Genomic DNA, 68171 nt, shown 5'->3' with positions numbered 1-68171 from the left:
AATGTGTTTCTAAGAATAACCCCAACAGAATGCCCCTCTCTTTTGGAGTATGCAGAAGACGTGGCAAAGGCTGACATTGGGCCAATGAATGTAGATCAACAAGGGACAAAATAACCCTTTGCCATCAGGAAACATTTTAGGGGCCTCTAGCAGGCCACCATATCAAATTTTGTTCAGTTATTTCCTGTTACTGTAGGAGAAACTCCTTCCCAGAGCAATTAAAGAATATAATTCCTATTGTAAAAAACCACACTGCTCTGGATGATAGAAGAGCTATAGAAGATAAATCAAAATTTTCAGGAGAAACCATAAGCAAATATTTTGGCATATTCTATAAATGATCAAAGACCAAAGTTAAAAATATGAATAAATGGCATTGTAATTGAAGATATAGTAAACACAGGTGCAGATGAAACAATAATTTCACCATAATCTTGATATCCAAATTGTCCTCTTCAGGAGGTAAATGTTCAGATTTTAGGGATTAAAACATTGTCTCAGGTGAACAAAGAGTGAGATGGGTTGAGTACAGAGAGGAAAATTAAAGCCATGTGTGGCAAACAGCAATTAACCTATGGGGACATGACTTTTTACAGCAATGGAATACCCAGATTAACATTCTACCAATCTCAGAAACAAACTATGAACTAACATATATATCTGGGGAAAATATTACAAGGTATTATAAAGAACAATCACTGTGTTTTCAGAATGTACAAGAACAGGGCACAACAGCTGTTGATTTTTCAAAGGTACCAAGAGTCCTACTTTAAAATGGTTAACGGACAAATCTGTATGGGTTGAGCAATGGCCTTTAATATCAGAGAAATTACAGGCCTTAGAACAATTGGGACAAGAGCAGCTAAATGCTCAGCATATTGAAGAATCAACCAGCCCTTGGAATTCTCCTGTATTTGTTATTAAAAAGAAATCTTGAAAATGAAGAATGGTAACAGATCTAAGAGCTGTAAATAAGGTGATTCAGACAATAAAGTATCTACAGCCTGGAATTCCTTTGCCTTCTCTGTTACCTAAATGATTGCCTCTTATAGTTACTGATTTAAAAGACAGTTTCTTCACTACACCTTGGCAAGAAAAGGATAGAGAAAAATTGCCTTAATGGTGCCTACTTATAATAATTATCAGTCTGTTAAGAGATATCAATGGAATGTTCTCCCATGGGGAATGTTAAATAGCCCCACCCTGTGACAATATTTTGTACAACAACCATTGAAAATGATAAATGAGCAGTTTCCTCAATCTATACAATTATATGGACAATATCTTACTAGCTAATTCAAATGTAGATTCCTTAGAGAAAATGCTTGAAAAAGTAAAGAAAATTTTGCCTTGTTGGGGATTACAAATTGCTTCTGAAAAACTACAAAGAAGGGATTCTATTAATACTTAGGATATGAAATAGGTCTATAAAAATTCAACCCCAAAAGGTACAACTCAGGAGATATCAACTGCAGACTTTTAATGACTTTCAAAAATTGCTGGGAGACATTACCTAACTACAGCCCACTATTGGAGTACCAACTCAAGAACTGAGTAATTTGTTTCAAACCAAAAATGCCGTTGAGTTTCTTTTTGTTTATGTTGACCTTCTACTTCTTGGTAAGTAGTTATCCCTTATCTGTAGTTTGGATAGCCAGTGAGATTGTGTCAGAGGATATTTTATTTTTCCTTTGTGAGTGCATAACAATTAACAGTTGCTTTTGGATTAGGGATGGGATCATGTGTCTTCTCCTCTCAGTGCTGGTACTAAATCTGACTTAGACTTGAACAGGCCCTGTGCATACTATCACAGTCTCTGTGTTTGTGTGGGAATTGGTCCTGCTGTGTTTCCAAGGCCTTATTTCCTTGGTATCTTCTGTCTTCACCATCTCTTACAATCTTTCTGACTCCTCTTCCATAGAGTTCCCTAAGGCCATAGGGGAGGGATTGATAGATCCATCCAATTTAGAACTGAGTGTTCCAAGGTTTCACAAACTGTATATTGTCCAGTTGTGGGTCTCTGTTTTTATTCCTGTCTACTGTAGGAGAAAGCATCTTTGATGATAGATAAACAAGGTACTGTCTATAGCCATATGTTGTTAGAAGTCATTTAGTGCTCTAAAGTCATATGATCCTTTAGTATAACAGAAGTATTTTCCCCCTAGGTCCATGGCCTAACACCAGATTATTGGCACTGGGAAGTTTTAGGAATGGATTCTATCTTATGGAGTAGGCCATAAATCCAATCAGATAATGGTTGGTTATGACCACAACTTTGATGCCATTACTGCACCAGCATATCTTGAAGGAAGGTCACCATCATCAATCACGGGGTTTGCAACTCTGTTGTGTTTTCCGTTCTCCTCTGTTAGTATGCACATTACCTTCTTTTTTTTTTTTGGTTTTTCGAGACAGGGTTTCTCTGTGTAGCCTTGAGCCTTTCCTGGATCTCGCTCTGTAGACCAGGCTGGCCTCGGACTCACAGAGATCCGCCTGCCTCTGCCTCCCGAGTGCTGGGATTAAAGGCGTGCGCCACCACTGCCTCGTGCACATTACCTTCTTTTACCTTGCAAAAGACTCAGTAGGGGTGAAGGCTCCAAGTATCCACCCAGTGACCTCAATTTTGTCACCTTTATGTAAATAACCAAAATAGGTTTCAAAGTGTCATGACCCTTCATTACTCTTTTGAAACCAATCGATACACATATGATAACTACCAATATTAAGACTTAGCTTATTACCTGCTTTTGTGGATGGACCTATTTATTTTCAAATATTTGCATTTATTTCATATAACAGATACAGTATTTATTTTACTAGGCATTCCTGGCTAGTTTTTTGTCAACTTGAAAGAAGGTAGTGTCAGTTGGAAAAAGGAAACTTCAATTGAGACAATACAAAAACAGATTTGCTTGTGGAAAAGCCAGGAATACAATGATTTTCTTGATTGATATGAGTGCCTGCCTCATTGTGAGTTGTGCTGCATATGGGCAAAAGTTCCTTGCTACAAAACAGCAGACTGAGCAAGTCATAAGGAATAAGGAAATAAGCAGTTTTTTCCATGGCCTCAAAGTCAGTTCCTGCATCTAGTTTCCTGCCTTGAGTTCCTTCCATGATTTCACTAGGTTATGGACTGTAAGATGTAAGATGAATTAAACTTTTTCCTCTTCAAGTTGATTTTTGTCTTTTTTAAAAAATCAGGGTAAGACCTCTCGAAACTGAGAAGCTTTTGCAGGGCAAAAGACACAGTCAATAAGACAAAAAGACAGCCAACAGAATGGGAAAAGATCTTCACCAACCCCACATCTGACAGAGGATTGATCTCCACAGTATATAAAGAACTCAAGAAACTAGACATCAAAATACTGAACAGTCCAATTAAACAATGGGCTAAAGAGCTAAACAGAGAATTCACAAAACAAGAACTACAAATGGCTGAAAGACATTTAAAGAAATACTCAACATCCTTAATCATTGGAGAAATGCAAATCAAAACGACTCTGAGATACCACTTTACACCTGTCAGAATGGCTACGATCAAAAACACCAATGACAACCAATGTTGGAGAGGATGTGGAGCAAAGGGAACACTCCTCCACTGTTGGTGGGAATGTAAACTTGTACAACCACTGTGGAAATCAGTATGGCGGTTTCTCAGAAAATTAGGAATCAAACTACCTCAAAACCCAGCCATCCCACTCTTGGGAATATACCCAAGGAATGCTGATTCATACCATAAAGATACATGTTCAGCTATGTTCATGGCAGCACTATTTGTAATAGCCAGAACCTGGAAACAACCTAGATGCCCATCAATGGAAGAATGGATGGAAAAAATGTGGTACATATACACAATGGAGTACTACTCAGCAGAGAAAAACAATGAAAGCATGAAATTTGCAGGCAAATGGATGGAACTAGAAAAAAATCACCCTGAGTGAGGTAACCCACACCCAGAAAGACAGTCATGGTATGTACTCACTCATAAGTGGATTCTAGATATAAAATAAAGAACAATCAGACCACAACCCATAGAACCATGGAGGCTATATATATAGCATGGAGGTCCCAAGGATGACTGTGGCTTATAATAAATTTTGGTTTTACTCAATTATTGAAAAAAAATAGCCAAACGAATGGAAACACATGAACTATTAACCAAAGGCTGAGGGGCCCCCAGCTGGATCAGGCCCTCTGAATAGGTGAGACAGATGATTGGCTTGATCAGTTTGGGAGGCAACTAGGCAGTGGGACCAAGTCCTATGCTCATTGCATGAGTTGGCTGTTTGAAACCTGGAGCTTATGCAGGGACACTTGGCTCAGTCTGGGATGAAGGGACTGGACCTGCCTGGACTGAGTCTACCAGGTTGATCGCAGTCCTCGGGGGAGGATTTGCCCTGGAGGAGGTGGGAATGGGGGGTGGACTGGGGGTAAGGGGAGGGGGTGGGAGGGGGGAGAATAGGGGAACCCATGGCTGATATGTAGAACTGAATGGTATTGTAAAATAAAATTAAATTAAATTTTAAAAAATTTTAAAATAATATAATTGGCCAGAAAATCATTGAAAAAAAAAATCAGGGTAATAGGAACCCTAATCAAGACAATTTCTTTTCCAATATTTTCATGGTCAGTTGTGGTTTTGCTTTTAGACTTCTCAGAAGACAGAAGACAGTGATGAGGATATGTAGCTTTCTTAGACATTTGTTTTGCTTCTTTAAAACCAGTACCTTGTGCCGGGCGTGGTGGCGCACGCCTTTAATCCCAGCACTTGGGAGGCAGAGGCAGGCGGATCTCTGTGAGTTCGAGGCCAGCCTGGGCTACCAAGTGAGCTCCAGGAAAGGCTCAAGGCTACACAGAGAAACCCTGTCTCGAAAAAACCAAAAAAAAAAAAAAAACCAGTACCTTACAAAATGATATATGTGGATTTTTCTTGGCTCACAGTTTGAGATTATATTCTGTCACTGCAGAAAGCCATATATTTAGGAGATGAAGGCAGCTGAATACATGGGATTCCACACAGTGAGGAAGCAGAGAATGTAGGTTGCTACTATCTACATCTTTTGTTGGGGCATCTATCTTCAGCTGACAGGCCTTGAGTTTTTTAATCACTAGAATTTTTTTTAATAGCTAGAAGTTTCTCCTGCCCTGCCTGTGCCCTGCAGTCCCATGGCTTGCTTATAAAATAATCACTCAGAAGCTTATATTAATTAAAACTGCTCAGCCATTAGCTCAGACCTACCACGGACTAGCTCTTCCATTTAAACTCAGCCCATTTCTGTTAATCTATATGTTGCCATGTGTTCCATGGCTTTATCTACACGCTGGTTTCATGCTGCTCCCTGGATGGTGGGCTGGCATCTCCTAACTCAGCCTTCTTCTCCCAGAATTTTTCTTTTTTGTTTATCTCACCTATACTTCCTGCCTGGCTACTGGCCAATCAGCATTTTATTTATCAACCAATCAGAGCAACACATTCACAGCATACAGAAAGACATTCCCATCATCTTTTCTTCTTTTTTATTCCTTTTGGAACCATGACCAATTAATTGGTGCTATCTATAATTAGGATCTCCCTCCGCAAACTAACATTCTCTAGAAAAATCTCTAATACTAACACTCCAAGATTGGTTTTTCACAGTAATTCTAAATGCTGCCATGTTGACCTGATTGACCATTGAAGACAAACTCATTTACCTTTGGTGTCAGGTGTCCAGAAATGGGATAGATTTAAAATTCCAAATAGTTTTCATGGATATACTAACAAGAACCTAATACAATTCTTCTTTCCCTCACTTCATAAGGTTTTCACAGTTTTGTAATAAAAGTGGTGGAGCCCCCCAGCATTTTGGAGATGCCAAAACTGTGTGATAATCACAAAGAACATCCAGCAGTGACAACTGTGCATGCTGTGGGTTATGGAGCAAAATGAATGAAGATAATCAAATTCTTGTGTCTCTGAAGGCCTGAAGTAAATCTCACATGAAGAACATTGAGCTACTAGATAGATTTAATTAACACTTAGAGACTTTCTGAATAGGCCTCCATTTGGCCAACAACTGACAAGTGGAATTTCATAAAACTAAGAATCTTCATCATGGCTAAAGAAACAATCAACATGGTGAAAAGGGGGCCCACAGAATGGAAGAGAATCTTTGGCAGCTATACATCTCAAAGAGGTGTATCCAGAATATACAAAAGAAAACTAAAAAAGCCATGAGTCAAATAAACAGATGACCGATTTTTAAAATGGACCTGGAACTGGCTTCATATACATGAGAGGACTGCGCTTTTCTCAAGGGAAGGGAGAGGAAGTGCTGGATGGAGAACGGAAATGTTGCGGGGAGGTAAGGGAAGGGGGGGAAGCTATGATCAGGCTAGAAAATCAATTAATTGATTAATTATTGAAAAAATTAATTTTATTTAAAATAAAAAAGCAAAATAAAAATAAAACGGGCCTGGAACCTTTACAGAGAGTTCTCAAAAGAATAAAATAGAGCCTAAGAAATCTTCTAAAAAAGATAATCATCACCAGCTATTGTGGAAATGCAAACACAATTTTTTAATAATTCATCCTATCCCAGTCAGAATAGCAAAAATAAGCAAAACAATAAAGAATTGCAGTGGGAAAACTGGCTACTTCAGGCAGGGTGTGAAAATAGAGGAGGGTGGGAAGGATAGTGAACCTCACTTAGCTGTGTACTAGTCCAATAATATTGGTTCACCCCTATTAAGGAGAAGTCATTGTTCACACAATGATTCACTTTGTATAATATGTATAGTTTTCATTGTGGTAACCTTTACATTAGCATCACCATGGCTACAGTGCAACACACAGTAGAGTCCTGGACTTAATTCATCTCTGTGCTTTTAAAAACAGAGCACTCCTCCTGACATATTTTTTCTGTGTTTTGGGGCAGGGGATGAAAGCCTAGGTGAATTTCTAAGGCATTATATTTCTTAATGCCACTATGATCTAAGAAATGAAGAAGTCTCAGGTGGACCCAATGTTCAAAGAATAGAGTGTATCATGACAATATTCAGTGATTCATAGTGAAAGAATATTACATAAGGTCAAAGACCAGATTCAAACAGGAAACTTGATTTTTTTCATTGATGTAAAATTGATGATTTAGAAATCAATTCAGCAGAACCATTATTTTCATCAGAAAGAGACAAAGTGTTTAGAGTTATCCACGGACATAAAATATTCATTCAGACACGCACTTATAGAAGAAGGAAAACTCTGTGACTCATGGAGACCCTAGAAAGCAAAACAATTGATAGTCTCTATTTCTACAGAACATCATTTCCATTGTTGTGAGTTGGTCAGGCCTGGCATGGGCCTTTTCTGGCCCTCTTCCCTTTCGTCTGTTATAGCATCATCTGGTTTAACATGTTTGTATCATCATTAATGGCTTTCTCATGAATAGTTTCCTGGTTCACACTTGTGGACAAATTCAACAAGAGAATTTCATGCCTTGGGACAGGTTCTCTATGATCTTGGATGAAGTCATGCTGCCTGTGGCTAGAGAAGATCCTAAGAAAATATTTTTAAACCATCTTGTTTGTGATCCTTAATGCAGGGCCTCAGATTCAAAGCCTGTGGGAAGAAAGTGTAAAAGAATTCCACGGGGGAATGAAGATTCTTGTCAGAACATACTCAGGATGATTCAAGTGATTAAATTCAGCCACCAAAAATTTAAAAACCAGCATGCACACACATATGAGCTGTGCATATCCATGCTGGACATTTAGAGTTCACATTATCATTCTCACGGATGGCCAGATACTTTGTTAATATGCTGTTCTCTTGGATTTTTATCTCTATCTTTCTGCAGATTCCTATTCTTGTGTGTTCCTACAGCATCATTGAGTGCTTAGTCAGAATGAATTACCGTTTAACTGGTAAAGGAAATGTGATGATTACTGGTTTTTTTCCTGCTTTTGCTATCTACCCACTCAATAGAACAATTGATTGGCGGATGACTAAATTTAACAGAGATTTTACGGTTGAGTATGTCTTTTTTTTCCATTTATTCATTATCTAAATTTGACATTCATGTGCCTTGGGGGAAGTATGGATTCAAATATCATTATTCCTCACTTTGATTCCTAGATCTTTTCTGTGGTGCTGTCTTTTTAGTGACTCATCTTGTGCTTTCAAGGGGAAAATGGGAATTTGAGTTTTATTCATTTTCTTTTCCGCAGTAGACACTGGGATTTTCCCTGATATTCTCTGCCAAGCCTCTAACTCCTCAGGATTTGGATATTTTCAATATTAACTCTACTGCAGATGGATTAGATGATAGAAGGATGATAGAGTATTTGAGGGGACTCTAGAAGTCAGGCTGTGCTCCTGTGAGGAGAGATGATACCAGTAAAGTCAGTGACCAGTGATTTCACTGTGTGTGAGTAAAAGCATTATCTGTGTTTGCTGCTGAAGATTTGAGAGCAGGGATGTCAGAATTAGACATTGAGACCAACTTTCTGCTTTAGAAATGCTTTCATTTGTCTCAGATTCTTTTATATGACTGCTAATATTTGTATTATCTGATAACTTAGAGGCTTACCTATTTGCTTCATGAACACACAATATATATTTGTTCATTGTTATGAATGTGTTTCTGTGTGCCCCTTAATTGTGATGGGGCCTCTGAGGATTGCTTCTAGTTATTCTCAAAGATGCAAGATTGACACATAGTGTCAGACATGTCTAATTGAGTTTATTAGGTCGTGCTAAAGAGAAACAATCATGTATATTGAGGTTTAATAGAAGTCAGGTGTGTTTCATCTCTGGCTCACATGCCCATCACTGTAGGTAACCACACAGTAAGTATCTGAAAATGAGAAATCCAGCTTACTCTCAAGTCTGAACTCAACAATGGCAATATGGAAATACATATTCAAGAGTTAGGTTCGAGGCGGTGGGTGGAAAATCACCTAAAATAAACATAGGACTGAGGTTGGATAATTATCAGTATAGCATTACTATGGCTGCTTAAATGTGACTGTAGAGGAAGTAATCAATTCAGAAGTAGGAAGAGAAAAAGTGTTCAAGTGTGAAATGTTAGTTGATATTTAGGATATCTTGAAAGGATTAGTCTTAAATGGACATACTGAAGGCAGCTAGGGAAATTTAAAAATTAGCATCTAAATAAAATATTCTGTGGAAGAATGTACTGGCTCCAAGGATCATTGGTTACTTCAAGTAAGGTTACAAAGCTCTACGGTCTACCAGACACTTGACCTTGCATGCAGGAAAGAGACTCTTCTGCTTTACAGCAGATGGTGTCCCTGTTCCTCCTCTTATTCTCTGCTCTCTAATCTTAGCAGATCAGTCACCGCTGTGTAGCAGCCTAAGTCCCCCTTCAGGTTATACAGCAGCAGCCCCATGCCTGCAAGGGAACTGTAATAATGTGAGCTCTCTGTGGCTGGCTTATCTAATATGTAAAAGAAGAGAGTGCTTTGTAAGAATGATTTAATATCTTATGAAATCAGAAATGAAACTAAAATAAACTTGCAATAAAAGCTATAAAAATTAGCATGTTTGATTTAGATAACACATTTTCAAATTGTACCTTTCTTAGAGAGTGAGGCACATGCAATCTTATACTTTTCAAGGCTCATTACTGCTGTGATGCCTTTGATAAAAAATTTTTACATAGGTATGAGAAATCATGTATGTAATTTGAAAAATGGATTTTTCTGTTTTTCTCCAGTTAAATTTCCTCATGTTCTAATTGTGGCTGCACAGTTCTATTTATTTTGACATAACTACAAAAGATCAGGAGTTGAGAAGTTAACATTATTTTCTATTTCACTAGTTTTGTGTGGTCTAATTTTCTAATTGGATTTTACTTTCTTATTGTAGAAAGATGGTAAATAAATATTTTATAGGTACAGAATAGTATCTAGTAGGTACAAAATATGTCTACCATCTGATTAAGCATATGAATCTACATAAGCACATGTTTATGCACACTATAGAATCTTTTATCCATGGTGGTCAATTTTTCTGCAAAGTAGTGACATTTTCTCTCACTGTGTATGGGAGTGCTTTTTCTTCACATTACATTTGAACTACTGCTGACTTATTATGTCCAAGTTGCATTGTATTATTTGTGTGTGCATTTGTATATTAGTAACTTCAAGCAATTTATATATTAGATGAACCTGTGAAGTCAGATTTTAAGATTTTTTTCTAGTTTACTGTGGATATTCACCATTTTTCAGTATTTTTCAAATTGAAGGACATAAATATCTGGTTACAGATTATTTGAAAATATTTTACAATGTAAGGTTTATTTTAAATATTTATGATATTTCATTCAGAAGCTATAAAATAACATGAACTTTTAATTGTACAAAGTGTATTTATCTTTTAATCTTGTTCATCTTTGGTCATGAATTCTCAATCTAAAATAACAGAAGGAAAATCATGTTAATTATACTATAGCATTTTCCTTCCAGAATAATAGAGAATCTCAGTCATTGGGATTTCTCTGGAAAATAAAATGATTAGGTGAATATCAATTTGTACACTGAGTTACCTTCATCAATTTTATTCAGAAGAATGAATATTTATTGAATCACTTTTACTATAGAATGGAAATGATGTGAGGCTGGAAACACTTACCAACCCACACAGGATGTTCATCCTTTCCTACTCTTCCTATTGACCAATCTGTGAATTCAGGCACCATTGTCACACTTCTTAAAGTATTATTATTTATCAGTTATCAAACTATATTTTTCAGAAATGGCAGAACCCTTCTGTTTAATCCTCAATTAATGATTAAGTCCTTAATTGCCATAATTCTCAGTAATATTTATACACGTTCATAAATGTTAAGCAACTTTTGAATATATTTATCATCATGACATGAATATATATTTATGGGGTAGAGGATAATAATTCATCATCTGTAAAAATGTACAATTATTAAATTATGGAGTTTAATATGTCCTCCTTTCAACTTTAAACTTTTTAATTATATATTTGCTGGTAAAAAAAAATGTGCTATCCAAATCAAGTATGTTGCTGGCTATTGTGGTGGTGCACACATATAATCTGAGCATTTGTGTGGCACAGACAGGTTTTCAAGACAGGCATGGTCTATATAGAAATTTTAAGAAAATAAATATTTACATATTTAGCAATAGTATTAACCACTATCTTTCTAGATGCTAAGTACCAGAAACACTTTGTAAGTAGACCCAATAAAACAACACAGTTAGCGAATACCTTTCAGTGAAAATTTCATATGTAATACTTTTTGGGCAGGATATAATCCCCTATTGAGTTGTCCACAGTATCTTGGTTCCCAGAAGAAGAAAATGCGAAGCTCCAAGTCTGTGTTCTCACAGTGAAACAGAAACATTGTCCCATATTTTGTATTGATGTGTACGTAATGCATAGAAACATAAAGTAGTCCTTATTTACATCATCTGTGCTCTATAGTTTTTTTAAAGCTTTCAAACTAATAAGTTTTGTGTAGAAACTGTCTTCTCAAGATTTTGATCATCAATGCCCATTGGTTGGTATAAAACAAAGGTTCTGGGCCAGAATGTGGATATTTCAAGGGCATTTTGAAAGTATTAGTTCATGTGGGTGTGTTATTGAAGGCTGCTATATGCATAGTGGACAAACAGTAATTTCTGTAAACACATCAGCTATCTAGAGGTTTAGAAATGCACTAGGTGTGTTCAATATAAAGATGGAGTTGACTTATGATGTCCTTCAACTTCAGAATTTCTCTATTTAGGTTTTCCATGTTACTTGTCTGTTGCTGAAAATGGGGAATTGAAGTCACTCACCATCTCTGTTCTGGGGTTGATCTGTGCTTTTGAATCTAATACTGTTTCATTAAGGAAGTTGGAAACTCCTGTGTTTAATGTGTACATGATTAGAATGTAATACCCTGTTGTTGGATGTTTTCCTTTAATGAGGAGAAAGCATGCTTCACTGTTTCTTCTGAATAGGTTTTGCTTGATGTCTTATTTGTCACATCTTAGGATAGTTATGCATGCTAAGTTTTTGCTTGCATTTGCTTGGAATTATTTTCCATCCTTTAACTCTAATTTGAGGTCTATCATAGTTGTGAATTGCGTTCTTGGAGACAGAAAAACCCTTGGTATTGTTTTCTGATTCAATCTATTTATGTTGTCTTGTCATAATATTATGAGACCATAAATATTAAGAGTTATTATTGGATGTTATGTATTACTTCATGCCATTTTTTTTTGCTTTTGGTTGTTCTATTGGATGTCTATTATTCAGTGTTATGGAATTGTTAATTGTTTCCTGACATCTTGGACATTATTTTGCCTTTTGTTGAGACCTAATTATTCTATCCCATTTCCTTTTCAAAACTGTTAGTGGTAATAATTTTCTTCAATGTTTTTTATCATGAAGAGTTTACCTTTCCCTCTTACTATGACTGACAGTTTTGCTATTTATATTAGTCTGGTGTACCATTGGTGCTGTTTCATGACTTGTAGAACATCCATCCCTTCTGGCTTTCTAGTCTCTACTGAAAGAATGTGCTGCTACTCTGATGGGTCTCCCTTTAAATGTGACTTCATCTTTCTCATTTGAAGTTTTCTGTGTCCTTTTTTGGTTCTAGATTTTAACTGTCACTATTATTTTATAACATTGCAGTTTTTGTGGTCATATATATTTCGAGTTTTGAAAAATCAAAGAGACTTAACATATCCCTGAAGAACATTGCAACCAAAAGCTAAAGAATGTACATTCTTCTCTGGATTTCATAGGACTTTATGCAAAATAGACCACATATTAAGATAAAAGAAAGTCTATAGGCCGGGCGGTGGTGGTGCACGCCTTTAATCCCAGCACTCGGGAGGCAGAGGCGGGCGGATCTCTGTGAGTTCGAGGCCAGCCTGGACTACCAAGTGAGTCCCAGGAAAGGCGCAAAGCTACACAGAGAAACCCTGTCTCGAAAAACCAAAAAAAAAAAAAAAAAAAAAAAAAAAGAAAGTCTATAAAAATACAGAAAAATTAAAATCACATCCTGAAATTTTTCAGTCTACCATGGACTACTTCAGGATAGAAACAACAAAAAAAGTGAATGAAAACAAATTTGTAGAAATTAAGTTACACAAAACTGAATCAAACTTGATTGAAGGAACAAAACAAGAAGGAGATTATAAAATTCTTAGAGTTGAAGAAAATTAAATCACAACATACCAAAATCTATGGGAAAACTTAAAACAGCCATAAGAGTAAAGTTTATGGCACTGTGAATCCACATCAGAAAGTTTGAGAAATCACAAACTAATAACTTGATGAAACATCGGAATTTTTGGAAATACAAGAACAATTAATAACTCATAAAGGTAAGATCATCAAATCAAATGAAGAGCTCATCCAAATCAGGGTAGAAATTAATGACCTAGAAGTAGAAAAATCAATTCAAAGAATGAATGAAACTAAAGATAAAAGATTGACAAAACTTTAGCCAAATAAAGAATAAGATAGGGAGCTGGAGAGATGACTCAGAGGTTAAGAGCACTGGCTGTTCTTCCAGAGGTCCTGAGTTCAATTCCCAGCACCCACATGGTGGCTCACAACCATCTGTAATGAGATCTAGCGCCCTCTTCTGGTGTGCAGTTATACATGCTGTATACATAATAAATAAATAAATTTTAAAAAAGAATAAGATAGATAATCAAAATTAATGAATTTTATAATAAAATTATATTGTTATATATAATATATATCCTAATATATAATATATAATATCCTAATAATAATCAAAGTTAAAATTAGAGATGGAAGGGGAACCATTACAACACACACTGAGGACATTTGAACAATCGTAAAGAGATGTTTAAAAACATATATATCCCTCTAAATTGGATAAGTTTAAAGAAATGTCTAAATTTCCAGATATACATATTTCCAACAAAAATTAAATCAAGATAACATTATTAAGTTAAATAGACCCAAAACATCCAGTGATATCAAAAAATTAATTAAAAGTCTTCCAAATAAAAAAAGCACAAATTCAGATGTAGTCAGTGCAAAATTGTACCAGGCTTTCAAAGAGGATCTTACACTAACATATCAAACTATTATACACAAAAAAGAAAAACAAAGAACACATACTTTATGAAGGCAGTATTATTCTGATTTCAAAAACATATAAAGACCCTACCCAAAACACAAACAATTATAGATTAATGTCTGATTAACATAGACACAAATAAATTGCTGGAAACCTAAATTCCAGAACATAGCAAAATGGTTATATGGCATAACCTTATTGTCTCATCCAAGAAATGTCAGGCTGGTTGAACATCCCTAAATAATGTAATCTACCATATGAACAGACTAAAGTACAGGAAAAAATTGATCATCTGATTAAATGGAGTAAAGGCCTCTGATAAAATCCAACATCATTTCATAATAGAAATCTAGAGAAAATAGGGATAAAGAGAATGGACCTCAGCATTACAAAGGCAGTATATAATAAACCCACAGCCAGCATCACCAAAACCAAAGGAAAAAACTCAATATGTTTCAATAAATTTCTGAAAAAGACAAGGATATCCATTCTCACCACTTCTGTTTAACATAGAACTTGTATTCCTACCAAGAAAAATAAGGGAGATGAAAGAAACAGAGAGGTTACAGATAGGAAAAGAATCAAAGCATCTTTACTTGCAGATGATGTAGTAAAATACAAAAAAAGATCCTGAAGACTGTCTCAGAAATCTATACACTTGATACAGACATTCAGTAGCACAGCAGGATACAAAAATACAAAAGCCTCACAGAAAATGTGATGGACAAATGCTAAACATACTGAAACCAATCCCTCTAAAAATGACTCCCCAAATAAAGTATCAGTGGATAAGTGTAACCAAGGGGGTGAAAGACAGATGCAATAAAATCTTTAAGACAATGAACGATTTTAAATAAGACACTGTTGTGGTGTTTTCCCCAGAGAAGACTGCTCTGACATTAGTTTAAACCAAATGACATCTTTATTAGCTGGACAACAACTGCACTGGTGTTTGGCATCACAGTGTAACCCCAAGCCTTTCTCCTGGTGAGCTTTTAAGCACATAAAACATGTTTTGGTGACATACTTTAGTTAATAAGAACAGTTAGCCAGAAGCAGAAATCAAAAAATGCAAGGTTAGTACATTTTTGAGAGTTTCCCTGAAAGATAGAGTTGATGGATTAGGCCTTTGTTTTAGTTTTCATCGGTGGTGCTATGGACTGAGTTTTACAGTCTGAATGGTACTTCCATCATTCAGTCAGTTGTGCTAATGTCTGGGGGCCTACTAAGGTCTAGGGCTCTGTACCAACAACTGCTGTTAGTAAATAAGTCAATCCATGGAATTATATTGTTTTAGTTTAAGATGTAGGGCCCTGATGTTAATCCAATCAGAGTGAAAATTAAAGGACCAGCCAGTGCTGAGAGTAGAGTAGTTAGCCAGAATGACCAAGACAACAGAGATTGGTCCCAATTATTTCCCTATGGCAAGACTTTCCCTAATTACAATTAGCAAGAAACAACAATTTTTTCCCCAAAGCCATGAAGTTTTCCTTTTTATCTCATAAGAAGGCTAAGCCTTTCAAATTTTTGTAGGACCATTTCTGCAAGGGAATATAACTGCTGTTTTAATTTAGAAACTGAAACTTTTAATATCTCTTGGTCCTGATCAACATATGTACTTAGTTTGGAAAGCATCAGAAGACGCACACTTAGTCAAACCATTGGTACATGTCTACCAAGTAATCTCAGAGGCCCACTAATTTTCTTGTTATCCTTATGTGTTAAAACATGAGGCAGAATAACAGGCATCAGTGAGCAAAAATAAGGTGAATATTTGTTTGTGGTCAGTAGTCACATTAGCTAATAACTTCCCTGTATCTGTCTTAATTGGTTCCCAAGTTTAGGCCTGCCTGAGGACCATGGGAGTTAGACCATAACCATGTATTCATACCAAACCCAATTCTCAGGAAGAGGTAGAGGGGTAGAGAGTGGAAGTCTCCAGGGCCAGATGAAACCTTAATTTCAATGGGTCCAGAATCTGGAGACAGTTCATTGGCAGCAGTGTCCGTGGCTTTCACTTTCTTGACCTTAGTGTGGTAGATCCATGATATAATGTCAACTATCTTTATAGCCTTACAGTGGATAGATTCACTGTGTAGAATTACTTCCAAGTTGCTTTCAATGTTCCTGTGGCCACCTGCCTGACCCAGCAGTGTCACCAGAGTAAAGCAAATGGAAACTGGTGGTGGACTCAAAGGTCAGTGGGGTCTCTCAGACAGTTCAGTGTATAGACTCTAAGGAGAACTAGAGTGCCTGTCGTGATTCGAGAATGAAATGGTTAGTGTTATCTGAGGCGGAGATGTAGTGGGGGAGGTCTTCCAAATACAATCTTATGGGTGTGTAGAAAAAGTCAACACCCCCATATGGTGTGCAGCAGCCTGAAGCAAAGCAAAGGAAGGAAGCCTACCATCCGTCATTTGGTAAATTCTTTTTTATTATTCATTTTACATACTAACTACAGATCCCACTCTCATCCCTCTTTCTACTCCCCCCTGATGTCCCCCCAACCTACACCCCATCATCACCTCCAAAGGAGTAATTCTTCCCATGGGCGGGACAGAAAAGCCTGGAACATTCAGTTGAGACAGGATCATGCACCTCCTCCCTGCATCAAGGGTAAGCAAGGTGTCAAACCATAGGTAATGGGATCCAGATAGTAGCTCATGTACAAGGGAAAGATCTTTATCACACTTCCAGAGGCTTCTCAAACAGACCCAGCTACACAACTGCCTCCCATATACAGAGGGTCTAGTCTGGTCCCATGCAGACACCACAGCAGTCAGTCTAAGTGTATGAGTTCCTATGACCTTGGTTCAGTTGACTGTGTAGATTTCCCCATCATGATCTTGACCCCCACCCTCCTTGCTCATATAATCCCTCTTCCCTCTCTATGATTGGACTCCCAGAGCTCTGCCTGGTGCTTGGCTGTGGATTTCTACATCTGCTTCCATCAGTTACTAGCTGAAGGCTCTATGATGACAGATAGGGTATTCACCAGTCAGATTACCAGGGTAGGCCAGTTCAGAAACCCTCTCCACTAATACTAGTAGTCTAATCTGGGGTTGTCCTTGTGGACTCCTGGGAATCCCCCTAGCACCAGGTTTATCCCTTATCCCATCATGTCTCCCTCTAGCAAGATAGCTCTTTCATTGTTCTCCTACTCCATCTCTCCCCAAACTCAATGATCCTGTTCCCTCATGTTCTGACCCCCCCATCCCCTCATCTCTATTGCCCACCTCATCCTGAGTTTACTCATGGATATCTCCTCTGTTTCCCTTCCCAAGGTGATCCACGAATCACTTTGAGGGTCTTCCTTATTTCCTAGCTTCTATGGAGCTGTAGGTTGTAGTCTGATTATCCTTTGCTTTGCATCTAGTATCCACTTATAAGTGAATACATAAAATGTTTGTATTTCTGAGTCTGGGTTACCTCACTCAGGATGATATTTTCTAGTTCCATGCATCTGCCTGAATTCACAGTGTCATTGATTTTTTTACAGCTGAGTAATACTCCATTGTGTATATATACCACATTTACTTTATCCACTCTTTGGTTGAGGGGCATCTAGGTTGCTTCCAGGTTCTGGCTATTATAAATAATGCTGCTGTGAACATAGCTGATCAAGCGTCCTTGAGGTATAATTGAGCATCCCTTGGGTATATGCTTAAGAGTGGTATCATTAGGTCATGAGGTAGATTGATTCCAAATTTTATGAGAAGTCACTATACTTATTTCCATGGTGGCTGTACAAGTTTGTACTCCCACCAAAAGTGGAGAAGTCTTCCCTTTGCTCCACATCCTCTTCAACATAAGCTGTCATCACTGTTTTTTATCTTAGACATTCTGATGGTAGCTCACTGTCTTTTTGATTTGAATATCTATGAGGACTAAGGATGTTGAACAATTCCTTAAATGTTTTTTGGCCATTTGAGGTTCTTCTGTTGAAAATTCTCTGTTTAGATCTGTAACCCATTTTTCAATTAGATTGTTTGGTATTGTGCTGTCTAGTTTCTTGAGTTCTTTATATATTTTGGAGATGAGTCATCTGTCAGATGTGAGATTAATTAAGCTTTTTTCCCATTCTATAGACTGTGACTTTGTCTTATTTACTGTGTCCTTGACCTGACAGAATCTTCTCAGTTTCAGGAGGTCCCATTTATTAATTGTTGCTCTCAGTGTCTGTGATACTGGTGCTGTGGATATCGCTCTGTATAAATAAAACAGATTGGCCAGAAGCCAGGCAAGAAGTATAGGTGGGACTAGCAGAGAGGAAAATTGAGAGAACAGGAAGGTGGAGAGGAGGAGACGCCAGCCTGCCATCCAGGGAACATCATGCAGAGGCAGGAGGTAAAGCCATGGAACACATGGCGACATATAGATTAACAGAAATGGGCTGAGTATAAGAATAAGAGCTAGACAATGGTGGGCCTGAGCTAAAGGCCAAGCAGTTTAAATAATATAAGTGTCTGTATGTTTATTTTATAAGTGGGCTATGAGACTGCCAGGACTTGGAGGGACCCAGAGAGAAAAACTCTAGATACAAATGGTGCCCAACATGGGGCAAGAGTTTCCACCTAAAACCTGAGAAAAAAAGATTCTAAAATGGAGCTAAAAACAGCTTCCTAGTTGTCTCTTTCAAGTTAGCGAGAGCCTGAATGTTTGAGCTACTCTATGGTGGGTTTGTGGCATGAGTGCAGGCTCGATCTACACTATGTTACACAGAGGTGTCTCCAAGCGGCGCACTATGCTGTGTGTTAGATATAGTTTTTGCTAGTTTAAAAAAAAGCGTTTTCTGGGCTATGCGCTGCTGTGATAGAACTGCTTCTGATAGTTGATGGTACACATGGCTCCAGACCCAGAGCTGGTGGTAAATGTATCACCGCCATGTTGGAAAGCTAAGGTGGGCGGAGCCAGCAGCCATAGTGCTGTTTCAGTCTTAGAATGCTGCAGTATAAAACAGTAGATTCACAATAAGGCAGATTCAGATAAAGTTTACAATGTGTGTAAAATATACGTAGGCTTAAAAGAGACAAAAAATGATATATACAGTTATATAAAAAATATAGATAGTTTTAAAAATAAAGTCTTGCCAGGTGTTGGTGGCATACACCTTTAATCCCAGCACTCAGGAGGCAGAGCCAGGTGGATCACTGTGAGTTCGAGGCCAGCCTGGGCTACCAAGTGAGCTCCAGGAAAGGCACAAAGCTACACAGAGAAACCCTCTCTCGAAAAACCAAATAATTACATTCCCACCAGCAGTGGAGGAGAGTTCCCCTAGTTCCACATCCTCTCCAGCATAAAGTGTCTTCAGTGTTTTTGATCTTAGCCACTCTGACAGGCGTAAGGTGGTATCTCAGAGTTGTCTTGATTTGCATTTCCCTGATGATTAGGGAAGTTGAGCAATTCCTTAAATGTCTTTCAGCCATTTGGGATTCCTCTGTTGAGAATTCTCTGTTTAGTTCTAAAGCCCATTTCTCAATTGGACTGTTGGTCCTTTTGATGTCTAATTTCTTGAGTTCCTTATATATTCTGGATATCAGTCCTCTGTCAGATGTGGGGTTGGTGAAGATCTTTTCCCATTCTGTAGGCTGTCGCTTTGCCTTGTTGACCGTATCCTTTGCTCTACAAAAGCTTCTCAGTTTCAAGAGGTCCCATTGATTGATTGTTTGTCTCAGTGTCTGCGCTACTGGTGTTATATTTAGGAAGTGATCTCCTTGGAAATCAATATGGCGCTTTCTTAGAAAATTGGGAATCAATCTCCCCCAAGATCCAGCTATACCACTCCTGGGCATATACCCAAGAAATGCTCAATCATACCACAAGAGCACTTGCTCAGCTATGTTCATATCAGCATTGTTTGTAATAGCCAAAACCTGGAAACAACCTAGATGCCCTTCAACTGAAGAATGGATAAATAAATTGTGGCACATATACACAATGGAATACTACTCAGCAGAGAAAAACAACGACATCACACGGTTTGCAGGCAAATGGATGGATCTAGAAAAAATCATCCTGAGTGAGGTAACCCAGACTCAGAAAGACAAATATGGTATGTACTCACTCATAGGAAGATGCTAGATGTGGAACAAGGATGACTAGACTGCTACTCACATCACCAGTGAGGCTACCTGGAAAACGGGACCCCAAAAAAGACACAGAGAAATGGACAAGATCTACGTGAATAGCCTGGTCATGAGTGGGAACAATGAAGGGCGACAGTCGAGGGAAAGAGTGGGAGATCCTAGCTGGATCAAGAAAAGAGAGGGAGAACAAGGAATAGGAGACCATGGTAAATGAAGACCACATGGGAAGGTGAGAAGGGGAGGAAGCAGAGAGCTAGGGAGGCCCACGGAGATCCACAAAGATACCCCCTCAAAAGACTGCTGGCAATGGTCGCGAGACGGCAGGAACTGACCTACTCTGGTGATGGAATGGCCAGACACCCAAATAGTGATGCCATAAACCCCATCCAAGGACTGAGGAATCTGAAGGCAGACATCCACGGCTGGGCCCCTGGTGGAGCACTGGGAGTCTAATTAGTGAGTATGAAGAGGATTTATATGAGCGAGAATTGTTGAAGCCAAGGTTGGATAAAGCACCGGGATAAATAACCAAATGAATGGAAGCACAGGATCTATGAACCAAAGGCTGAGGGGCCCCCAACTGGATCAGGCCACCTGAACGGGTGAGACAGTCAGTTGGCTTGATCTGTTTGGGAGGCAGCTGTGCATTGGTGCCAGGTCCTGGGCTCGTTGCATGAGTTGGCTGTTTGAATCCTGGGACTTATGCAGGGACACTTGGCTCGGTCTGGGAGGGGGGAATGGACCTGCCTGGACTGAGTCTACCAGGTCAACCCCGGTCCTCGGGGGAGACCTTGATCTGGAGGAGGTGGGAATGGGGGGTGGGCTGGGGGGAGGGGTGGGCGAGAGGGGGAGAACAGGGGATTCTGTGACTATTATGTTGAACTGAATGGTGTTGTAAAATAATAATAATAATAATAATAATAAAAAAACAAAAACAAAAACAAAAAAAAAAAAAAACCAAATAATTAAATAAATAAATAAATAAATAAATAAATAAATAAAGTCTTTAAAGAGAAAGTAAAGGTAGTATAAAAAATAAGCCACATAAAGATGGATATTACACAGATAATCTGGATTGTGCTGTCTTTGGGATTTTTAACTGCAAAAAACCACATGATCATAAAAGCTGTTAAGTTAAGCCAATATGTATATTTTAAAGATAGCTTAACTTCAAAATTTGGATCTAAGGATTTGTTGCTTTGGGAAGGAGGCTCTGCTTTTGTTTCCACAGAAAGCCAGAGGCTATGGATTTGTTCCAGATTAAGATACATCAGGTTTGACCAACCAAGACCACCTAAAAGGTCTCCGATGACACTGTGGCCCAGATGATCCAACATCCAGAACAGTTTCAAGGCAACTGGCTCAGATGATACACCCTCTTTTAGAATCCATAATTTTCTAAAATTTTCTTTGTGTCCCCATAAGATACAGCACCCTCCTCCAACAGAAAGTAGTAAGAGAAGCTACACCCAAATTCCCAAATATACCAAGCTGGCTGTGGTGAAATTGGCTCACACCTCCTCTAAACCCAGAAATATTGCTAAAAAAAAAGGTTAAAAGCTTCTTGTGTCCCAAATCAGAAGAGCCCTCTGGTATGGGACAGAGAAAAACCAATATTTTTATTTAAAACAGGTTGATTATAAATGCAATCTCTTTCTAAAGAAGAAAAGGATATATATATATATATATATATATATATATATATATATATATATATATATATTAGGATAAATAGTAACAACTTGTTTAAAATGTTTTACATTGCTATGGATTTTAGTTTATTGATACAAATTTAGAGTTAATTTTGTTATAATATATGTATATTTCTATTCTTGATTGAGGTGTTATGTTTATGTAACTTATTTAGATTATAATGGATAATTAGGAAATACAGATTAATAATTGGTCTTCTATGATAGCCATAATTGTAGCCATGTTAGTTAAGTTTTCTAGGTATACATAGATATATTTCATATGGATAGGTAATCTTCAAACACTTAAATGACCTACAGAATATGGCCTTTGAAATGTTTTTAAAAATTTAAACTTTCTGGACAGTGAGACATGTCTGCTCCTGGCAGCACTGACTTACTTCAGAGAAGAAGATGGGCATAAAAGACACTCTATATGGAGTTTATCTTCTTCTTGACAAAAATAGCCATTTGGGCAAGAAGCTGTCCTTGCCTGGACTGCTTGATAAACTGGATATACAGGACCCATAGGAAGGTGACCACTGAAGTTTCCTTGACAAAAATGGTCCTTCAGGTTCCTGCTTTGCAGAGGAAACTGCCAGACATTCCACAGGACACAGAGAAAAATGACTAAGAGACTCCAGGCCTGTGGGCTGAAGACAGATGGCCCAACTTTACAAAGGAAAATTAGGTGACTGTCCAGGCTGTCAGCTGTCTCTGTCTACCCTGCAAGACTCCCAAAAGTTGTTTGCATCCTTCTCCCATTTTCAGGTAATATTATATCCTTCTGAGATCTTTGATATACTTAAAGCTAGATAGTTACAATTTTCCTTAGTTATGATAAAAGATAAGTTAGATGTAAAATCTTAGACTCACAAACATAAGATAGATAGGATATCTTTTTAATTTTGCCAAATACAAATATACTAGATATTATAAATAGACTATATATTATAACTGTAATTCTTGCTTGATAATTGCTTTGTTATCTGTAATTTTACTATGTTAAAGTTAAAACCCTTTAAAAAAAAAAGAAAAGAAAAGAGGAAGTGCTATGGATATCACTATAAATAAAACACTGATTGGCCAGTAGCCAGGCAAGAAGTATAGCTGGGACTACCAGAGAGGAAAATTGAGAGAACAGGAAGGCAGAGAGGAGGAGACGTCAGCCTGCCATCCAGGGAACATCATGTAGAGGCAGCAGGAAAAGCCATAGAACACGTGGCGACATATAGATTAACAGAAATGGGCTGAGTATAAGAGTAAGAGCTAGACAGTGGTGGGCCTGAGCTAATGGCCAAGCAGTTTAAATAATATAAGTGTCTGCATGCTTATTTTATAAGTGGACTATGGGACTGCCAGGACTTGGCGGGACCCAGAGAGAAAAACTCTAGCTACATACTGGTGTTATATTTAGAATGTGGTCTTCTGTGCCTAAAATACATTCTAGGCTACATTCTACTTTCTGCTCCATCAGGTTCAGCATAGTTGGATTTATGTTGAGGTCTTTGATCCACTTGGATTTGAGTTTTGTGCATGGTGACAGATACAGATCTATTTGCAATCTTCTACATGTTGACATCTATTTATGCCAGAATCATTTGTTGAAGATGCTTTCTATCTTTCATGGTACAGTATTAGCTCCTTTATCAAAAATCAGGTGTCCAAAGATGTGTGGTTTAATGTCAGGATCTTCAACTTCATTCCACTGGTCCACATGTCAGTTTTTATGACATTGCCAAGCTGATTATATTACTATATCTCTATAGTAGAGCTTGAAGTCAGGGATGGTGATGCCTCCAGAAGTTGCTTTATTGTAAATGATTTTTCTAGCCATCCTAGATTTTTTTTGTTTTTTCATATGAGGTTCAGTAATGTTCTTTCCAGGTCTGTGAAGAATTGTGTTGGGATTCTGATGGGGGATTGCACTGAATCTGTAGATTATTTTTTGTAAGATTGCCATTTTTATTATGTTGGTCCTACCTATCCATGACCATGGGATATCTTTCCATTTTCTGATATCTTCTTCAATTTTTTTTCTTCAAGGACTTAAAATTCTTGTCATACAGGACTTTAACTTGTTTGGTTAGAGTTATGTCAAGGTATTTTATAGTATTTGTGGATATTGTGAAGGGTGATATTTCTCTGATTTATTTCTCGGCCTGTTTATCATTTGTATATAGGAGTGCTACTGATTTTTTTAGTTAATCTTTCATCCTACCACATTACTAAAGAGGTTTATTAGTTGTAGGATTCCCTGGTAGAATATTTGGAGTCACTTATGTATACTATCATATCATCTGCAAATAGTGAAAGTTTGACTTCTTCTTTTCCAATTTGTATCCCTTTGACTCCTTTTGTTGTCTTATTGCTCTATCTAAAACTTCAAGTACTATATTGAATAGATATGGGGAGAATGGACAGCCTTGTATTGTTCCTGATTTTAGTGGAATCACTTTGAATTTCTCTCCATTTGGTTTCATGTTGGCTGTCAGCTTGCTGTAAATTTCCTTTATTATGTTTAGGTATGTTCCTTGTATTCCTGATCTCTCTAGAACCTTTATCATGAAGGGTATTGGGTTTTGTCATAGGCTTGTTCAGCATCTCATTAGATGATCATGTGGTCTTTCTTTCAGTTTATTTATATGATGAATTACATTGACAGATTTTTGTATGTTGAACCATTACTGTATCTCTGGGATGAAGTCTACTTGATCATGGTGGATTTTTTTTTGCAGTGTCCTTGATTTGGTTTGCCAGTATTTTATTGAGTATTTTTGCATCAATGTTCATGAGGGAGATTGGTTTGTAATTCTCTTTCTTTGTTGCATCTTTGTGTGCTTTGCATATCAGGGTAACTGTAGGATCAGAGAAAGTGTTTGGCAATGTTCCTTCTGTTTCTATTGTGTGGAGCAATTTGAGGAGTATTAGTATTAACTCTTCTTTGAAATTCTGGTAGAATTCTGCACTGAAAACATGTGGCCCTGAGGTTTTTTTGGTTGAGAGATTTTTAGTGACTGCTTCTTTTTTTTTTTTTTTTTTTTTTTTTGGTTTTTCGAGACAGGGTTTCTCTGTGTAGCTTTGCGCCTTTCCTGAAGCTCACTTGGTAGCCCAGGCTGGCCTCGAACTCACAGAGATCCGCCTGGCTCTGCCTCCCGAGTGCTGGGATTAAAGGCGTGCGCCACCACCGCCCGGCTAGTGACTGCTTGTATTCCATAAGAGTTATTGGTCTATTTAAATTGTTTATCTGGTCTTGATTTAACTTGGGTATGTGGTACCAGAATAGTGTCCATTTCTTTTAGACTTTCCAATTTTGTGGAATATAGGTTTTTGAAGTATAACCTGATGATTCTCTGGATTTCCTCATTGTCAGTTTTTATGTCTCCTTTTTCATTTTTGATTTTGTTAATTTGGATATTTTCTCTCTGCTTTTTTTGTTACTTTTGATAAGGCTTTGTCTATCTTCTTGACAATAACTCTGCATTTCATTGATCCTTTGTACTCTCCTCTTTGTTTCTATTTTATTGATTTCAGCCCTCGATTTGATTATTTTCTGGCATCTACTTCTTCTGGGTGAGTATGTTTCTTTTTGTTCTGGAGCTTTCAGGTATGCTCTTAAGTTGGAAGTGTGAGATTTCTCCAACTTTTTTGTGTACACATTTAGAGCTATGAAATTTCCTCTGAGTACTACTTTTGTAGTTTCCCATAAGTCTGGGTATGTTGTACATTCAGATTCATTGAATTCTAGGAAGTCTTTAATTATCTATTTCTTCCTTGATCTTGACTGGTGATTCAGTTGAGTATTATTCAGTTTCTAAGAGTTTTATGCTTTCTGTAATTTGTGTTGTTGTTGAATTCTAACTTTAAGCCATGATGGTCTGATAAAATACAGGTTATTCTTATTTTTTTATATCTGTTGAGATTTGCTTTGTGATCAAAAATGTGGTTGATTTTAGAAAAGGTTCCATGGGGTGCTGAGAAGAAATCATATTCTTTTGTGTATTGAGTGGAAATTTTTGTAGATATCTATTAAGTCCATTTGAGTCATAATGTCTGTTAGTTCCCTTGTTTCTGTTAAGTTTCTGTCTAACAGACCAGTCCTTTGGTGAGAGTGGGGTGTGGAAATCTCCCATTATTAGTGTGTGGGGTTTGGTGTATGATTTAAACTTTAGTAATATTTCATATATATATATATATATATATATATATATATATATATATATATATATATATATCTTTGCACTTGGGGCACAACTGTTCAGAATTGAGACTTCATCTTGGTGGATTTTTCCTGTGATGAATATGTAATGTCCTTTTTGATCTTTTTTGATTGGTTTTAATTTGAAGTCTATTTTGTTAGATATGAAGATAGCTACAGCAGCTTGCTTCTTAAGTCCATTTGATTGGAAAGTCTTTTCCCAAAGCTTTACTCTGAGGTAGTGTCTGTCTTTGAAGTTAAGGTTCATTTCTTGCATGCAGCAGAAGGATGGAGCCTGTTTTCATATCCATTGTGCTAGCCTGTATCTTTTTATAGGTAAATTGAGTCCATTGATATTAAGGGATATTAATTACCACTGATTGTTAATTCCTGTTATCTTTTGGTGGTAGTATTGTATGTTACCCTTCTTTGAGATTTATTGGTGTGGGACTAGCTATCACCTGTGTTTTCATGGGTGCATCTAATTTCCTTAGGCTGGATTTTTCCTTCTAGTACTTTCTGTAGGACTGAATTTGTGGATTGGTATAGTTTAAATCTGGTTCTATTGTGGAATATCTTGTTTACTCCATCTATGGTGATTGAGATTTTTGATGGGTGTAGAACTCTTTGCTGGCATCTGTGATCTCATAGTGTCTGCTTAATGTCTGTCTAGTACCTTCTGGTTTTCAGAGTCTCCATTGAGGAGTTGGGTGTTATTCTGATGGGTTACTGTTATATGTTACTTGGCATTTTTCCTTTGTAACTCTCAATATTTTTTCTTTAAACTATATGTTTAATGGTTTGATTATTATGTGGTGAGAGGATCTTGGAGGGGGTGCAGTCTATTTGATGTTCTGTAAGCTTCTTGTAGCTTGATAAGCATTTCCTTCTTTAGGTTGGGAAAGTTTTCTTCTTTGATCTTGTTGAATATATTCTCTTTCCTTTGAGCTAGTATTCTTCTACTTCTTCTATCCCTATTAATCTTAGTTTTGGTTTTTTCATGGTGTCCCAGATTTCCTGGACATCTTGTGTTATGACTTTGTTGGACTTAATGTTTTCTTTAACCAATGAATTTATATCTTCTATTGTATGTTCAACACCAGAGATTCTCTCTTCCTTTGATTCTATTCTGTTGGTGATGCTTGCATCTATAGTTCCTGTTCATTAACTCGGATTTTCCATTTCCAGCATTCCATGGATTTGTGTCTTCTTTATTGCCTCTATTTCAGTTTTCAAGTCTTGAACTGTTTTCTTCACCTGTTTGATTGCTTTTTCTTTGTTTCCTTGACTTTCTTTAAGGGATTTATTGATTTCTTCCATTTTTTTGTTTATCTTTTCCTCAGTTTCTTAAAGGAGTTTTTTATTTCCTGTTGAAAAGCCTCTATCATTTTCATAAAGTAATTTTAAGATTATTTTTCTTCTGCTTCATCTACATTGGGATGTTTAGGTCTTGCTGTAGTAGAACCACTAGGTTCTGGTGGTGCCATATTGCTCTTTATGTTGTTGAATGTATTCTTACACTGGCATCTACCCAGTTCCTCCTAACAGTACAAACAATGTGTGTCTCAGGGAGCCACTCTTGGTCCAGTCATTACTGGCAGTGTTTGTGTCTCAGGAAGCTGCTGGGATCTTGGATTAATGGGTGGGTTTGGGTGATGTTGTGGGCCTTGTAGTTTGCAGGGTCCAATGGGGTGATGGAGGGAAGGCCTAATCTCAGGATTTTTGCCTGCTGGCCTGCAGCTGGGGCTTTTGGTTCAATCAGTACTGGTGAAGTCTCTGTCTCCAAGAGCAGCTGTGGTCTTGGAGGATGGGCTTGTTGGAGGGGGGGAAGTGGGGCTTGTTAGTTACAGAATCTGATGGATGTGGTAGTCAGGCCTGCCTGTAGGAGTCCTGCCTACTTGCTTGTAACTGGGGCTGCAATGGATGGGGGTATAGGGGAACAGGTTCTGGCCCTGGGCCTAAGGACTAGAGACTGGGGGTGATCAGCTAGGAGAACAATGACCCACATCTTGGTCCAATTGGAGCCAGCTGGAGTCTGTGTCTCAGGGAGTAGCTACAGTTTCAAGGGACGGGTCCATTTAGTAGATTATAATGAAACTTTTCTTAAAGTTTTTTTTGTTTTTATTTTTGTTTTTGGAGACAGGGTTTCTCTGTGTAGCTTTGCGCCTTTCCTGGAACTCACTTGGTAGCCCAGGCTGGCCTCGAACTCACAGAGATCCACCTGCCTCTGCCTCCCGAGTGCTAGGATCAAAGGCGTGTGCCACCACTGCCCAGCCTAAAGTTTTTTTTATTTGTTTGTTTGTTTTTAAAGTTTTATTTATTCTTTTTACCTGCACATAACTCTAGGATCTATATGAACAATAAAGTTTTTAATCTAAGTGTAAAGCTTCAATTGTTAATTGAAAGGTTTTGGCTTTGAAAGCCATTGTTGGACCACAATGCTTGGAAAGACCAATTCAGGTGACCAGGAGTACCCTGGTGAAGGTTAGTTACCAACTTTCCTGCCAGTTGTTTCTGAGAGAATAATCTTTTCTTCTGGTGTCCTCCACCAACCTGTGTGTTTGAGCCGTACATTGCTTCTCTACCATAGAGTCTCAGGCATGGCCATATGGTAGTATATACTGAGAATATCAAGAGGCCCCACTAGTCTAAGGGCTGGTTTGTTGACAGCCAGGTCAGTCACCCAGAAGTAGAGAACAGCAATTTGTAGGGGAAGCCAAATCGTCTCTAGGAGAGCTAAGATTTTTTTAATGTCCTTTTCCCCAGCAGTAAGTAGCCTTCTTTCTCTCTATGGACATAGCCAGTAGCAAAAGCTTACTGATCAATGTCTGTGTGTATGTTGGTGAACATTCTTTTTCCACATCTAAGATCCTGGGTCAGATCAATCAGTTCTGTTCTCTCATCTGAGATACCTTGCTTGGGCCCAAATCATTCTGTTTCAATTAAAATAACTGTTGCAGTTCTCATGTACCTGGTTTTATCTTTCACCTCTTTACAGTCATGGATGAACACCAAAGTCATTAGGCAAGAGGGTAGACAAATTGATGGCAGTGGGTTTCTCAAACCAGACTTGAGGGAGGGCCACGAGAAGGGCCTGGCACTGTGTCACATAGTCATTAGAGAGCCAGTGTCCTGTTGCTTTTTAGAGGAGGGCCTCAACTATGTCATGAGGATGTGTGAGTACAAGATCTTGACCCAAAGTTAGCTTGTTTGTGTTCTTTCATTAAACTAGCAGTAGCCACCGAAGCTCTTAGAAGGTGAGCCATCATGTGATTATAGTGTCCAGTTGTACCAGGTTGCTTCCATGTCACAAAATAAATAAATAAATAAAATGACAGCCATAAAAAATGAAACAATAGAAGAAAGAATGGCAGGCAGGACAGAAGGAGGGAAGGGAGAAAGGGAGGGGGAAGGAAAAGGGGAGGGAAGGACAAAGAAAGGAAGGAAAGAATGATAAAAATTAAGAAATTGGACTTCAGGAACTTAATGTTTCTCTACAGCAATTTAAATAGTCACTCATGAAAAGGCAGAATACAGAACGAGATATATATTATCCGCTATACAATTTAACAGAGGATTGGTGACTAGATTACTTAAAGAACTCAAAAATTTTTAAGATCAAGAAATAAACAAATTAAAATGTAGTCTGGATAAACAGACTTTCCTCAAAATGTGAAGTACAAAGTTTGATAAACAATGATTTAAATGTTCAATATCCTCAGCCATCAGGGAAACACAAATTAAAACTAATTTAAAACTTCTTCTTATCCCAGCCAAAATGGCAAGGTCCAAAAATCAAAGGATGACACATTACGATTGATTTTGGAGAAAAAGAAAACTTATTCACTGGTGGTGGGATCAAAAACTGGTGCAACAATTGAGTTTCTACTTTGGTAACTATTCCTTCACATACCATCTCCTCAATTAAACTATTTGGGGATTCTTGTTACTGGGTCTTTTAACTGTGTTAGGGACTCTGATATGATTCTTTGATTGAGGAAGAGTTTGCAAAGCACTTCCTTTCCTGCAGGTGTTCACTTGTCTCAGTACCTTCTAACTCAACTCCAAGGATCTTTTTGAGATTACTGGAAAACCATTGTCAAGTTTTGGTTTGTTTGCGACTTTTAATTTCACAAAAGTGAACAAAAAAATGTATAGACATGTTTCCCATTTTTATGTTCATGTTTTTGATATGTTTTGGGTTGATTTTTACCATGGAATGAGAACCTAGGGGTGAACTTCGACTTTATGTCTATTACATTTTAGTTTCCAAACCATCTCATGGAAGGAAGTACTTTGTCCAGTTGACATTTTCTGCACTTCCATGATGAACCACAATATTCTGTGTATGTGGGTGGCACTTTATGCTTTAGTTTGTCCTGTTAATCTATGGGTAACATCATTTGTATTTTCTGAATATATTTGGTGGGAAACCCCTTTGGTCAGATAGTAGAACAGCTTATCCTGCTTGTTTCTTGCCCTTTCTGCTTGGATTACCATTTCCATGCTTTTGATGTAAGATTGTCTTTCATTGGTGGTGAGGTAGGTATTTTGTTAGAAGGTGGCATTGGTATAGATGCACATGTTTGTGCTAGTGTACATACACAAGTGTGTGCCAGAATACAACCTAAGTTGTATTTCTTGTGGACCCAGCCACATTCTGGGGGCATGATCTCACACTGTCAGAGAGTATACTGAAATGGCTAAACAAATATGAGAGCAAGATTTAGGGATCCACCCTACCCATAGCTCCAAAACTGGAACTGAAAGTTTTCACTACTGTGCCCTGAGTGAAACCTGAGGATCAAACTCAGGTCCTCATGCTGGAATGGCAGCCCTTTCCCTAGTGATCTCTCTCCCAAGCCCTGTATTCACACTGTTAGACAAAAACTGTGATACACAGTTACTATTTTATATTCCTAACTGACTTGCATTTTTAATTTTAGTTGTCCCATTCTAGTATTTCTTCCAAATATCCCCGCATTTCCATAATTAGACATTTATTAATAGCATAAATATCTTAGTACTTTGTTTTTGATGGAGTTATATTATTACTAAATAGCCAGGGTTCCTCTGAATCATTCTGTACACACAGATGCCAGGCCTGCTTTGTTTTCTCATGAGCTTAAGAAGTGATTCATCTCCTTTTCTACAGAGCCTACCAACATGAAGAAAATAGCATTGCATATTCATGAATCACTAAAAGTATGTCAAAGTAAGGATGAACTTTGGCACACAAATCAAAGAGCAATTTACAATATGCAACCACAATAAAACAAAACTTTGTGAATATTATATTTTTCATGTGTAATGTCATAATTTCCTCTGTGTGTGAAAATTTGGTCATTACAGAGTGCGGGTTATTTTCCTTCTTACTGATTAATATTAAGAGAATGAGTAAATAAATCAGAAGTTTACATTATGGCATTGCAAATGTGAGAACTGAGCTTACATCTGCAGATTGCAAGTGGGGAGGAGGGCATTGCAGTGAACTTTTGTACACCTGTTGCTCTTTTAGTGAAATGAAGAACACAGACAGGGGAATTACTGCCATCCCATGAGCTACAAAAAGACAGTATTAAATAAGGTGGATGAATATGACCCCCATCTGAAGTTGTTTTTAGTCTAGCATCCATTTGCCTACACACACACACACACACACACACACACACACACACACACACACACACCTGACAGAGAAATATGTACACATATCACACAAACACACATATAAAAATAAATTGTTATAAAAATATCAACTGCTCTTCAGACATGTTGAATAAACTGGTGTTCTTGAATTAAGCAGTGTCTTAGTAACTGGTGGCTTGATCAAGAAACATTTGTTTCTTGTGGCTATACAGATTGAAAGTTGAATATCTTCAGGATATTTGAAGATCTCATCCAAATACTTAGACAGAATTTATCACAGGTACAAAGCCAACAAATAAATCCCTTTGGAGCTCAAGTTATTGAGAAGTACACACTCAGAGGTCTACAACATCCTAAAGAAATAAAACTAAGGGCCATTTTAGTCATATGGAAACTTAATATAGTAGAAGCTTCTTAAAACACATATGCATACATTAAAGAAATCCCAATGGAATCACCAAATAATAGGGGAGACACAGACACAACTAAACACTTCTCACCACAAAATGAAACTTACAATTCTGGGAATGGGTTAATTGAGTTGTTGGCCAAATATGCCCTAAGGAAATGATCAAACCACCTGGCTACTGCCAAGGCTATTGGTTGCTCTACACAAAATGTAGGTAAGGCCCTATTGCTGAAGACAACATCGACATGACTTGTTGAACACGGAGAAGTTGAGTTCGTGCCAATCTAGAGTGATTGCTCCTATGGACCTGGAAAGCACTCTGTGTGCTACCAAAAGAGAAATGTAAATACCAACCTAGCTATGAATGCTTCAATCTACAATGGTTCCCTGACTGCAAGATATACTGGTACAACAGTAGCACAAAGCTTGTGTGAACAACCAACCAACATCTGATTGGATTCAAAATCAACTCAATCAGATAGACTCCATCATTGCTCAGGTGGCCAAGAACATGACACTAGATAGGCCATTGACCTAGGAAGAAGCCAAAAACTATTAGTTTGCTAAAGGAATATAGAAAAAAATGACTCCTTGGGGCATTCTGATATCTTCATAGATACATGTGTTACTAGCCATCATAGGGAAAGTTCCCTACAGAAGTAGCACAGTCAGTCCTAATGGGATGTATCCATATAATCCATTCCCTTGTGTCACAGGGAATGCTGCAGAAGAGGAGGTGGAAACTTTTTAAGAGCCAGGGAAGATGGACAACACTGAGGAAACAAAGTCATCTAAACATAGCAGGACTGCTGCACATGTGTGCTCAGATAAACTTGGAAGCATGCACAAGACCAATACGAGTATAAGACAGATGCAGTGCTTATGCTGAGAGACAAAGTGGACACAAGACCCCATCTTTAATGCAGAAGCTATCTCAAAGCTATTACAAGCCCCCATCCCCAACCCAGTGGTAAATAGAAAAATTATGTTTCTCCATCGAAGTCTTTTTAAGTATACAGAGTATGCCTAAGAGTAGGCCCCAAGCTCAGTAGTAGATAAGAAAAAAAATGAAGCTCAATGGTGTTTTTGGAGGTTAACTTTTTAAATTATATATCTTTTGTGTGCATATTATAGTTTCTGACTTTTTGTTCTTGTGGTTTTCTGTATATTAAAATGTATGTCTCTGCCTCTTTATCTGTTCCTTTTTCTTTGGCACTTTTTCTTCTAGTCAGTTGTTTGTTTTGCCCAATACTGGTTTGTTTAGTTTTATTTTAACTTATTATTATTTTTGATGCCTGATTGTTTTCTAATAAGAAAAAAAGGAAAAGGGTGGATTTGGGTCAGAGGTGTTGTGAGAAGGACCTGGGAGGAATTGGCAGAGGAGAAACTGTAATTAGGATATATCATACAAAAAAGATCTATTTCAATAATTAAAAAAAAAAAACTCCCAATTCCAGCAAATGCTAGAGAGATACTTAAACATAGATATTTGGAAACAGAAGCATTCAAATTGTAAAGCCCATTGAACTAAACTTCCACATATATCATGTGTTGAATCTTTAATTTATTTCTATTTTATGTGCATTGGTGTTTTGCCTGCATGATATCTGTGTGAGGGTATGAGATCTTGTAGTTACAGACAGTTGTGAGCTGCCATGTGGCTGCTGGGAATTGAACACATGTCCTCTAGAAGAACATCCAGTGATGTTAAATGCTGAGCCATCTCTCCAGCCCCATGTGTTGTTTCTTATGGGTTTTTATGCTAAATATTGTTCTTCCTTCTGTGCAGGTTAAAGTTTAGGAACTACCAATGTATTTTGGCCATGATGTTTGCCATTGAGGAGATCAACAGCAATCCCTACTTTTTACCCAACATAACCCTGGGATTTGAGGTCCAGAATGTTCCAGAGGGTCAAAGAAGCACTATGCACAATCTTTTTGTCTCACTTTCAGGCTCTGGTTATGCCATCTCTAACTACAGATGTGCAAGAGAGATCATGTCAGCTGCTGTACTTACGGGACCATCATGGGCAATATCCGAATACATTGGGACACTGCTGGATCTTTACAAATTTCCACAGGTGAGAGAAAGTGATGGAACAGGACATGATGTCAGTTCTACTTGGCAACATTATAGGTCAGGGAAAGCAGGGGAAAAATCACTCTTAATGAGAAGAGAAATGATGAAGACTGTTGGAGATGCATCTATGTTTCTACAGCATTGAATAGAGAGAAAGGAAAGGTGGGGAGCAGAAATAGTACACTATTGAACCTCTGAAAATTTTCTGTACTTTTTTGGAAAACCCATAGGAAGACAAATTTGACCTTCAAAGCAGTATTCTCCTACAGGCTTTAAACCATTGCTGTAGAATTAAGTTGAACTATTTGACAATGTTCTTCTTTCTGATTGTTTTACTCTATAGCTTACTTTTGGGCCTTTTGATACTACCCTCAGTGAACAAGGACGGTTTTCTTCCCTGTACCAGGTGGCCCACAAGGACACATCTCTGAAACTTGGCCTTGTGTCTTTGATGCTTCATTTCCACTGGATCTGGGTTGGGCTGTTCATCATAGATGATCACAAAGGTGCCCAGATTCTGTCAGATTTGAGAAATGAGATGGAGAAAAATGGAGTCTGCATAGCATTTGTGGAAATGATCCTAGTCATCAGGGGTTCATCTCTGACCACACCCTTAAAAAATCAGGTGCAAATCCTGGAATCATCAGCAAATGTGATTATTATTTATGGGGACACTGATTCTCTATTAAGCTTAATAGTAAATATTAAGCAGATGTTACTCACTTGGAAAGTCTGGGTCCTCACCTCACACTGGGATGATTCCAAATTTTTTAACTATTTTCTGTTGGATTCATTGCATGGGGCCCTTGTTTTTTCACACCATAAGGAGGACATGATCAATTTTACAGATTTTATTCAGACAGCCAGTCCTTTCAAATACCCACAAGACACTTATCTTCATGTATTGTGGCACTTAATCTTTAATTGCTCATTTTTGAGGAAAGACTGTAAAATTGTGGATAACTGTCTGCCTAATGCCTCCTTGGAATTGTTGCCACATAACATATTTGACATGGCCATGAGTGAAGAGAGTTATAATGTGTACAATGCTGTGTATGCTGTGGCCCACAGCCTACATGAAATGATGCTCAATCAAATACAATTTCAAACTCATGGAAAAGGAAAAGAGATGGTATTCTTCCCATGGCAGGTAATGCCACTTATGTAATATTATAGCATCAGCAACATGACACACTAAGGGTTTATAGATGCAGTCAAATGAGACAATACATATTTTAGATTATTTTATCAAAATTCTGCAGGGAAGACTTTGCAAGGAGGAGTCTCTTTTAAGTCAATACAGTTGTATTACAAAGGGTCATACAATATTTCCAGGGTAATTTTTTCAATATAAAAGAGTACATTACCCAAGAGATTTCACACAACAGAGAGGGCAAAGACAAATTGTCTCAATGGACCTGAAGGCATCTAAAATGTTTATATTATGAAAATTAGCACTTACAAAATCATTCATTTTTTATATAGTAAAATTCTAAGTATTTTCAAAACTTAATTTTCAAAGAAGGGGAGATTTTTCTCCATGCACATTTATGATTTAGGAATGCATCATTCTACATTTTCCAGTGGAAAAGCATTGGAAACTTTAGAAGCAGAATGATATTTCCATTATCCTTGAGTATCATTTTTTATGTGATTGGTACTTATTCTAAATGTGCTTTGATTAAAATCAAGAAGAGATGTTCCCTGATTCTGCCTCCATTGTACATCTTTGGAGTTTATGTAACATAACAGCATGCATCTCTTTTAGCTTCACCCTTTTTTAAAGAATACACAATTCATCAATCATGCTGGGGACCCTGTGGTTTTGGATTGGAAAAGGAAATCACATGCAGAATATGACATTCTCAACTTTTGGAATTTCCCAGAAGGTCTTGGGTTAAATGTGAAAGTAGGAACATTTTCTCCAAATGCTCCAGAGGGCCAGAAATTGTCTTTATCATATCACATGATACAGTGGGCCACAGGAATAACAGAGGTGGGTTTCATCTTACTTCAGTATTTTGATCTGTAGTACATTTCAAAAATATATTTCTGTGTGTCATGACCCTTCAGTGTTTACACAGGGCCCATTTATAAACACATAATTGTAGCTGAAAGTTTTCCTGTGCCCTCCCAGCTCCCACGTCCTTGCAGTCCCACAGCTGCTCAGATCCAAATGAACACACAGAGGCTTATATTAATTATGAACTGTATGGCCTATTGGCTCAGGCTTCTCACTAGCTACATCTTACATCTTAAATTAACCCACTTTTATAAAACTATACTTTGTCACATGGCTCGTAGCTTACCGGTATCTTTACATCTTGTTTCTCATGGCGGCTGCTGGCAATTCCTGACTCCACCTTCCTCTTCCCAGAATTCTCCTCTCTGCTGATCCTACCTATACTATACTTCCTGCCTGGCTACTGGCCAATCAGCATTTTATTTATTAACCAAATTGGAGCAACACACATTCACAGCATACAGAAAGACATCCCAAGCAAGAATAACCAGTAAAAAGAATTGTCTTCATACATAATTTTGCTGGATGAACTATTTATTTTCCAATTCTCATTTATTTAACATCATAAATATAGCAAGTGTCATGATTATTTCTATCACTGTCATGAGTAACTTGACAGAAGATTTATTTTGATTCCATCTTGGAACGTTTCAGTTAATGGTCAGTTGGCCTTTTGCTTTTAGACCCCTATCAATGCAGAAGAACATGATTGAAATGTGTAGACATGTTACTTTTTCTTTTCTTGTTGTAAAAAAATGCTACCTGACAAATAGTGTAAGAGGATTTTTCTTGTTTGAGGGTATATTCAATCACTGCCGGAATCCATGTTTTTAGATGGCAGATGTAACTGCATCTAACATTGCATCAACAGTCAGGTTTCAGAGACAGCTGAATGCTACTGTTCACCTTGTTTCTTTTCATTCATTCAAGGACCAGGGTCAATAAGTCAGGGCCACTCACATTAGAGAGGATTTTTGACCACAAGTAACCCAATCTAGAAAAATTTTCACAATAATTCTCATAGGCTTTTTTCCACAGTGGTTCTAAAATGAACCACTACCATGGAAGACAAAATGAACCATTATTATGAAGAAAATTTATTCACTTTTGTATCCAGGAGTCAAGAGACAGTAGGGTTGTAGTCTCACCAAGATATGCAACCAGGTACCTAAATTTTTGCCTCTGTGCCTCACATCATAATTCTTGAACAATTTTCCAGTGTAATCACATTATTAGGGCCCATGTTGACCACATGGGCTTTTGCATAACTTACCCTACTAATAGAAACAACTCAACTATCTGTATTTAGAGACAATAAAAACAAATTAACGATTCCATATTTGAAAATACTCTGCCTATTAAACATTCCATAAGAACATGAATATTTTATTATTTTCAGACTCCTCAATCTTTATGCAGTGAAAGCTGTGATCCCGGATTCAGAAAAACTCACCAGGAGGGCAAAGCTGCTTGTTGCTTTGACTGTACCCCTTGCCCAGAGAATGAAATTTCCAATGAGACAGGTAAAAGTAAATCATGCAGAAACATTCACAGCTGTCCACAGCTGTAATATTTACCCAAATAAAAAATATCTGTAAGGTTCACTTCAGTGAAGACAATCTTCTTCCTTCCAGCTGTTAGTAAAGCATGGGTTACAGTTCATTTTCCCCTCTAAAATAGCACACCTTTGACATTGAGATTTATACATTCTTTGTATTCTTGAACAATTGTAGACATGACTGTATTACAGAAAACTGTTCTTCCCTCACCAGAGTATTATGCTTCATCTCACCATGACACTTGTTTTAGAGTCTTCTTTATTGCTATGAAAAGGCACCATGACCAAGCAACTTATAAAAGAATGCGTTTACCTGGACTTACATTCTCAGGTAGTTAGAGTCCATGAAGGCAGAGGATAGGCATGTATGATGTTTTGAAAAAAAAGCTCCCCATAGACTCATATGTTTGAATACTTGGTCTGCAATTGGGAAACCATTTGGTAAGGATTAGGAGGTATGGCCTTGTTGAAGGAGGTCTATCACTGAGGGTGGACTTCAAAGTTTCAAAAGCCTACTTCATTCCCTGTTAGCAATCTCTCTCTCTCTCTATCTATCTATCTATCTATCTATCTATCTATCTATCTATCTATCTCCACACACACACAATATATATATATATATATATATATATATATATATATATATATATATATATATATTTGACTAAGACAGTGTGACAACAAGAACAGTTGAGAATCCACACACTGACAAACAAGTATGAGTCAGTAAAGACATACTGTGAATGGCATGATCCTTAAGGCCCTTCTTCAACAACATGTCTCTTCTATCGGGGGGAAATATCCTAATCCTCCCGAAATAGTTTCTCCAAGGCAGAAGGCACAGAAATTTATGACATATGATAGACATTCTTATTAAAATGACCACATTTTACTCCCATCCCCTGTACTCCTATAAGCATTTCATAATTTAAAAAATTCATTTAATCTGAGTTGAAAAGTCCCCCTAGTCATTCACTGTCTCAATGGTATTTAAAATTTAGCCTTACTGAAATGCAAGGGAATCTCTTAATTGTTACTCCTTACAAAATAAACAGACAAACTACATACCTCTCCCAAAGTGTGGCACAGAATATATATTAGGATTACAAAATAGAGAAATAGGGGTATAATTAAGATATAATGTACCAAGGCAAAATCAAAACGTAGCAGAGAATATTTCCTTCCTGAAATCTTTTGATCTGGGTTTCCATATTCTGAATTGTCCTATGTAGTGCTGTCTTCCAAGCTCCTACTAGGATGGCTATTAAGGTCTACTCACAGTGTTCAACTGATTTTCTAGTCCAAAGTCCAAATTCTTCCACAGTTGTTCAAACAAACCACATGGTCAGATCATCATGGCAACAGACACTGGTACCAACCTTGATACCAGTTTCTTATCTATTACTGTGACAAGAAACCATGATCAATAGAACTTATAAAATGAAGCATTTAACTTGGAGCTTATAGTTTCAAAGAGTTCGAGTCTATGATGGGGGAGCCAATGTATGCCAACATGAAAAGATGAAAAATCACATCTTCCTTCATAAGTACAAGGCATAGAGAGCACACTGGGAATGGTTTTAGTTATTTTGAACTTCAAAGTCCTCACCCAGTGACACACATTCCCACAAGGCCACACCTCCCAATCCTTCCCAAATGTTATACCAAGTGGGAACCCAGTATTCAAACAAATGAGAATATGGGAGACATTTTCTTTAAAAACCACCGCAGAGTTGAACATACTCCAATTACATATCAATTCTTCATAATGATCACAATTTGTGGTTTTCACTTTTACATCTCCAAATTCTTGGTGACCAGCATGGTTCTGAAAATATAATACATCAGAGGGTTGTATTTTATTTCATAGACAGATAGATAATACATGGATGACACATAGATAGAAAATAAAATCTAAATCCATTGCATGTGAATGTAATTGTGTCATTACGTGGAATAAGAAGAGAAATCTCACACAGATTTACCTTGCTAATATTTTTATGAATATTCTTTTATTCCTGGGATATTTTAATTGAATAATTACTATCTAGAAAAGATTAATGGACTTACATTCTTTACCTCTATAATAGGGATGTTCTAAATTTTATTTTTTTATAATTGGAATCATTTCATTCTATATATGTACAAAGATCTAGTTCGTTTAGCAAATATATTGAGGTTGACAAGATGGGCATCTCATCATTACCTTAAATGTACGAGGTTCATGTACTTGTTCCATTTGCACAAAGGAGAAGCACTTCACCCCCCACAGCCAAATCCCATAGAGTTACATGTTAATAACTAACTTTAAAAGAAAATAAAGGCCAAGGATGAGAATAACACACAAATATTAGACAGGTTAGAATTAAATATGGTACTCACTCAAATACTGTAGGGAAATCTTAATCTATTCTGTAAAGGAAAAATGTTTAATACTGTGTAAAGAATTTGCATAGCTGATATAGTACATGCCTTTCTTTAAAAAGAGATGATGTGCAACATATGAAGCATATATTATGAACTAGGACATTAACAGCAAAATCAATATTCCAAATACAGAAGAGAAGGAGTAACAGTGGAGGAGAGAAACATGAAAGTACGGTGTAAAAGTATAACTTCAGAAACTAATGAATTGGGCTTAAGAGATGGCTCCAAGTTTCAGAGCCCTGGCTGCTCTTCTAGGGGATCCAGGTTCACATCCCAGCTCACAACATTCTGTAACTCCAGTTCCAGGATATCTTATGTCCTATACTGGTCTCTTCAGGGACTGGAGGTTCATGGTTGCCAGACCTGTAAAGGACCCACACATGTGAATTAAAAATAGACTTTTTATTTTGAAATAAATGAAATGAGCATAACTAGGCAAGCTGAAGAAATTGGAAGGAAAACAAATAGTATTAACAAAGAGAGTTAATGCTACTAAAAACAGAATTAATTTTTAATTCATTAAAAATACCAACAAAACTGAAGATAAAGTCTGTACAACAGGACTGAGGCACATAAGAACCCACAGGGACTGTGGCAGCATGTACAGGGTAAATCCAGATGGGATCAAAGCATGAAGACGAAGAAGTGAACATGGTAAGGTTCCCACCCTTACCAAGAACATTTCTGCAACTGATGCTCACTTGCAAAAGAAAACTAAGTTTTCCCAATGAACCATCACTGGGTATAGTAATAACCCATAAGGATAGGACTGTTGTCCAGGGGTTGATGGCCAATAGAAAATGACCTCAGATGTACCTTTGTCTCAGTTTGTTTTCTTTGGCCTGAATTTTCTTTATTTGTTTTGTTTTTATTGGACTTTTCCATTATAGATTGTTTTTCAACTTTGTGTTTTTATAGTTTGTGTATGTGTGCATGTATGTATGGGTATATGCATGTGTGTCTGTGTTTGTGCATGTGTGTAAGAGAGAGAGACAGATATGTTAATTGTTTGGTTTGGTTTGTTGGCATTTTATTTATTTCTATTTCAAAGAGAGAGAGAAAGAGCATCCATGGAATTGTGTGTTCATGGAGGTCAGGAGGATCTGGGAGGAATAGGGGAGGGGAAAATCATGATCATAATATATTATATAGGTAATGTGAATGGTAACATGATGATATAAAGACAATTAAATAGATATTGAAAATTAAAAGGTATATAAAATGTGTACATTATTAATGTATTGGAAATTGGACAGAAAATCCATGAGCATATATTATAATGTAAGAGTAAATTGATAAGCTATCAGAATTATAGTGTTCAAACTGTTGATGAAGACTTTAGAACATATGAGCAGTTCTGTATTTATTCATTACATAAATACTATTGTACAGAATTATGAGAATGGTGTTACTGGTGAAGTGTTTCAAGGCTCCAAGTTAAGAATGCTAATTCACTCAGGCTCCTTTAGAGATTGAGGACATAGAGAATATCATGGAATTTACAAATGTGGGTACATTTGGGATACATATAAGAGAACAACATTGTAAGATAAGGATTTCAAGAACATTCTCTCTATCACACTGAAATCCTGTGCCCAATAAAGAATAGAGATGTATTGATGAAGAGGCAATGTCAGCCAAATTAGGTTAATGCAATGCACATCAGTGCTCTAATGACTTATAAAACAGATACAACAATGTATCTACAGGCAAGGATACTATATGAGTAACAACAGAGAATGCATTCAGGCTGTTTAATTTGTGTCAGCATGAAGTAGAAGGCAAATCAAGTTTAAGGGTATTCTCTAGAAAATTCTTCTGTATTTGTGTCTGAAACAAACAAATGTTTCAGATTACACTGCAAAATTCTGAAGCTGGGAAGTGGCTTAGGATAAAAAGAGAAACCTGAGTATGCACTCATGATCACCTGCATTTTTGCCAGATGTGGACCAGTGTGTAAAGTGTCCAGAAACTCACTATGCAAATACAAAGAAGAGCTACTGCCTACAGAAAAGGGTGACATTTCTGGCCTATGATGACCCCTTGGGGAAGACACTCACCTTCATGTCCCTGGGCTTCTCCTCACTCACAGTTGTTGTGCTTGGGGTGTTTCTGAAGCACAGCGACACTCCCATTGTCAAGGCCAATAACCGGCATCTCAGTTACATCCTGCTCATCACTCTGACCCTCTGTTTTCTCTGTCCCTTGCTTTACATTGGCCATCCTAGCACAGTCACCTGTATCCTACAGCAGAACACATTTGGACTTCTGTTCACTGTGGCTCTTTCCACTGTGATGGCCAAAACTCTCACTGTACTTATAGCTTTCAAGATCACTACTCCAGGGAGAATGAGGAGGTGGCTGCTGATAGCAAGGGCCCCTAATTTCATCATTCCCATCTGCACCCTACTGCAAGTTGTTCTCTCTGGAATCTGGCTGGCAACCTCTCCTCCATTTATTGACAAAGATGTTCATTCAGAACATGCACATATCATCATCATTTGCAACAAAGGCTCAGCTGTTGCCTTCTACTGCATCCTGGGATATCTTGGAATACTGGCCCTAGGGAGCTACCTTATGGCTTTTTTGTCCATGAATCTGCCTGAAACATTCAATGAAGCCAAGTTCCTGGCTTTCAGCATGCTGGTATTCTGCAGTGTCTGGGTCAGCTTCCTCCCTGTCTACCACAGCACCAAGGGGAAGGTCATGGTGGCTATGGAAGTCCTCTCTATCTTGGCTTCCAGTACATTACTCTTAGGCATCATCTTTGCCCCCAAGTGCTACATTATACTATTAAGGCCAGAAAGGAACTCACTTCATCACATTAGGGAGAAAACATATGCTAGGAGGAAATACCTTACAACCTAGCTCCCATATTTCTTAAATTAAAGAGCTTTGAAGCATGATTGTTTTTCACTGTCTGAACACTCACATATAAAGTTATAATTTGGTATTTGATCCCATAGGCTATTATTTCCTTAGGTGATCATATAAGGCTACATTAATTCTGTATCCATCTTTTTCTCATGTTGAAATACAAGCTGAATGTTGAGTCCTCCTCGTGCATTCACTATTACTTTTCTATTTTGGTTTCATTTGGTGATGAAATCTAAATTTGTGAATTCTTCCACTTGGATCATTCACATACATTATTAATTTGACAACTGGATTCCAAGAAATATTTACTCTATCAACTGTGGGTGCTCACAAACATATTCAAGTCACGATGTAAATATTCTTTGATGTTTTGTGTTTGACATTCAATACAACAAATTTGTGTCAATATAGTATATTGTTTCTGAAACCCATAAGACACTTCACCAATTTATCGTGCTTTCTTATGGTATATGATTATATTACAAAGAAATCCAAATTCTTTACATACTATGTAACTGTTCATGATTATACTATACCAGGTTACTATATATTAAGTTATTGCTAAGATAAGACCTTATTTTATAACCCAAGTACAAACGTCAACCAAAACAGCCAATTCACAGTCAATGCATGGAGGCACTCTTTGAATTGTGGTGATGTACATAAAATGTGTGGCCATAACTGCTCCCACTTTGTATTCATTTCTCTTTTTGACTCTAAACATCTAAGCAGCCTTTATCTCATCACTTCTTCACAGACCATGACCTTTTATTAAATTGATGCATATTTTTTCAACTAACACTTTGGATTGGGAAAGCCTTTCACATCAGGAGGGCATTTCCAGCCATAACATTGGAGGCTTCTCCATATCTAGGACTTCAAATGGAGTCAGCACAAGATCCTGTGCCTTGGTGCCTGTCTGTTTATTGGGTGTATGTGAACTAGGGTGTATGTACATACCGTGTTTGAGACAGTCAGACCAGTCAGGATGACTAGTTCAAGAAGTTTAAGTTAGAAGTCATAAAGGCAAGGAATAGCACACATAGAGTCCCCATAAGTGGGACATATTCCCTTACCTGTCTCCAAGGGCCCAGGACTCTTCCCATGATGCACTCCCATCATTCATAGGAAATCCCACTTTTTATCTTCAAAGCTCAGCTACCTTGTCCCTTCAAATAGTAGCTTATAGATGTTCTAAAATGTGCAAGGATCATGGCCTCCAGTTAAGCTTCCTTATCATAGAAGACTCCACAATTATCAACCCAGACAGTTAGGACTCTGCTGAAAGTCCAGTGGTGGCAGTTCTCAGTGGGCACCATCTGGTCACCAGATGTTCTGCACTCCAGATCTTCTACTGAGAATGTGTAGCTTGTCAGAGCAGTCACACCTGTTATTGGCTAGAAGGTCCTGGGAAAGGTTAGTAGGGAAATATCAGTACATACATCAGAGAAGCAGGGGGGCACCTGTCACCTCCTACCTCTTCTATTCATCCATCCATAAAGGCTGAAATCCTCTCTTCACTCTGCCTTACTACTTCCTGTCACCTCTCTGCCAACAGTCCTCCAAACCTGTGTGGTTACTTTAGGTCAGCTAGTGGCAAGCTCTACCCTCTGACTCCAGGCAAGCTTTATTTTCAGAACACAATCAAAATATCACATATTTCCCCCTTTTTGTCTAAATGAAAAACAAAGGTTTTAACTAACATAGTAAAACTATATACAAAAACTACAATAACTATATACAAATATATATAGGCAAGAATTACATTAACAATGTTCAATCAATTTGTACTTAACAAATTCAGAGAAAATACTCCATTATCTATTCTCTCTTGGTGAGTCCAAAGTGTTGTACCTAATTCACATTCTATCCTAACTAGTATTACCATCCCAAAACTATCCTTTTATGTCTCTCAACTTTATTCCTTGTTAACAAGGAAAACTATAACTATAAATATCTAGTCTTCAACTTCATCAGAGACCTGAGAAGGATATAATATTACCTGATCAAACAGAAAGTGCAGTGCAAACAACTTCCAAAACTAAGAAATGACAGAAATAGCTGGCTGCCTAGACAGTCACCCAAGGTTCCACTGCAATGTTGAGGAATGTATCTTTGGCCTACAGGCCTAGAATGTCTTACAGACTTATCTGTGAAGCAGGGATTTTGAAGGACTGTCCCACCTTGTCTTGGCAAGGTTTGGCAGTCACTCTTTTGTGTCCTGCTTGTCCAGTTTGGACAACAACTATCAGCAGTCAAGGCAGGGGCAGTTTCTTGCCCAGTGGCTAACTTTTGCCACAAAGAAAATAAACTCCATATGGAGTTTCTTTGATGCTCATCATCTTCTCTGAAGTAGATTGGTACTGCCAGGAGCAGACATGTCCACTGTCAAAAAAAAACCCTTATGTTATTAAAACATCTTAAATGCCATATTCTGTAGACCTCTGAAGTTTTTGAAGACCACCTATCTATCTAAAATATATCTCTGTTTCACCTTGAAATCATACCTACATGACTAAAAGTTTTGATATAAGAGGTGACTACTAACCTATATTTCTTTATTATTCCAAATAGTTTGTAATAAAAAACTTTCAAGGACTAGAAATTTAAATTACATTGTTAAATAGGTTGCATAAATATAATACCTTAAACAAGAGTAGAAATGTATGTATAGTATGTTCTAACAAAAATAACCTAAATTTTGTATCAATATACAAAAATATCTCTAACAAGATTAGAAATATATACATTATAACAAAAATAACCTCAAATTTGTATCAATATAAAAAATCCATACCAACATAAAATATTTAAGACTAGTAGTTGCTGTTTGATTTAAAGGTAGATTCAACAATCTATCCTTTTATCCTATCATTTTTATATCTCCCCCTTTTTCTTTTCAGAGCAAGATCCTTTGTTCAGCTTTTTCCTGAACATTTCCAATAACAACTTGTAACCAACCCCCCTAAACAATGACCAATATGCAGAGTCCACTGAACAACCAACTCCCCCCACTACCTCTTAGGAATATGGCAACATGTTCTTAAAATTACTTCCTTTTTCTGGGGGTGACAGCATCTTTAGGGAGCCCTGAAAAAAAAATGGGATAATTGTCAAGTCCTGGGAGAGCTGCTATATCATTTGTTCTCCCATTTCTGTGTAACGAGAAAGGGCAGGGCTTATCTCAAGTCCTGGCTAGAGTAGTCTGGGAAGCTGAACCATCTCAGCTAGCCACCTTGAAATTGTCTTGAGCAGTTTGTAGTCCAAAACTGATCTTTGATGTGTCATCAGTTTAGTGGCTTTACCATAATCCAGGTTGAATCATCGTTGTTGGGTTCCATCTTCCTTTTGGAGACTTCAAAAATCGCTGTTAGGCATGGTCTTGGTTCACTGCATATAACTTAAATTTTTAATGTCATATGCAGCAGATTTCTAAAAGGTTAATGGACCATAATTTGTTATTTATGTCCAGAGTACAAAAAATTAATTCCTAGTTACCTGATAGAGACTCAAACATGAAATCATAATCTATATGACCATTAATTTTATGAAAAAAGTTGAAAATATACATATTACTTTTATAAGTTTTAAGATAATATTTATACCTTAAGTTTTAAAGAGTTAAAATAAAACCAAAGAATTATGAGATTAGTGGCAATAGAATAGTCCCTGAATTTTGGTTTTTCTTCTGTCCCATATCAGGTGGTTCTTCTGACATGAGATAGAGATTTTGGATTTTCCTTTAATAAGCATGCTTGGGTTTAGAGAAGGGGTGAGCCACAATTTAACTCCAAAACCACCTTTAATTTTTAATTCAACTGGACTATAAAAAGACCATTTGCACTATATGTCTGTAGAGAAGAGCAGAAACAAACATTTGGGGAGATTTATTTATGTTATCTGTTAGAAATATGATATACCAAGAGGCCAACTTACTCTTTTTCTTGGGACATTTTCTCTGGATGATTCATCCTTTTTTTTCAGATGTCTCATTTGTCCAATGGTCTTCAGATTCCTTAGTTAGATTCCTTCATTCTCTTGGAAATACAAAAACAAAACCCTGCCCCAACCCTAACTTTGGGGAGTTTCCCTTTTGGCAAGTTATATCTGATCAAATAAAAAGCATTCATTAATCTTAAAAATTAGTTTAGATTGAATGCTCATGCTGTTTGATGAACTACTCCCTCTTCTAATCAAGAGATCTCTCTTGCTTAAATCTAATATTTATCAATTTTGATGGTATCCATAGCTTTTCTTCTACTGTGGAAAGAAAAGCAAAACCTCTTCTCTGATGTAACACATATCCTCTGGTTTCCATTCTAAAGTCAACACATATCTAAAGTATATAGGCTGATTTAATTCAGCTGTTTTTTTCTACTATCCAAAGTCTCTCTGCAGCTGTTGTTTCTTTCTCATTACTTAATAAAACATTGTGCAATCTATCTCTGAGGGTCTCTGTTACCTCTTTCTGTTTATTAAACATATCTTTTAAGGTACAATTAGATCTTTCTATAACTGCTTGTTCTGTAGGGTTGTTGTGGTTTATTTAATATATAATTTATGTTGTAATGTTCAAAATAACTGTCTCATTTTCCCTTGTTCATCTGCATTCTTTAGTCCAATGTCAGCCTTTGACACACCTTCTGTGTACTCCAGAAGGCAAGGACCTTCTTTTTGAGTTATCTCTAGAAAAAAACAGAGCCCCAGTTGATAGCACTAGCCAAGCAATTTGGCATGGCATCAGAAGTGACACAACCCTCAGACACCAACATGACCATAGGTTGTGGCCCAGACCCTGGCATCCATGTGGGCTCTGATGGCAACATAGACATGGGCCAAGGACATCAATCCATACACCAGATGCTGCAGGACCATGTACCCATACATGGTGCTCAGGAGCACCCAGAGCCAGGTTGTCACCATGGCTCTTGACAACTGCGCAAGCAACCCAGACTGGCATAGCCCCTGAGGAAGTATAGCCCACACACACCAGTGGTGGCCCAGACCACAGGCCCCTGTATGGCCCCCAGTGAGACCCCCAGTGATGACAGGAGCCACAGACATCACCACAGGCCCCCTTGGCTGCTCTAGGGCCCCTGCTCAAGATCTGATCCTTGGTCATAGCCCAGACACAGACTTCTCCCTGGACTTGGGTGGCCAGCTGGCCATTCATGTCAGCCTGTTCCTCACCACCTTCTTCTCTCTAGATCTGCTTATCTTCCAAGCCCACAAGTCATTCCTCCTCTCCCTCTCTTCTACCTACCCACCATGTACTCTCTCACCACAATGATAGCCAACCACCTAGTGCCAGGGTTCTTGGTTGTTTTGTAGGTAGTGCTTTGGTTGAGCACTGCCCAGTCCAGCCATAAGAGATGGCACAGAGCTGTTGTTTTTCCTTTCTCCCATGACCAGGCCTGAAGATGTCAAGGAGTACTTGGTGTGATGGTACCTGATTGCCTGGCACCAGAGGACTGTCCTGCCTTGTCTTGGCATGGTTTGGCAGTCACTCTTCAAATTGAGTGTTCCAGTTTGATTTGAGAGTGACCCCATAGGTTCAAATGTTTAAGAAATTGGTCCACAGCTTCTCTCCCTCTGAAACTGTAATCCCCCAGTCTGCTCTTTCTTCTCTAAGTTGCCAGGTAACAAAACTCTGTCAGAGCAACTGAAAAGTAACTAAGACAGAGATTGGTACCAGGAATGAGGTGTTGGTATGACAGGGCCTTACCATACAGGTTTTTGGGGGAAGGTGGAAAGATTTGAGAACTTTGAATTTGGAATGCAGTTGAACACTGTGAGGCTCAACAGATCATGCTAACAGGAGCTAAGAGCAATATGGAGTACACAGGTCACGCTCAAGAGCTTTCAGACAAGAATCATATTAAGAATTGGATTAGAGACCTTTCTTGTCATTATGTTAGCAAAGTGAAGCCAGTATTTCCAAATCTCAACTTTTCAACTTCTTATGAGATCCTGGGAGTTTGCATGCATGTTCTACACATGAAAACTAGTACATGCTGAAACTTCCAGCATTATGAACTAGGATGTGCACATCAGCTCAGGCATGTTTAAGAATGGCTTCTTAAATTTATTGAGGTGTTTGCCCATTCTTTTATAATGAAATAAATCATTACTGCCAAAGCTAAAACCAACAAGATGCTAGCCTTTTTTCTGTTGAACTTTGATATTAGTTACTTAAATCTGGGAATGCTTTGCCAGTGTCTTTCCTTGTTTTCATCCTTGCACTCCACCTCTTCATTCTGTCCTCGTGTGTCTTCTTGCTGTAGTACAATTTTCTTTTTCTTTTCTTTTCTCATTTTTGACAGGGTTTCCCTCTCCCAATAAACTTACAATCCTCCTGCTTTAGCTTCCCAAGGATTTCAATTATAAGCAAGTATTATCTCATGAAGCCTACAGTACACTTTTTAAGGATTCTTTCCTCTGTGGCCTGTGTGATCAGTCTCAAGTTTGGGCCTGGAAATGTCTCAATTATATCTAAACCTGTGTGATACTTTAGCTGGGATTATAATTCTGAAATAACCTCTGTATCTCTCACTTCAAAGTGTTGCTTTTCATACTTCCCACTGTTACAAATGAGAAGCCTGATCGCAAGTTGCATTGCCATTTCTTTGTATGGAATGAAGCTGCTCATTTTAGTATTTTGATTGCTTTTGATGATCTACACCTTCAAGTTGGTATCTTTAATCATAAGAAGTGTATCTGTTGCTTCCTACTGAACCTCCTAAATCTTGAGATTAATTTTTTATCAAAGTCTCCATTTTTACAATGAATCATCAGGCTTGGGATGTGGCTCATCAGTAAAAATATTGTGCTAACATATGTAAGGTTGGCTCAATCCACAGAAAATCTAGTTTAAAGAGTCATTTTCTCTTGAACCTTTGAATTCAAGGGAATTCTTGCAGTTGAACAGTATGTAGGAAGTAACTGGCATGCACAAGTCACTGTGGAGAATTTGTCACAATAAAAGCTGTTCAGAAAACAGAAGTTTCTGTCCTCCTAAGTTGAGAAAAATGTACCTCATTATTTTGTTCTGTTGTTTTTATTTTTAAAGGATGTCATAAAATTCATTTATTTTATATCAAATGGTGTGCACCACACAGAGTTACAGTTACCAGTGAATCCTGAGAAGAAGTGAATGCTGTGGTGGCATTGAGGAATGTTTCTCTTTCAGTGGACATCTACATCATCCCCTTCATGCCTCAGGGAGCATTGGGAAAGAGGTCAGAATATAAGAACTGGGGAGAAGGTGTAGACTACAGTATTATTATGTAATATTTCCCCCAAGATATCCATTGTGGAGGGAAGGTGTTAAGACTCATGATTTTCTAGAAGGCAGTAAAACAGTTCATCCTGCAGAGAAATGCCTAAACCTCAAGAAGTAAACTATACAAAGGTTTCAGGAAGTCCATGGGGCAGGCCAAATTCTTCAGGCCAACCTCCACCAGCATATATAAGCAGGGAGGACTTAAAACAGCCACTTGGACCCATGAGATGCCCAGAAGTTTTCCCAACAATCAGAGCTGTCCTAAAAAGTGAGGTCAGATAAGCTACCTAGAAGAGGAAGATATGAGCCAAGCACTGGCAATAGCCTGATTTGTTTGGGGTGCCTTTGGGACATCCTTGACTAAATACATATTTCATTTTGTTTATATCTGAGTAATTTTCCATTGTGTGTATGTATCATATTTTCAATTATTCATGTCAAGTGAGGGACATATAAGTTGGTTCCATTTCCTTTGAATATAATGAATATAATGGCAAGTACTCATTGGTAATATGGAAAGTCCTTGTTCATGCTCAGGAATAGTTATTGTGTATCAGCTTCCTCAGAAATTAAAGTGATTCATCTTGAACAAAGCTGCTTAAGACAGGCTGTTAGAAGACAGAAAAAGTACTGGATGTTGTAAGTGGAAGTGACACATTTGGTCCTGCACATAAGCTCCTTAAGACATGAGGTAGAAATGTAAATTATCTTCAGGATGTCCTTGAAATGGTCCAGATTCATTAGGCCCCTCCCTTGTGGTGGTAATCTAATTGTATTGAAATGTGATTTTGATTGTATGTTAATAAATAAAGTTGCCCGGGTGCGGCGCGCTCCTCGGCCAGCGAGGAAGAACGACCACCATGAGAGGATCCTTCTCAGAACACACTTTATTGGAGCGCCTCTTGGTTAAGGGAGAGCGGGAGGTGAGGGGCCCCGAGAACTAAACTGCAGCTGCTTATAAAGGGAATCAGGCAAACGTGCCGTACTGTGATTGGGTCTCGCCAGAATGCAAGCACGGGGAGCCACGGGATAGGCTGAGGACATAAGGCCAATTACCATACTCGTGCATCATAGCCAAATATGGAGTTGTTTACAGCTAGGCTACCAGGAAGCCAGCACCATCTTAGAATGGCGGCTCCCTACATCTCCCCCCTCTTTATTAATTAAGCAGCAGGAGAGAGTATAGGTCTGATTTCTGCAACACAAGTATTTCATCCAATCAGGTCCCCACCTCATGATGTGTTGACCGATCGAGGATGAGTTAACTGTGCATAATTGCCTGCATACCTTCCTGAGTGCAATGGACCAACCAGTCCCTGGGGTGCAAAGGCTATGCATGTAAAAATTGTCCACATACCTTCCCAAGTGCAATGGACTAACCAGTCCTAAGGGTGCAAAGGCTATGTGAACCCATATGCAGTCAGACTTGCTCTCCTTGAAGGAAGAAAAATGTCCTACACTTCAAGTGCAGTGCACGAGCCTGGCATCCTGTGCTCAATACAAATATGTGAAAGCTGTCCACATACCTTCCCGTGTGCAATGGACTAACCAGTCCTAGGGGTGCAAAGGCTATGCGTGCAACAATTTTCCACACACCTTCCCGAGTGCAATGGACTAACCAGTCCTGGGGGTGCAAAGGCTGTGTGGATATTAGGTAAAGCCAGATCTGGGGGGAGGAGCCACACTCCAAAGCGGCTAATGCTTGAGTGACAATGACCTTGTCCTTTTTTGTATGTGCTCGCAAATGGCAGACCAACCACAGACAAAACACGCATCCTCCAAGGCAGCATGCCAAAAATATACCCTACCCCCACCCATTCTAAACAGGGAAAAGGTAGAAGCAATCCAGGAGGACAGTCCCTCTGCCATGCTGAGGTCCACTCGTGTGGAGTTGATGGTCACCACCGCCACTCTCAGTTTCTCCAAGCTCTCCTCAAATTCTCCAGACCAATTTCCTATAAGATAACTGGACAATCGTTTAGACAAATTCGCTGCTCGGGAATCATTCTGAAACTGCACACTAGTGACACAAACCAGGCATTCTCCACTTACAGCCCAATTGGACCAGCTGCCAAAGGATGTCAACTTGTTCTTGTACCAAGCCAATGCACTGGTTAAGCACCATAAGGCCACCTTTCAACTGTGCATTTAGGGAAGTAGAGGTATGAAGGATGGTTTGGAGCCATCAACTCCTTCCACCTGAAGAGGCTGAAATGGCCAAGCTTGCATCTCAGGAGACAGGGACCAACTGCAGCAGTTTGAACCTCCACTGCAAAGGTGATGCCTAGCACCTGGCCCCCAGCCAGCACAAGGATTCCCTATAACATCTCTGAGAATGATTAGAATAACAAGTAATGTGTGAACACCATAATTCCCTCCTTGGAGCATAATTAAAGGAGCTACGTCAGAGCAGCTAGCATCCATTCGTGCAGCTCGTGTGGTCGCAAGGACTGCTGCCGCTAGACCAGCATTACTTAGCGGTCCCCCAATTTCCCGACAGGCTTTTAGCCAAGCTTCTAATCCCTTTCCTTTCCATGGGGTAATAGCTCTACGACATTCTTTTGTGCTTTGCTCATATACTAATTGTTGAACCAGAGGCATAGCTGTTTCTACATCACCAAATATCTTTCCTGCTGCCTCCATCATTCTAGCTATGAAATCTGAAAAAGGTTCATTCGGTCCCTGAATGATCTTAGTCAAATTCCCTGATACTTCTCCTTTATTTGGTAATGATTTCCAAGCTTTAGAATAAATCTCATTTATCTGTTGATAAACTTCAATAGGATATGCCGTCTGATTTACGGTCCATTGTCCTTGACCAAGTAGCATGTCAGCCGTCCATTGTGGTCGATTATTCTGAAGATTAATTCTAGCTTGTACCTGGGCTCTATCTGTAACTATAGATTTGAAATCCAGATACTGTCCTGTAGTTAAACATGCTCTGGCTATTTCGAACCAATCTGTTGGAGTCATAGCCTGAGTAGTGAGCCTAGTCAATAATGTTAAGGTATAACTGGCTGTTACTCCATAGGCTCGAGCAGCCTCTACCAGGTCTTTTAATTGTTTATAAGGCACAGGTTCATGATATCTGTTGTTTGTTTGCGGATCTTCAAAGACTGGAAACGCGGACGCTAGCCGCGCCCAGGTGTCTCTCCTGATAAAATGACAACCTCCACCTGTTTGCAGATACGAAGGTGTTGCTGGGGGTGGATGTGGTCCCGAAGGCGCCGTTGGTTCCACAGTCACCCCAGCAGAAACATTATAAGGAGAAGGCCGCCACCGCCACCCATATTTCTCTTCCTCATATTCAGCGGTGGCTTTCTCTAAATTTTCCTCCTCATCTGAATCTAATTCATTATCAGAGAAATCAAGTTTTGCAAATTCCTCTAATACTGAATACAAAGGGTTCCCTTTCTTTTCTGAATTTTCTTCCTTCTCTGGCTTATTTTCTTTATTTTCCTTTTCTTTATTCTTTTCTTTCTTCTTTTTAGGCCTACTTAAGTTCTCCCCTTTAAAGTCTGATTCTGATAGACTATCCTGGTGCTTGCTTAATGCTTTGCGTCCCTCTCTAATAATCATAAGAAGGACCACGAAAGCAAACACAAATGGATTAATCCCAGCAATCAGCATACCTGGCGAACTTACCGACGTCATCGCCGTTCCTGGCGAACTTACCGACGTCACCACTCCATGTGCTGAGTTCTGAATCCTCTTCGACCCCTCACCTGGTGTCCGAAGTTTCCGTCCCGTCCCGGGTTTCAGCACCAGTTGGTGTCCGAAGTTACCTTTCCCGGGTTTTGGCACCAGTTGGTGTCCGAAGTTTCCTTTCCCGGGTTTCGGCACCAGTTGCGGCGCGCTCCTCGGCCAGCGAGGAAGAACGACCACCATGCGAGGATCCTTCTCAGAACACACTTTATTGGAGCGCCTCTTGGTTAAGGGAGAGCGGGAGGTGAGGGGCCCCGAGAACTAAACTGCAGCTGCTTATAAAGGGAATCAGGCAAACGTGCCGTACTGTGATTGGGTCTCGCCAGAATGCAAGCACGGGGAGCCACGGGATAGGCTGAGGACATAAGGCCAATTACCATACTCGTGCATCATAGCCAAATATGGAGTTGTTTACAGCTAGGCTACCAGAAAGCCAGCACCATCTTAGAATGGCGGCTCCCTACACCCGGGGGTCAGAGCTATTAGAGCCATAGCAAGAGTGTGGCGGTGGTGGCACACGCCTTTAATCCCATAGATATCTGTGTGTTCAGGGATATAGCCAGCATTGGAGACATATGCCTTTAAGACCTAGGGGGCTGTACATTCAGACAGTGATGAGGCAGTCACATGTTTGGGTTTACAACCAATGAGAAGGCAGAACAAAATACTTTAAATAGATGAACAGACAGGAAATAGAAGCCTCATTCGGGAAGCTGGGACACCGCAGGTGGAAGGGTGAGATTTTAGCTCTGAGCTCTGACCTCTCGGCTTTCTCTTTTGCATTGTTTCTGTGTTTCTTATTTAATAAGACGGCTGGTTACATCTATACTCCCTCCCAGAGTAAGCAATAAAGGCTGCACAGACTCATTATCAGACAAGCCAAAATGCAAAGAAGACTCTGAGACCAGACCTGCTGCCTGGAAGAAAGCAGCAGAAACCAGCCTGTAAGGGGCTGGGGGTGTCTGTCCAAGGCTTAATCTCTGATGCTGTTGAAATACTCTGTTCTCCCTTTGTGCAATATTGACTGATTAGATTCCTGTTTACTTTATACCATTATAGTATAGACATTTGTTGAGTGTCACATTTTTAGATTTAGGAAAAACTATAGATATTGTACTTCCTAACAAATTTTATTGGCATAAGACAGCTTGTGCAAGATCTCCTGAGCCCATTTTTCTGTCTTCTTTATTCTGATCACTGGGCCTTCCATCTCAGGAGCCTGTCACTGAAGAATGACTTGCTGGTCCAGGTCAAAGGATCATTTTAGAAGACATATGAAAAGAATGGAAAAGTGTTATGACATATTATTTTTAACTGTGTAAATGTGTGTTACATTTATTTCTGCTGCTTTTGTTAACAATTCAAAGATGTGTTACATTTGTTTGATTAAATAGAATTAACCCAGGGACAGGAGGCTGAGTCCACAACTACTTGACAGGAAGTGGTGGGGAGGAACTAAGTGTAGCAAATGTTCTTAAACGGGAGCTGAGCAGAAGGACACCCCCTTTTTGAGAAGACACGAGCAAGGAGAGAAAGTTGGCTACTTGCTATTTAGTTTCTCTGAGTGTGCAGAATTTCACCTCAGCCTTTGAATCCTGAGTTCTCTAGAAGCATAGAGATTTAGATAAAGTTCTCTTTAGCAGCAGTAATAGAGCCCATGCCTGAGGGAACAGAATTCCTGCCTGGCTGCAGCCCGATGCTGAATCACCGCTGGTAGCTGTTGGGTTGCCATTGCTGGTTGGGACATCAGTTGCTTAAGGTGCAGCCACAGTTTTGAATGCAAAACAACAGAAGAGCCAGGGCCACAGGACGGGAGAGAATACAGTAAAGAAAACTTCTTGCCCTTAATCATGCCACTCAGTTAATCTACTCAAGGCCTCTTAAGATGGAAGCCATCAACATTTCATCATGGCTGAGAGAGGGGCCCCAGAGGTTGGGGTTTTTCCCTAAACATCTGCCAGTGGTCCATGGCAAATAGTAGAGCAGTTTCTCTACTTATAGTTAAAGAGGGAGAGCCATTAATGAGTTGTCCATGATCCAGGAACAAATTCCCACACATGCTCAGAAAGATAACTATAGTAAAAATAAAAGGATCCCAGTCGAAGAAAAGACATGATGGGAATGGGGCTGATGATTTCACTTCTGTCACCACCTTCTGTATTATCTGTAAAGAAACTCTTGAGTTAGGATCAAGTCCAGAATGACCAGGTCAATCACCAGGTGACATCTCTGCCCTGTCTATATCAGGCTCCTTGATGCTGCTCCATAGAGCTCACATCCCACACATTCACCTTTCCAATTACAGATCGGAAATTCTTTCACCTGTTTAGGCCACTTGTTGTTGATGTAACCAACCGTCTTATTAAATAAGAAACACAGAACCAATGTAAAAGAGAAAGCCGAGAGGTCAGAGCTCAGAGCTAAAAAGCTTACCTCCTGCAGTGATTGTATCTTGTAATTTAATAAATAGTGAAGTTAATTCTGAAGCATCAGGGATAAATTCTGCAGTCTCAATATGTAATACCATTCTTTCAGCATACTGAGAGTCAGTTACTATGTTGAGAGGTTCTGAAAAATCCATTAATACCAACAGAATAGCATACAATTCTGATTTTTGAACCTAAAATCTTACCTCCTGCAGTGCTCCTAGCTTCCCCGAAAGAGAACTACTTCCTGTGTGTCTGTCTTTAAATAGTCTTTCTGTTCTGCCTTCTCATTGGTTGTAAACCCAAACATATGACTGCCTCATCACTGCCTGTAAGTACCACCCTCCAGGTCTTAAAGGCATATGTCTCCAATGCTGGCTGTATCCCTGAACACACAGAGATCTACCTAGCTCTTCTATCAAGTGCTGGGATTAAAGGTGTGCGCCACCACCACCATGCTCTTGCTATGGCTCTAATAGCTCTGACCCCTGGGCAACTTTATTTATTAACATACAATGAAAATCACATTTCAGTACAAATAAAATACCACCATATTTCCCCTTTTCTATTTTAATAAAAAGAAAAGGCAAAAGGTGATAACTAACAAAAGAAAAACTATATACAAAAGTACAATAACTATATAGAATACATACAAGTAACAAATACCTAAACAATGTCAAGTCCATTTGTATTTGACAAATCAGAGAAAATAATTCCCTTATCTATCCTATTTTAGTAAGTCCAAAATGTATCTAATTCACTTTCTATCATAATTAATCTTCAACTATAACTAACTAATCTTCAACTCCCTCAGAGACCCAAGAAGGGAATAATATTAGCTAACAAAAATAAAAACAGGAAGTGCATGCAAGCAACTTCCAAAAAATTTTGTGAGTTTATAGAAACAGCCAGCTGCCTGGACAGTCACCTGAGGTTTCTCCACAGTGTTGGGGCATCATCTTCAGCCTATAGGCTTATCGTATCTGGCAGACTCATTTGTGAAGTAGGATGTACACAAGGTGAACAGTTCAACCTCACATTGGGTGAGAGAAGTCCATGTAACAGAAACACCTGAATTCCACTAGTGTCATGTCATGATTCAGGATTTTAAATTCTGGAAATTGTTGACGGTTTTTGGTTTCAGCTGTCCATTCTTCTTGGCTGTGTATATATGGCTTCATCTCAGCATCCCCTTCTTCTCCACATCCCTCTATTAAATGCCAGTCTACTATTGAGAGGTGTGAGCTTTCAGCTGCTGTTCCATTGCACAACAGAAGCCATTGGCCCACTGCCTGTTCAGCTGCCTTCAAAGAAAAGGGCACTGTACCTTTTCCGGATTGCAAAGGCCACTTCAGGGATGGTGCCATATTGTCCTGGCCTCAGAAGATGACTTTTGATAAAGCCATAACCACACTTGTTTTGGCAAGAATCAGTAGTCCTTTGTTTCGTGTCCTGTCTGTCCATTTAGTCCTGTTGATTCGAGGATACTTTGTGGTCCAGTGGCTAACTTTTGCCACAATGAAAGTTAACTCAATATGCAGTTTCTTCAATGCCCATATTTTCTCTGAAGTAGATTGGTACTGCCAGGAGCCGACATGTCTCAAAAAAGAAAAATTTCTAAGTTATTAAAACATTTTAAATGCCATATTCTGTAGATCTCTGAAGGGTTTGAAGATGACCTGTCTAAAATATATCTGCTCAATTTTTAAAACATATCTAATATGACTACAATTTCTATTGTAATGTCTAACTACTAACTTTCATTTCTTTATATCCTAATAGTTGGTAATAATGTAAAGTATTTAAAACTAGTAATTATCTTTTTCTTTTCTTTTCTTTCTTTTTTTAAACAAGAACCTTAAATCTAATCTCCTTTGCTTAGCCTTTTACCTAACCCTTGACAACATCTTGTAACCGACCCCCCTAAACAATGAAAATTATCCCAGACCCCAAACCCATTAAAAAGATCAAAAAACCACCCACCCCACACCACCGCTTTGGGAATGTGGGTGTCGTATTCTTAAAATTGCTTCCTGCTGGGTATGGGCAAAGTTTTCTTTATCCTGAAAGAAAAATTTTAGGATAATTGTCAAATTCTAGGAAAGGTAACTATATCCTTCATTATTCAGTTTGTGTATAATGTCAAAGTTTAGGGTTTATCTCAAGTCCTTATTCAAGTAGTCTTTGAGACTGGATCATCTCAGCTAGTCATCTCAAAATTGCTCTGAGCACCTTGTAGTTCAAAGCTGATCTGTAGATGATGTTTGTAAGGTTAGTGATATTATTATTGTCCACATGGAATTGTTGTTGTTGTGGGGCCCCATCTTTTTTTTTGGAGATTTTAGTTGATGTTAGGCCTGGCCATGATTTCCTGCAGAAAATTGATAAGAGACTAATACACAAGGACATATATATGTAGCTAATTGAAGCCTTTTTTTAGAATTAGTTAGTACTCTATATGACCATTCATATATTAACAAAGTTTAAAATGTATATATATAATCTGTATATATTAATCTTGTAAATTTTGATATAAAATTTATACTTTAAGAAAAGTTTAAAGACTCAGAATAGAATCAAAGAGTTGAGATTAGAAATAGAATAGTTCCTTAATTAATTTGGCTTTTGTCCTGTCCCATAGCAGAAGATGGCTCTTTTATTCTGGCATGATACATTTTCCTTTTAACAACATGCTTGATTTTAAAGAAGGAGAGAGCCATTCTCCAACTCCAAAGTCAGGTTTAAATTTTAATTGAACTGGGACTATTAGAAAACCAATAGTGTTAAATCTTTAGAGAAAAGCAGAAACAAACATTTAGGAAGACATAAATTTTTTTAGATAATATATACCCATACGCCGTTTTACTCTATTTCCTGGAATAGATGATTTGTCCCTTTTTTTTTCAGTTGTCTCATTTGTCTTGTGTTCTTTAGATTCCTTAACCTTTATTCTCCTAAAAGACAAAAACAAAAACCTTTCCCCAAGACTAATTTTGGGGATGTTCCTTTTTGGCAAGTTATTATCTGATTGAATGAAAAGGCATGTGTTACTGGTACAAGTTAGTTTAAATTGGATGTTTATGTTGGTTGATGAACTATCACCTCCTCTAATTAAGAGGTTTGTCTTGTTTAAATCAAACCTTTGTCAATTTTGATGGTACCCACACCTTATCTTCTTTTGTAGAAACAAAAGCAAAACCTTGTCCCCAACGTAATACATACCCTGGTTTTCATTTTGAGGTCAGCTCATCCTTAAGGTATATAAGCTGATTTAATTCTGTAGTTTTTTCTATTATCCAATGTCTCTCTGTAGATGTTGTTCCTTTTTCATTGGCATTGAGAAAATGTCAAGTTAATAGAGCATTATGAAGTCTATTTGGGGGGGTTTGTTACCCCTTTTTGTTTATTTAGCATATCCTTTTGAGTTCTGTTTGATCTTTTTATAACTGCTTGACCTGTAGGATTATGTGGTATACCTGTAATATGCTTTATATTATAATAAGCAAAAAACTGTTTCATTTTAACAGAGACATATGATGGAGCATTGTCAGTTTTGATTTGTGCAGGTATACCCATGATGACCATAACTTTTAGCAAATGAGTGATTACAGAATCAGCTTTTTCAGAACTCAAAGCAGTTGCCCATTGTAATCCTGAATAAGTATCAATGGTGTGGTGTACATATTTTAATTTTCTAAATTCTGCAAAGTGAAACATGTCTATCTGCCAGATTTCATTCTTCTGAGTTCCCTTTGGGTTACAACCTGTTAGTAATGGTATTTGATTGTAGAAGGAACAAGTAGGACATTTTTTGCTACTTTTTTGGCTTGTTGCCAGATTATCGAAAAATCCTTTTTTAAACCTTTACTATTGACATGATTTTTTTATGAAATTCTGAGGCCTCCAGCACATTTCCTATCAATAATTTATCAATTTCATCATTGCCTTGTGCTAGAGGGCCTGGCAGACCAGTATGGGATAGGATGTGAGTTATATATAAAGGATGATTCCTTTTCCTGATTGTATCTTGTAATTTAATAAATAGTGAAGTTAATTCTGAAGCATCAGGGATAAATTCTGCAGTCTCAATATGTAATACCATTCTTTCAGCATACTGAGAGTCAGTTACTATGTTGAGAGGTTCTGAAAAATCCATTAATACCAACAGAATAGCATACAATTCTGATTTTTGAACCTAAAATCTTACCTCCTGCAGTGCTCCTAGCTTCCCCGAAAGAGAACTACTTCCTGTGTGTCTGTCTTTAAATAGTCTTTCTGTTCTGCCTTCTCATTGGTTGTAAACCCAAACATATGACTGCCTCATCACTGCCTGTAAGTACCACCCTCCAGGTCTTAAAGGCATATGTCTCCAATGCTGGCTGTATCCCTGAACACACAGAGATCTACCTAGCTCTTCTACCAAGTGCTGGGATTAAAGGCATGTGCCACCGCCACCACCACCATGCTCTTGCTATGGCTCTAATAGCGCTAACCCCTGGGCAACTTTATTTATTAACATACAATGAAAATCACATTTCAGTACAAATAAAATACCACCATAACTTGTTATCACTTCTGCTCAGTAAGCATCTCTGATTTTATTTTGTTTTTTTTTTTTTTTTTTTTTTTGAAGACAGGGTTTCTCTAGGTAGCCCAGCAGTCCTGGAACTTGATTTGTAGACCAGGCTGGCCTTGACAAGGCTCAGAGATTCACGTGCCTCTACTTCTTGAGTCCTGGGATGCACCACCACCACCCTTTCTACAAGAAACATAATGAAACGATAGATGCTGAATCACTATGATTGCCACTCAGGATACCCGTTACTGCAGGTCAGTGAGCAGCAACCATCGCTGTTGGCACACACTTTGTACTTCCCAGTGAAGCACCCACAAACCAATCTTCCGTCTGGAATCTCTGTGCTACAAAGTTGGACATGAAAGAAAAATTCTCACCTAATGTGTACCAAGGTTCTCTCCACACTAAAGGTACTCAACAGTAACAAATTCTGTAGACACGGCAACAGGAAAAACTCAGAGAAAAAGTGTCAGTGGGAATCCAACTTACAGCAGCCTCCACACAAGTCAGTGTGCAGCTTGTCCAACAACCAAACAACCAAAAAAAAAGTCAATAAAATCAAACAGTATTACATATGTGGATTTGTAAGAAATGACTCATTTTACTACATTCTTCTAATAATGAATAATTACTCACTGTTCAACACGCATATGAACAGCAACAGCAAACAGAAAAATATATACAACAAGAGAACACAGACGCGTGGCTAGCATTTAACCATGGTAACACAATTGGTGAGGAGGATTCTATTCTCTAAATATTCTGAGCAAATTGTTCCAAGGGAAATCGACAATTTCTTCCAAATGAACAAGGTAATGGTAAAACTATATGAAATTTTTAAAAAGCACGGAGATCACAAACCTTCACATCATCAAACCAGGATTTTACATCTATTAAATTACAGCAATGAAAACCACCGAGGAATGACATGAAGAGACACAAAGGAAGGTATCAATGGGAAGACAATGTTCACAGAGTTTAATATTTGCCAGAGATACTAAGCAATTTTTATCAAAATCATGTTGGCATTATATTAGGAAATGAGAAAATTGACCATAAAAGGAATACAATCAAAGGGAACTACTGAAACCTTAAAAGTTAAGAGGTCAGGAAACAAATAAAGAGGCAAGAAGCTTCCTAATTTTACAGTATGCTAAAATGAAAATAATGGAATTCATATATTATTGATATGAACATGCAAGAGATACAAATGGGATAGGGACATCATCATTCACTCACATACAGTCAAATTATATTTTCTACTAAAAATTAATTCATTTTTTCCTTTTTTCTGTTATTAAGAAATTTTCTATTTATTTTACATACCAACTACAGATTCCTCCTCCTCCTTCTTCCTGCCTCACAGGTTTCTCCCCAAAATTCCCCCCATTTCCACCTCCTCCAAGGCAAGGTCTCCCATGGGGAGTCAACGGAGCCTGGTCATTCAGATGAGGCAGGTCCAAGTTCCTCCCCCCTGCACCAAGGCTGAACAAGGTGTCACACCTTAGGCACTAGGCTCCAAAAAGCCCACTCATACATAAGAGACAGATCCAGCTCCCCCTGTCTGGGGGCCCTCTAAACAGTTCAAGCTAAGCAACTGTTTTGAACATCCAGAGGACTAGTCCAGGACCATGGGGGCTCCACAACTATTGGTCCACAGTTCATGCATTTCCACTAGTTTGGCTGGCAGTCTCTGTACATTTTCCCATCATGATCTCAATGTCCCTTGCTTATGGAATACCTTCTCTCTCTCTCTTGTCTATTGGACTCCGGGAGCTCAGCCTGGTGCCCAGCCGTGGATCTCTGCATCTGCTTCCATCACTAACTGGATAAATGATGACAGTTAGGATATTCACTATTCTGGTTACTGGAGCAGACCAGTTCAAGCACCCTCTCGACTATTGCTAGTAGTCTAAGGTAGGTTCATCCTTGTGAATTCCTGGGAACCTCCCTAGCACTCTGTTTCTCCCTATTCCCATGGTGCCTTTATTTATCATGGTATCTCTTTCATTGCTCTTCCACACTGTCCCTGCACCAGCTTAAACCTTCCATTTCCTTATGTTCTCATCCCCCATTCCTTGCCCATCATTATCTTCCCTCACTCCCAGTTTGCTCATGTATATCTCATTTATTTCTCTTTCTCTGGACTATCTATATGTCCCTCTTAGGGTCCTCCTTAGCTGGCTTCTCTGGAGCTGGGGGTTGGAGTCTGGTTATCCTTTGCTTTACATTCTAGTATCCACTTATGAGTACATACCATGTTTGTCCTTTTGAGTCTAGGTTACCTCACTCAGGATGATATTTTCTAGTTCCATCCATTTGCCTGCAAATTTCATGATATCATTGTTTTTCTCTGCTGAGTAGTACTCCATTGTGTATATGTATAATATTTTCTTTATCCATTCTTCAGCTGAGGGGCACCTAGGTTGTTTCCAGGTTCTGGCTGTTATGAATAATGATGCTATGAACATGGATGAGCATGTATCCTTGTGGTATAATTGAGCATTCCTTGGGATATATGCCCAAGAGTGGTATAGTTGGGTCTTGAGGAAGACTGAATCCCCATTTTCTGAAAAACCGTCATACTGATTTTCAAAGTGGCTGCACAAGTTTGCACTCCAAAAGAGTGGAGGGGTATTGCCCTTGATCTAAATCCTCTCCAACATAAGCGGTTATCAGTGTTTTTTATCTCAGCCATTCTGTCAGGTGTTAGATGGTATCTCAGAGTCATTTAAGTTTGCATTTCCATGATGACTAAGGATGTTGAACAATTCCTTAAATGTCTTTCAACCACTTGAGATTCTTCTGTTGAGAATTCTCTCTTTAGCTGTGTAGCTCATTTTTTAATTGGATTGTTCATTATTTTGATGTCAAATTTCTTGAATTCTTTTTATATTTTGGAGATCAGCCCTTGATCAGATGTGGGGTTGGTGAAGATCTTTTTCTATACTGTAGGCTGTTGTTTTGTCTTAGTGACCATGTCCTTTGCCTTACAGAAGCTTCTCAGTTTCAGGAGGTCCCATTTGTTAATTGTTGCTCTTAGTGACTGTGCTACTGGTGCTATATTTAGGAAGTGGTCTCCAGTGCCAATGTGTTCAAGACTACTTCCTACTTTCTCTTCTAACAAGTTCAGTATAAATGGATTTATGTTGAAGTCTTTGATCATTTTGGACTTGAGTTTTGTACATGGTGATAAATATGGATCTATTTGCAATTTTCTACATGTTGACTTCCAGTTATGCCAGCACCTTTTGTTGAATATGCTTTCTTTTTCCATATAGCTGGATATAGCTGGATCTTGGGGGAGATTGATTCCCAATTTTCTAAGAAAGCACCATATTAATTTCCAAAAGTGGTTGTACAAGCTTGCATTCCCACCAACAGTGCAAGAGAGTTCCCCTAGCTCTACATCCTCTCCAGCATAAGGTGTCTTCAATGTTTTTGATCTTAGCCATTCTGAGGGGTCTAAAGTGGTATCTCAGAGTCATTTTGATTTGCATTTCCCTGATGATTAGGGATGTTGAGCAATTTCTTAAATGTCTTTCAGCCATTTGAGCTTCCCCTGTTGAGAATTCTCTATTTAGCTCTATAGCTCATTTCTTAGTTGGACTGTTGGGCATTTTGATGTCTAATTTCTTGAGTTCTTTATATATTCTGGATATCAGCCCTCTGTCAGATGTGGGGTTGGTGATATTTCTCTGATTTCTTTGCCAGCCCATTTATCATTTGTATATAGGAGGGCTACTGATTTTTTTTAGTTAATCTTGTATTGAGCCACATTACTGAAGGTGTTCATCAGCTGTAGGAGTTCCATGGAAGAATTTTGGGGTTCACTTACGTATACTATTATAATGTCTGCAAGTAGCAAAAGTTTAACTTCTTCCTTTCCTTTATGCAACTCCTTGATCTCCTTTTGTTGTCTTATTGCTCTAGCTTGGACTTTGAGCACTAAATTGAATAGATATGGGGAGAGTGGACAGCTTTGTCTTGTTCTTGATTTTGGTGGAATCACTCTGAGTTTATCTCCACTTAATTTGATGTTGGATGTTGGCTTGCTGTAAATTGCTTTTATTATGTGTAGGTATGTTTCTTTTATTCCTGATCTTTCCAAGACTTTTGTCATGAAGGGATGCTGCATTTTGTCAAAGGGTTTTTCAGCATCTAATGAGATGATCATGTGTTTTTTTCTCTTTCAGTGTGTTTATATGGTGTATTACTTTGACAGATTTTCCTATGTTGTATCATCCTTGCATCTCTGGAAGCCTCTTGGTCATGGTGGATAGTTTCTTTGATGTGTTCTTGAATTCTGTTTGCCAGTATTTTATTGAGTATTTTTGCATCAATGCTCATTGGGATATTGGTCTGTAATTCTCTTTCTTTGTTACATCTTTGTGTGGTTTGGTTATCTAACTGTAGCCTCATTAAAAAGTTTGGTAATGTTGCTTCTGTTTCTATTGTGTGGAACAATTTCAGGAGCATTGGTATTAGCTCTTCTTTGAAAATCTGGTAGAATTCTGTATTGAAATCATCTCGTCCTGGTCTTTTTTTGGATGGGAGAATTTTAATGACTGTTTCTGTTTCCTTAGGAGTTATAGATTTATTAAAGTTGTTTATCTGGTTTTGATTTAACTTTGATACATGGTACCTATCCAGAAAACCATCCATTTTATACATTTTCCAATTTTGTGGAGTACAGGTTTTTGAAGTATGACCTGATGATTCTCTTGATTTCCTCATTGTCTGTTGTTATGTCCCCCTTTTCGTTTATGATTTGTTAATTTGGATGTTCTCCCTCTGCCTTTTGGTTAGTTTGGATAAGGGCTTGTCTATCTTATTGACTTTCTCAAAAAAACAACTCATTCTTTCATTGATTCTTTATATAGTTCTCTTTGTTTCTATTTTATTGATTTTAGCTCTCAATATGATTATTTCTTGGCATCTATTCTTCCTGAGTGAATTTGATTCTGTATGTGCTTGAGCTTTTAGGTGTGTGTTAAGTTGTCAATGTGAGATTTCTCCAACTCCTTTATGTGAGCATTTAGTGCTGTGACTATTCCTCCTAGCACTGCTTCCATAGTTTTCCGTAAGTTTGGGTATGTTGTGCATTCATTTTCATTGAATTCTAGGAGTCTTTAATTTCTTTCTTTATTTCCTCCTTGTCCAATTGGTGACTCGGTTGAGCATTATTCAGTTTCCATGAGATTGTAGGCTTTCTGTAAGTTGTGTTGTTGTTGAAATCTAACTTTAAGCCATGATGATCCAGCAAAATACAGGAGGTTATTCCAATTTTTTTGTATCTGTTGAGATTTGCTTTGTGACCGAGTATGTAGTCAGTTTTAGAGAAGGTTCCATACGGTACTGAGAAGGTATATTCTTTTGTGTTAAAGTGAATGTTCTATAGATATCTATTAAGTCCACTTGAGTCATAACATCTGTTAGATCCCTTATTTCTCTGTTAAGTTTCTGCCTGGAAGATCTGTCCATTGGTGAGAGTGGGATGTTGAACTACTAGTGTGTGGGGTTTGATGTGTGACTTAAGCTTTAGTAATTTTTTTATATGTGCATGCCTTTGTATTGGGGGCATAAATGTTAAGAATTGAAACTTCATCTTGATCCATCTTTCCTGTGATGAATATGTAATGTCCTTCCTGATCTCTTTCGATTGATTTAAGTTTGCAGTCTATTTTGTTAGATATTAAGATATCTACACCAGCTTGCTTAAGTCCATTTCATTGGAAAGTCTTTTCCCAACCTTTTACTCTGAAGTAGGTCTGTCTTTGAAGTAAGGGGTGTTTCTTGCATGCAGCACAAGGATGGGTCCTGTTTTCATATAGGTGAATTGAGTCCATTGTTATTAAGGGATATTAATGACCAGTGATTGTTAATTCCTGTTTTCTTTTGCTGGTAGTGTATGTGTGTGTGTGTGTGTTTCCCTTCTTTGGGATTTGCTGCTGTGGGGGTTATCTATTGACTGTTTTTATGGGTGCGTCTAAATTCCTTAGGTTAGATTTTTCCTTCTAGTGCTTTCTGTAGGGGAACATTCCTCCACTGTTGGTGAGTGCAAACTGGTACAGACACTTTGGAAATCAATATTGTGCTTTCTTAGAAAATTGGAAGTCAATCTTCCTAAAGACCCAACTATACCACTCGGGCAAATATATCCAAGGAATGCTCAATCATACCACAAGGACACATGCTCAATTATGTTCATAGCAGCATTATTCATAATAGCTGGAAACTGGAAACAACCTAGATGCCCCACAATTGAAAAATGGATAAATAAAATGTGGTACATATACACAATGGAGTACTACTCAGCAGAGAAAAACAATGACATCATAAAATTTGCAAACAAATGGATGGAACTAGAAAATATCATCCTGAGTGAGGTAACCCAGACTCAGAAGGATAAACATGGTATGTACTCACTCATAAGTGAATACTGGATATAAAGCAAAGGATAATCAGGCAACAACCCACAACTCCAGAGAAGCTAACAGAGAAGACCCAATGAGGGATGCATAGACTGCCCTGGGAAGGGGAAATAGATGAACTCTCCATGAGTAAACTGGGGATGAGGGAAGGGTAATTGAGAGTAGGGGATAGGGGACAAGAGCATTAGGGAGTAGGATGGTTGAGCTGGAACAGGGAGGGAGGGGGAAAGCAATGAAAGAGATACCATGATAGAGAGAGATATCATGTAGATAGAAAGAAACCCAGTGGCAGGGAAGTTGCCAGGAATCCCCAAGAATGACCCCAGCCTGGGCTACTAGCAATAGTTGAGAGAGTGCCTGAACTGAACTGGCTTGCCCCAGAGATCAGACCAGTGAATACCCTAACTGTCATCACAGAGCTTTTCTCCAGTGACTGATGGAGTCAAATGCAAAGATCCACAGCCAATCACCAGACAGCTCCAAGAATCCAATCAAAGAGAGAGAAGAGGGGTTCTGTGAGCAAGTGCATCAGGATCATGGTGGGGAAACCTGCAGAGAAAACCAAATCAAACTAGTGGGAACTCATGAAAGTTGGATCAATGGCTGTGGAGCCTACATGGGACTGGACTAGGCCCTCTGCATGGCAAGACAGTTGAATAG

General features: G+C 38.3%; 1 protein-coding gene across 1 annotated transcript; it reads left to right on the top strand.

Annotated features, from left to right (window-relative positions):
• The first annotated feature begins 7799 nt into the window (after positions 1-7799).
• LOC102928586 (vomeronasal type-2 receptor 116-like) lies at positions 7800-43079 on the top strand. The gene is made up of 6 exons (XM_006996622.3): positions 7800-8014; positions 33913-34204; positions 34547-35353; positions 35972-36199; positions 37626-37749; positions 42154-43079. Exons 1-6 carry the CDS (start codon positions 7800-7802, stop codon positions 43077-43079), a joined length of 2592 nt encoding a protein of 863 aa, XP_006996684.3.
• The last annotated feature ends 25092 nt before the right edge of the window (positions 43080-68171 follow it).

This window comes from Peromyscus maniculatus, chromosome 1, assembly GCF_049852395.1.
Source record: "Peromyscus maniculatus bairdii isolate BWxNUB_F1_BW_parent chromosome 1, HU_Pman_BW_mat_3.1, whole genome shotgun sequence".
In the NCBI taxonomy this organism is placed as follows: domain Eukaryota; kingdom Metazoa; phylum Chordata; class Mammalia; order Rodentia; family Cricetidae; genus Peromyscus; species Peromyscus maniculatus.
The sequence above is the reverse complement of the archived record's forward strand: the minus strand, read 5'-3'. Positions and strand labels throughout refer to the sequence as shown.

Bases quoted from the DNA above. Each gene is read 5' to 3' on its own strand.
- LOC102928586 (XM_006996622.3), top strand. From the start codon at position 7,800: ATGCTGTTCTCTTGGATTTTTATCTCTATCTTTCTGCAGATTCCTATT. The intron at 34,205-34,546 runs GTGAGAGAAAGT...TTTACTCTATAG, and splicing joins ATCTTTACAAATTTCCACAG to CTTACTTTTGGGCCTTTTGA. The intron at 35,354-35,971 runs GTAATGCCACTT...CATCTCTTTTAG, and splicing joins TGGTATTCTTCCCATGGCAG to CTTCACCCTTTTTTAAAGAA.